Source organism: Prunus avium, chromosome 2 (assembly GCF_965620075.1).
Source record: "Prunus avium chromosome 2, drPruAviu1.hap1.1, whole genome shotgun sequence".
Lineage (NCBI taxonomy): Eukaryota > Viridiplantae > Streptophyta > Magnoliopsida > Rosales > Rosaceae > Prunus > Prunus avium.
This window is the reverse complement of record NC_142285.1, coordinates 7,394,100-7,465,917: the sequence shown is the minus strand read 5'-3', so window position 1 is coordinate 7,465,917 and position 71,818 is coordinate 7,394,100. Positions and strand designations below refer to the sequence as shown.

General features: G+C 36.1%; 5 protein-coding genes and 1 long non-coding RNA gene across 17 annotated transcripts; 5 read left to right on the top strand and 1 right to left on the bottom strand.

Moving 5' to 3' along the window:
- The first annotated feature begins 5,161 nt into the window (after window positions 1-5,161).
- Window positions 5,162-6,993, top strand: LOC110774418 (7-deoxyloganetin glucosyltransferase-like). Of its 2 annotated transcripts, none has more exons than XM_088247912.1 (2): window positions 5,162-5,788; window positions 5,910-6,592. In XM_088247912.1, the coding sequence occupies exons 1-2, from the start codon at window positions 5,263-5,265 to the stop codon at window positions 6,470-6,472; spliced, it is 1,089 nt and encodes a 362-aa protein (XP_088104038.1). In that variant the 5' UTR covers window positions 5,162-5,262; the 3' UTR covers window positions 6,473-6,592. The 2 variants fall into 2 exon arrangements, with proteins under 2 accessions (XP_088104038.1, XP_088104037.1); XM_088247911.1 differs by having other exon boundaries at window positions 5,203-5,788; window positions 5,910-6,993.
- A 2,955-nt stretch (window positions 6,994-9,948) lies between these two features.
- LOC110745552 (7-deoxyloganetin glucosyltransferase-like) lies at window positions 9,949-13,225 on the top strand. 2 transcript variants are annotated; one of them, XM_021945657.2, is made up of 3 exons: window positions 9,949-10,186; window positions 11,326-12,064; window positions 12,187-13,225. In XM_021945657.2, the coding sequence occupies exons 2-3, from the start codon at window positions 11,536-11,538 to the stop codon at window positions 13,107-13,109; spliced, it is 1,452 nt and encodes a 483-aa protein (XP_021801349.2). In that variant the 5' UTR covers window positions 9,949-10,186; window positions 11,326-11,535; the 3' UTR covers window positions 13,110-13,225. The 2 variants fall into 2 exon arrangements, with proteins under 2 accessions (XP_021801349.2, XP_088105685.1); XM_088249559.1 differs by having other exon boundaries at window positions 11,311-12,064.
- A 10,466-nt stretch (window positions 13,226-23,691) lies between these two features.
- On the top strand, window positions 23,692-26,997 carry LOC148296380 (uncharacterized). Its single transcript, XR_015833558.1, has 3 exons — window positions 23,692-24,807; window positions 24,896-25,130; window positions 26,756-26,997. It is a non-coding gene; the product is annotated as an uncharacterized LOC148296380 (long non-coding RNA).
- A 17,656-nt stretch (window positions 26,998-44,653) lies between these two features.
- Window positions 44,654-47,817, bottom strand: LOC148296379 (uncharacterized). Of its 10 annotated transcripts, none has more exons than XM_088247833.1 (6): window positions 47,658-47,814; window positions 47,329-47,514; window positions 46,034-46,452; window positions 45,774-45,959; window positions 45,579-45,683; window positions 44,664-45,028 (listed from the first exon to the last, which is right to left on the bottom strand). In XM_088247833.1, exons 3-6 carry the CDS (start codon window positions 46,429-46,431, stop codon window positions 44,860-44,862), a joined length of 858 nt encoding a protein of 285 aa, XP_088103959.1. In that variant the 5' UTR covers window positions 46,432-46,452; window positions 47,329-47,514; window positions 47,658-47,814; the 3' UTR covers window positions 44,664-44,859. The 10 variants fall into 10 exon arrangements, 4 of the variants coding, with proteins under 4 accessions (XP_088103959.1, XP_088103960.1, XP_088103961.1 ...); XM_088247834.1 differs by having other exon boundaries at window positions 47,378-47,514; window positions 47,658-47,813; XR_015833423.1 differs by adding an exon at window positions 45,176-45,332 and having other exon boundaries at window positions 44,654-45,028; window positions 45,579-45,959; window positions 46,034-47,514; window positions 47,658-47,817.
- Window positions 47,818-57,789: 9,972 nt separating this feature from the next.
- Window positions 57,790-59,246, top strand: LOC110774419 (7-deoxyloganetin glucosyltransferase-like). The gene is made up of 4 exons (XM_088248507.1): window positions 57,790-57,961; window positions 58,342-58,565; window positions 58,624-58,950; window positions 59,022-59,246. The coding sequence occupies exons 1-4, from the start codon at window positions 57,790-57,792 to the stop codon at window positions 59,244-59,246; spliced, it is 948 nt and encodes a 315-aa protein (XP_088104633.1).
- A 4,583-nt stretch (window positions 59,247-63,829) lies between these two features.
- Window positions 63,830-64,267, top strand: LOC148296378 (uncharacterized). The gene has a single exon (XM_088248506.1). It carries the CDS (start codon window positions 63,830-63,832, stop codon window positions 64,265-64,267), a length of 438 nt encoding a protein of 145 aa, XP_088104632.1.
- Window positions 64,268-71,818: the final 7,551 nt, after the last annotated feature.

The window sequence follows — 71,818 nt, the reverse complement described above, 5'->3', positions numbered from 1 at the left end:
AAACACTCGAACTAACTTAGGCATTGGAGGGCCTTTGGCCAACACCCCCTGGGTGTGGTCTATTTACTCTAGTCTTTTTTACAGGAATCGAGAAGGAGAGAGAAGGAAGATCGAAGGTTGAAGGATCTAGAAGCGAATATTCTCCCGCGAGATTATTTGCACAAACACCTTTCTTTCACAATTGATTTCTCTCACAACAAATACAACAATTATTTTCATAGCACATCAATACCAAATTGGCTTGGTTTTAAATTTTTATTTCAATTCCTACTTGGTTTAGGATTCCTTTTAATCCTATTTCCTACCCATGTAACCCTTGGTCACTATAAATAAGGCTTTTAAGAAGTCATTATTTGTGGCTAGAGAGTGTCTATGAGTGTTGTTACGAACCGAATTACTAATGAGTGCGAGGAATGGCTAGAGAAGTACAAGAGAAAAAATCTCTTCAAGTATACACCAAGCGAAGAAGAACCATTGCTAAATGAAGCAAGGCAATTACATAATATTACAAAATGAAACTATTCTCTAGTGATCTCCCCTGTGCTCAAACATCAAACCCAATCCAATGCATCTTCATGGTTTAACAAATATGGCGCTTTGCTTGAAAAAGGACTTGCACACCGCAGTTCAAATATTCTTTATAAATATATATATATATATATATATATTATATATATATATATATATATATATATATATATATATATATATATATATATATCGGATTCAATTGAGTGGTCAAATGATATCGAATTCAAGCACTACTACCAAAAAAACACTTTGCGCGATGAAATAAGTTTGTTTCGCAAAGTACAATTTTGTCATGCAAAACCTGCGCGATGAAATATTTCAAATATTTTAATTTTTATGTTTTTAATTTTTTTAATTAAAATAAACTAATTTAACAGTTTGCGCGACAAAATATTTTGTCGTGCAAGGTTTTTGACTTTTTGTTTTATTATTTCTCTTATATTAATTTAATTATATTCATTTTTTCAAATTTTTACTTTTTAAATTTAATTTAATTGTATGATTTTATTTTTTAATTACTTTAATTTAAATTGACATATTCAAAATAAAATTACATATGAAAAATAGTGATCAAATTATCCTCTATATATATATATATATATATATATATATAATATTCAAAATGTACACATAAATTAACAAAGTACAATAATAAATTCCTAATACAAGCCTATTGTGGTGGTAGTGGCGGAGGATATGTTTCGATAGCGTCCTAATCCTCAACTTTAGCCGTCAAAGTCTCAACGATTCCCTACAAAAAAAACAAATATGGTCAAATAACAAAAAAATAACATAAAATAATAACAAAAAATTGGCATAATCTCCCCTAAAATTGTTATACCCCAAATCCAACCCAAACTCCAATCCTCACCCTATACTCAACCCCAAACCCTGCACAAACTCAAAACTAACTCCAAAAACACATATTAATGAAAACAAAAATTAAAATTTGGAGAGAATATACCTTTTGGCAAGATTGAGAGTGAGTGAGAATGAGAGGGAGAAGTGAGTGTGAGAGAATCAGAGTAGTGAGAGAGAGATGAGAGAGTGAGTGAGAGTGAGAGATAGTGAAAAGAGAGATGAGAGATTAAGTGAGAGGAGTGAGTCTAAAAGAAAGGGTCGGATTTGGAGAGAAGGAAAAAGAGAGGAGAGGTAAGAGTAGAGAAAGACATTGAGAAAATGGTGGAGGAGTTATTTTGGTTTTAAAAACCGTATCACTTTGCGCGACAAAATATTGGTCATGCAAAGTCTTAAAAAAAAAAATTCCCGCGTCCCAGTTTTGGTGTTGGCCCAAATTTTTAGAGTTTTGCGCGACCAAAAAATTCCCGCGTCCCATTTTTGGTACCTACCCAAATTTTTAGAGTTTTGCGCAACGAATTGTTGGTCACGCAAAGTTTTGATAGACGAAAAATTGGTTCGTAGCGCAATATTTATACAAATAATTGTTATGAATAATAAAAATAAAATAATTTTATTTTACGATTTAAAATATAAATAAGGTTTAGGCGACCAAATGTGTTTTGTTCACGCAAAGAAAATAATAAAAAATAAAGAAATAATTTAATTTAACAATATAAAATATAAAAATAAGTAAATAAGGGTTAGGCGACGAAATATTGATATTCGTTGAGCAAAGTTTTCAAAAAATAATAAAAACTTATAAAAACAACTATATCTTAAAATTTATAATGTATAATTAAATAAAAAAATTAATTGGTTTGCCTGACGCATGTTTACATTACGACGTCGTGCTATTGGTTTTTGCCCAACGACCCCATTGCTATATTTTTTATAAAAAAAATTATTATTATAAAGTTTACTGAAAATGTGATCTTTACTCCCTTCAAATTCAAATATTTTTTTTTATACATAAAACCCACAATAATATATTTTTCTAACAAAAACCCAATCCTAACTACAATAATAAATTTAAAGCTACTAATAAATATATATACTATTCAATTTCTTAAGTGGTATACATACAAAATAAAAAAATTTAAAGCTAGTTAATAAAAATATATATATATACACACACCATTCAACGATTCAACCGTCAAACTTGTTTGTATATACTTCGAGATCGTATACCCCAAAAATCGTAAAAAACAAACATTCAGAGATCTAGTAATGGAGCAAAACTTTTCGACGGTTATAAATGAAAAATCACGATTTAACGGTTATTTTAACTCTGATTTTGATGATTTTTTACAGCTACACTCCTTGACCCTATATGAATACAATGACTGAATTTGATGTTCAATTTAAAATATTTACACTAGTGGATACCACAAAATCTTATGTTATATTTAATGAAGGTATAAATAAACTCTTAATTGTTAGTGAATATACTATTTTGATGGCATACGCATTCTACGAAACTAGTTTCAACAATCCAACCGTCAAACTTGTTTATTTATACTTCGAGATCATATACGCCAAAAATCGTAAAAAATAAACATTTAGAGATCAAGTAATGGGACAAAACTTTTCGACGGTTATAAACGAAAAATCACGATTTAACGGTTATTTCAATTTCGATTTTGATGATTTTTTACAGCTACACTCCTTGACCCTATATGAATACAATGAACAAATTCGATCGTCAATTTAAAATATATATTTTCTAACAAAAACCCAATCCGAACTACAATAATATATTTTTCTAATAAAAATCCGAACCGAACTAAAATAATAAATTTAAAGCTACTTAATAAATATATATACTATTTAATTTCTTAAGTGTTATGCATACAAAATAAATATAAAAAAACAAAAATAAATTGGTTTAGGCGACGAAATATTTGGATTATGTCATGCAAAGATTTTTAAAAATAATTTATTTATTTATTTATTTTTGTAAAGACTTTGCGCGATGAAACACACTTCGTCGCTCAAGACTTTGTGCAACAAAGTTCAGTGTTTTGTCGCGCAAAGTCACTTTGTGCGACGATGTGTGTTTCATTGCACAAAATTTAGTCGCATAAGACTTTCAGTGACGAAGTTTTGAGTTTCGTCGCTCGACGAATTGTGTTTAGTCGCGCAAAATTTGGTCGCAAAAGGATTTGTTTTTACTAGTGAAGTATTTTTTGTAGAGATGATCTTTGAATGATTATCTAAAAAATAGACGGTTTGGATTAGTGAAATACAATGTGAAGTGGGCCCTACAACTTATTTGGGGGATCCCTCAATGGAAGCTATATATATATATAAATATATCACTGCCCTCTTTATCAATCTTTTAGGGACTCTTCAATTGAAACTCACTATGATATCATGTTATTGTAATTACTTAATCATATTGAGTCAATGTTCGATCTTTTTTCATCCTTATATTTATTGCTAGATCGACAAGTTGTTTTACCTCAAGATGTACAACACATATAAGCTGGTCCAAAAAGTTGAATAGCAATCCACACAATAAAGTGATACCAAAATGAATGGATATGAAGTATCTATCTATCTATCTATCTTTTTCGACGTGATACACATGCTAAGTTCAGTAGTCTTTACAAACCCTACAAATGCTTGGCTTGGCTCATGGGCTGAATGTTTGGTTTCGAACTGCAAAGTTATGGATATGGTATTGGCGACACAGCTGCCAATACTACTATATATAACTTACCTACTTTTGGTCATGTTGTTGAAGACTAGAAGCTTACATAGTTATTTTTTTTATTTTCTTCTTTCTTGCTATCTTGTTCCAGTAGAACAAGGCTAAACTAAATTGATTTTATTACATAAAGAAATTTCTTCAAAATCTTGTCAGTTAACATTTTCCAAAAAGTTTACTAACTATACATATATATATAACCGATTTTTTTTTCTTTCTTTATAGCAAACGAGGGAAATTTGAACTAGGACCGAGTTGTTAATTAGTTAATTACAAAACTTGTTCAAACATATACCAATAATTTATTATAGGAATTATTATGATTTTTATGATAATACAAACTAATCTGTAGGTTTAGTATTTAATACTATAGGCAAGGAGACTAATATACACTTATGTGTACAATGATTATATTAATTTTAAAAAGCTTAATCATTTTATAGATTATAAGTGAAGCATGTGTTTCTAGTATATAGTATCGGATCCCCAACTCTGCATTTAGAAAGTACGCATTTACCCGCATTTCATAAAATCTCAAGCATTCAAATCGGAGAGGAATGTTAGTAGCTCTTGGTTTCTCAATAGGCAAACAGGTGCTGGAATAGGCTTCTTTGCAAGATAGATTGCAGTTTTTAAGTTGGTTAGTTGGAGACTTGAGCAGAATCTCCCGAACATTTTGAAATACTTGACCAACATGAGTGTATAAATTCAAAAAGATTTAAAAGATATGACTATTAGTGATGTAACAATATATATATATATATATCTAAGTTTATGATGCAGGTATTGAAATGATATTTTTTTTTTTTTTCATTTTCTTATTCAGAGCAGAAAAAGAATGAGAATTGAACTCTTTGTGGTAGATGCAGACGTAAATGGTCCAATAATTGGAGAAGAAACTAGGGAAAGGCCAATAGAAGATACCAGTTCCACGTTGGTTTTTCTCACCTCAACTTGTCTGACAGCTTTCTTCTCACTCTCTGGTTATCTTATCTGCATATAGACTTGTGTGGAGGGAAAAAAACAGAGAGCCAAAAGAGGACACATTGAAAAAGTAGCTCACTTTTGCTGTATAAATAATCTGCATTTGCAAGCACTGCAATGCACACACAAAAGCTAAGATGGGTTCCACAGAAGTAGCTACTAAGCCACATGCTGTTTGCATTCCAGCTCCTGCTCAAAGTCATATAAAGGCAATGCTTAAATTTGCGAAGCTCCTCCACCATAGAGGTTTTCATATAACCTTTGTTAACACAGAGTTCAATCACAAGCGTTTTCTTAAACCTCTAGGATCCAATTCCCTCGATGGCTTGGCTGATTTTCGGTTCGAAGCCATCCCAGATAGCCTTCCGGATTCAAATGAAGACACCACACAAGATGTCACTTTGCTTGCTGAGTCCGTCAGAAAAAATTTCTTAGCTCCCTTTCATGCCCTTCTTTTAAAACTCAACAATGATGCCATAGAAACATCCAGCAATCCTCCAGTGACTTGCATAGTTTCAGATGGTTTCATGTCCACGTTCACAATCACAGCAGCTGAAGAAATTGGAGCCCCGATAGTGCTGTTCAACACTATAGCTGCCTGCAGCTTCATGGGATTTACACAACTTCGCGCTGTAGTCGAAAAAGGACTTGTTCCACTCAAAGGTGAAATATATAACTATTAATTGAAGCAATTGTTGTTTAACTTATGGTTAACTCTTAACTGCTTGTTTCTAAACATGCAAATGAAATGTTTCTTCAATTGAATTTCATTTGTCTATTGCAGATGAGAGCTGTTTCACAAATGGCTATCTGGACACCGTAATAGATTGGATCCCGGGAATGAGAGATATCCGGTTGAGGGATCTCCCGACCTTCTTCCAAACCACAAATCCGGATGATTTCATGCTTAACTTCATCATGGAATCAACCGATAGAGCTCATGAAGCTTCAGCAGTTGTTCTACATACTTTTGATGCCTTGGAGTCAGATGTTTTGGATGCTCTCTCATCTATGCTTCCCCGTGTGTACACCGTTGGCCCTCTTCAATTGCATCTCAATCACATACCAGAACACCCTTTGAAAATGGGATACAGTCTATGGAAAGAAGAAACTGAATGCCTCGAGTGGCTAAACACCAAGGGACCAAACTCAGTTGTCTACGTGAATTTCGGCAGTGTAGCAGTCATGACACCAGAACGGCTTGTAGAGTTTGGGTGGGGACTTGCAAATAGCAAGCTTCCATTCTTTTGGGTAATTAGACCTGATCTAGTTATTGGAGAATCCGCTATTTTGCCGCCAGAGTTTGTGGCTGAAACTAAGGGAAGAAGTCTAATAGCTGGGTGGTGACCACAAGAGCAAGTCCTTAACCACCCATCAGTTGGAGGATTTTTAACGCACAGCGGTTGGAATTCAACGGTTGAGAGCCTTACTGCAGGAGTTCCTATGCTCTGTTGGCCATGCTTTGGAGACCAGCAAATGGACTGTCGCTATACTTGCAATGAATGGGGCATTGGCATGGAGATTAGTAATGATGTGAAGAGGGATGAGGTAGAGAAGCTTGTCAAAGAGTTAATGGAGGGTGAGAAGGGTAAGAAGATGAAAAATAAGGTCATGGAGTGGAAGAAACTTGCAGAAGAAGCTACTAGTCCACATGGTTCTTCATCCACAAACTTGGACAATTTAGTGAATCAAGTGCTATTAAGAAAAAGCTAAAGATTTTACTAGAAGATTTTAATTATTATTTTTTATTTCCATTGTCTCAAATAATCAACTAGCTGGCAATATGTACTCAGGCCTGTAAAACTTATGTTGCTAGCTAGCAATATGTACACAGGCTAGAATTTTGTTTTGCTCTAAGATTTTAATTAATTATGTTCAAATTATATATTGATGTCTTCCACAAATACTATATGCTCCAGTGTTGACTCCTTAGAGCATTTGTCATGGCAAAAGGGAAGGGGAGGCAAGGATTGGTACTATTCATGTGAATGGTACTATTCATGTGAATAGTGTCTGCCCTAGCAATTTTGTTGTTGTTTTTCCACCCTTTGCCATGGCAAATGGCAATTACTATTCACAACAAATTTATTTTATTATTTATATACTTATAAGATTAATTTTGATAAGATTTTCGGCTAAAATTTTCGGTTTCCACGTGTCCATATTTATTATACAAATTTAGTTATATAACCAATCTTAGACATAATCTTATAAAGAAACACTATACCATTTAAAAACTATAAACACACCCAAAAATCGACAGCCGTCAATTTTTTCAATTTAATAGCTATTTTTTAGTTTAATTGTGTGTAAAATACCTATATTGCCCTTGTACTATGGATTTGAGAGAGAAAAATCAGATCTGCCAGAAAAGCATATCTGCCAAAAAACCAAATCATATTTATTTTCTCCTTTCTTGGCGGTGCTTTCTCGGTGTTGGAGCAAGAGGAGGTTTCATTGAAGCTCAGTCGCAGGCCCAACTATATTCTTCATCTCTGATCTACAATTTTCAATATTTCACCTTTGATTTCTTGTTCTAAAATCGTGCTTCTATTGACATTTTTTTTCTTCGCATTGTTCGGAATCTCGAATGAACCTCGATCAAATGCTCTTAGCTCTACTCCTCTTTCGCCACGTCGTCGTGGTCGTTGTCGTCATCATCGTCATCATTGTCGTCATCGTCGTCGTCGTTTGGTTTGGACTTGAGATTTTTTATTTTTTGCTTCAATTATGTGTTTCTCTTCAGATTTTAGTTGATTTTCGAAATGTATTTTAAGCTTTGATGATCGATTTATCTTTTGTTACTATTTCAATTATGGATCTCATTTTTGTTTGACAATGTACTTCTATGATAGAGTATTAACAATGTACTTCTATGACATAATAGTATTAACAATCTAGGCTCAGCTTGTTTTGAGTTGGTTTGGTTTGTTCTTTCTTCATCTTTTCTTTGGTGGACATGTATTAGAAATAGCAACATGACAAGCATTAATCAACATGACAGTAAACTAGCAATGTTATTACCGTAGACTGGAACATTACAAGGGTAGACATGCATTAGAAATAGGATATCATAGGAAAAAGGAGCAGCGAGTTAAAGTCTTCGCTTGCTTTCCAACCACCGAAAAATGGACTTAAAAAAAAAAAGAGGGAGAATACCTTTGCTTGACATAACTACAAACAAGCAACGGATGAGTGCCCTAGCGCGAAATGGAAATCGAAAAAGAAAAGATTTAACGGCTCCTTTGCGGGATGGGAAGCATCTCCCCTCCCCCCTTCAAGTAGACAATTCGAGATCCCCCTTGCTTAATTCACTCAATTAGCAATTTAAATTGGAATTGGAATATTCCCCCGCTCGAAAGAGTTCGCTCATCATCCTTTCCCTCGCCAAATACGGGGGACATGTTACCATGTATCCAAACGGAGAAGCAGAAGCAGAAGAATAGGATTGAGATTGCCAAAGACCTTTTGGGGGAAGTCATAAGGATAAACCGTTACGCTAAGGGGAAATCCTTCTAGAAGAAAGCGGTTTGAGATCCTTAATAAAGTCCTAACTCAAATAAGGCGTTTTAACGCTAGTTTACAAAAGCTAAGGTCCCATCATACAAAAGAGGTCTAAAACTTCGTTTTCTCTTAAGGGGATTTAGTTGTAGTTATCTTTCTTGCAAGAAAAGCATAGGATGTCATAGGAAACTACCAGTGTTATTACCCTATACTGGAACATTACAGGGGTAGATATGCATTAGAAATAGGATGTCATAGGAAACTACTAGTGTTATTATTCTAGACTGGAACATTATAGCAATTAATCAACATGACAGTAAACTAGCAGTGTTATTACCCTAGACTGGAACATTACAGCAATTAATCAACATGACAGTAAACTAGCAATGTTATTACCCTAAATTGGAACATTACAGGGCTAGACATGCATTAGAAATAGGATGTCATAGGAAACTAGCAATGTTATTACCCTAGACTGGAACATTACAGGGGTAGACATGCATTAGAAATAGGATGTCATAGGAAACTAGTAGTGTTATTAACCTAGACTGGAACATTAAATGGGTAGACATGCATTAAAAATTAGATGTCATAGGAAACTAGCAATGTTATTACCCTAGACTGGAATATTACAACCATTAATCAACATGATAGTAAACTAGCAGTGTTATTACCCTAGACTGGAACATTACAGCCATTAATCAACATGACAGTAAAGGTGTGGAACATTATAGTCATTAATAACATGACACGTTAATGAAGCTACGGTTTTCAAGACGTTTTGTTTGTAATGAATTGTTTGGATTTTTTTATAAAATTGGGCTGGGCTTGTTTTGGGTGCTATTTATTTTTTGTGTTGGGCTTCTTTCAAGTTGATCAATGGTAGTCATGTAATTTATAAGAACTTCAACACCAATTTCTTATGTAGTATATGAGTTTTGGGTGTGTTTCTAAAGTGCATTCCATGTGGGGGGGGTTTTTTTTAAAATAATTTCAACCCCTATTTTGGGTATATTAGTGAAGCTCCCTATTTATTATAAAATCACTTCTCAGATTTCGGATAAAACATTCAGATAAGATTTTCGGTTACCACATGTCCATATTTATTATAAAATTCACATCTCAGATTTTAGATAAAATATTTGGATAAGATTTCCGATGGCCACGTGTCCATATTTATTATAAAATTCACATCTCATATTTCGGATAAGATTTTCGGTTGCTACTATTGTGCCACGTGTCACTCTATCTTCTAAATCCTATTATAAAACCACACCCTAAAGTCACACCAATCATAGATATCCTCTCTATCCTTTCATTTATCAAATTTTACAAAACACATTCTTCTTTCAATATCTTACACGAGGAGATTGTTGGAGTGGGCTAAGTGAGAAAATGAAGAAAGAATGTGCAAACGTACTGAAGAAGAAAGGGAGTGGGAAGCAGAAGATGATCAAGTTGTTTTAACGGTGGGTATGCTTGATCAATCAAGCCAACACCACTATGGTTGACAACAAGGCCGTTGCTTGAACGTGAATAGACGTAGGCACTCTCGAGGTAAGAATCTCTTGGAAGATTACTTTATCCCAAATTCGTTATACACTCTAGTGTTAGAGAGTTGGGTTGGGTTGGGTTGGGTTGGCCTAATAATGAGCGAGTCTTGGGTTAAAAAAATTAAATCGCTATGGATTCACATTGTCCACTAAATTTTGAAAACATAACTCTTGGAAGAATAGCAGTGAAGATGAAAACAAGAAGTGATGAAATTGAAGCGATGTGGTAGATGAGAGTTTGCAGTCAAGGTTTTTTATTTTATTTTTTATTTGAAGATAACGGATTTTCTTGGTTGTTGGGAAGGTTCACACTGTTAAGGCTGGAAATGTGGTGTTAAATGAAAGGACATATGTCAAAATTCCAAATAGGGACCAGAGGGGGAACAAAGAAAATTGGGACAAAATATCTTAACTCCATAAATAGGGCCCAAAATATATACCTACAATACTCAATTCTTAGGAAAAAAACCCATTTGACTTTTCAAAGGGACTAAATGTACCATATGAGCTCCTATCCTTGAAAAACCAAAAAACTACAACAATGTCATCAATGTTTTTTTTTTTTCCCCTAAAAATCATAATGCCAGGATACTAATGGTATTTCACACATCATTCAAATTTAAAAAAATACTACACCCGGTCCTTTTTGAGTTTTTTTTTCTTTCTTCAATTAAAAGCTTTTAGGGTTTATATGTAAATTCAATGCTAGAAATGTGTTTTATTATAAATTTCTCTTAATTATTGGAGGTATATACATGATTCTTGATTGGTTGGGAGTATAACAGTCATGACACCAAATCAAGTTGTTGAGTTTGGCAGTATTAAAAAAAGGGTGATACTGTAACACAAAATTACAGAATTGAAGAGGGGAAATAATGAACCAAATTATCCTTACATCGGCAAGAAACCGAAGTCTAAGTCTTATTCTTTTTGTCTTGATTGATCAAGTAGTTTCCTTGTTGTCTTGATCAACTGATTTTTCTTTGCACACATATTTGTGCGTCGAAAATTTGACTATCTATCAACCAATGACTAACTTCTAGATTATATTGTTATAAGATTTAATCATAATTTGTAGACTATTAGTTATTTATATTATTATAAGTAACAATTTCTACCACTATATAGTTATTTATGTTGCAGGTAAAGTGAAGATTCCTATTTTGACTCTGCTACTTCATCTCATTACCTCAATTTATCTGGCGACCTCCTTTTTTGACATTATCCTCAGTTTCCTATTTTGACTGAGGGAAAAAACAGAGAGCCAAAACAGGACACATTGAAAAGTAGCTCAGTTTTGCTGTATAAATAATCTGCATTTGCAAGCACTGCAATGCACATACAAAAGCTAAGATGGATTCCACAGAAGTAGCTACTAAGCCACATGCTGTTTGCATTCCAGTTCCTGCTCAAAGTCATATAAAGGCAATGCTTAAATTTGCAAAGCTCCTCCACCAAAGAGGTTTTCATATAACCTTTGTTAACACAGAGTTCAATCACAAGCGCTTTCTTAAATCTCTAGGACCCAATTCCCTTGATGGCTTGCCTGATTTTCAATTCGAAGCCATCTCGGATAGCCTTCCGGATTCAGATGAAGATGCCACACAAGATGTCACCTTGCTTTGTGAATCCGTCAGAAAACAAAATTTCTTGGCTCCCTTTCTTGCCCTCCTTGCGAAACTCAACAATGATGCCATGTCAACATCCAGCAATCCTCCTGTGACTTGCATAGTTTCAGATGGTTTCATGTCCACGTTCACAATCACAGCTGCTGAAGAAATCGGAGTCCCTATAGTCCTGTTCTACACTATAGCTGCATGCAGCTTCATGGGAATTAAACAACTTCGCACTGTGGTCGAAAAAGGACTTGCTCCACTCAAAGGTGAAATATATAAACTATTAATTGAAGCAATTGTTGTTTAACTTATGGTTAACTCTTAACTGCTTGTTTCTAAACATGCAAATGAAATGTTTCTTCAATTGAATTTCATTTGTCTATTGCAGATGAGAGCTGTTTCACAAATGGCTATCTGGACACCGTAATAGATTGGATCCCGGGAATGAGAGATATCCGTTTGAGGGATCTCCCGACCTTCTTGGAAGCCACAAATCCGGATGACATTGTATTTAACTTCGCCATGGAAGCAACCGATAGAGCTCATGAAGCTTCAGCAGTTGTTCTTCATACTTTTGATGCCTTGGAGTCAGATGTTTTGGATGCTCTCTCATCTATGCTTCCCCGTATGTACACCGTTGGCCCTCTTCAATTGCATCTCAATCACATACCAGAACACCCTTTGAAAATGGGATACAGTCTATGGAAAGAAGAAACTGAATGCCTCGAGTGGCTAAACACCAAGGCACCAAACTCAGTTGTCTATGTGAATTTCGGTAGTATAGCAGTCATGACACCAGAACGGCTTGTAGAGTTTGGGTGGGGACTTGCAAATAGCAAGCGTCCATTCTTTTGGGTAATTAGACCTGATCTAGTTATTGGAGAATCCGCTATTTTGCCGCCAGAGTTTGTGGCTGAAACTAAGGAAAGAAGTCTAATAGCTGGGTGGTGCCCACAAGAGCAAGTCCTTAACCACCAATCAGTTGGAGGATTTTTAACGCACAGCGGTTGGAATTCAACGGTTGAGAGCCTTACTGCAGGAGTTCCTATGCTCTGTTGGCCATTCTTCGCAGACCAGCAAATGGACTGTCGCTATACTTGCAATGAATGGGGCATTGGCATGGAGATTAGTAATGATGTGAAGAGGGATGAGGTAGAGAAGCTTGTCAAAGAGTTAATGGAGGGTGAGAAGGGTAAGAAGATGAAAAATAAGGTCATGGAGTGGAAGAAACTTGCAGAAGAAGCTACTGGTCCACATGGTTCTTCATCCACAAACTTAGACAATTTAGTGAATCAAGTGCTATTGAGATAAAGTTAAAGATTTTTCCATAAGAATATTGATGTTAATTATCATTTCCATAAGAATATTTAGACAACCTGTTACTATATCTAGAATTTAATTCTGATTAAGGTTTCACTATGCTTAAAGCCTTCAACTCTAAAGTCTCATTATTCTGATTAAGGTTTCACTATGCTGAGCTTCTTTTTTTGACATTCTTCTTTGATCTCCTATTTTGGCTGCGCTCCATGCATCAATGCTTATCTGCAATTCTGCATGTGTCATATTCTCTTCAACAGTTTCTTCACCTCAGTAAGGATTGGAAAGAACAAGAAAAAAAAAAGAGCAGTGGAAGTGGAAGAAACAGCAATTAAAAACTGCTTCAGTTCGTCGGGTTTTCTCCCAAACTGAGGTTCTAAAGGGAGCGCAGATGGCCTGGGAAAAAAAACGGTGGCTTTTATTTTGTGTGTGGAAATTGAGTTTGATTCTAAGTGTGCCATCTGTTTAGCTTTCGGCATGTGTTGAAACATTAAGTTGATGATGGTGGTATGGCTAACCTGGGCCTTACCATTGAATATATATTTTTTTGGGTAAAAAGTTAGGTCTTTTTTTTGTGTGGACAGAATTAGAAGGTCCTTACGATTGATTTGGCTCCTAGGAAACTTGTCATCCCCAGTCTTTTTTATTTTATTTTTAATATAAGCGATAATCTAAACTACGAAGGGGGAGGGAGTTTCTCGACACATACACTACCAAAGTGCCATAGGGATTTGAACTCGAGATCATTGGTCTGCTTATCTAAACCCTTTAAATTGGGCTAGACCTCGTTGGCCACCCCAGTCTATTCTTAATTTGCTTGTTGAGGATTGTGTAAGGTTTTGTAATTAGGAGCAAATTATGGTTCAATAGTATTCGATGTGAAAACAAGGGCAGATCTACGTGCCACTCCAACCCAATGTTGAATTTTTAGAATATACAAACTTAGGCAGTTTCTAAATAAATCCAACCATTGGATTGACTAGAATCCATGTAATGCAACTTTGGAGCCCGTTTGATGCATTTTTATAATAAGGATAAGTACTTTTTTATATAATAAATATTGTTGATAGGTGGTCATGTTGACCTCACCACCTCCTAAAATAAGGCCCCACGAGCCTCATAAAGGTAAATATAATAGATTGTTTATTATAAAGGTGAATGATAATTTCCTTTTGGACTAACGACATTTCACTCTACTGAGGTGTTTAGCATTTGTATCGAAATGGGCCCCGAGGTTTCAATTTCATCGATTCCAAATCCTGTCTTAACATTCTCAATACTTAATATATTTCATCTAAAGCCAAGCAAGAAAAGAGCTGGCACTTTTAAAGCACCACCAACCTCAACTTCATGTCATGCTATATCAACTGGTGCTTCAACTGCAAGATCAAATGGTGTAGATTGAAGCATAATGAAGAAAGGGATCATTAAGGTATAAGGTTGTTAGATAAGCGTTTTGTGATGGATTAGATGGTTTTTGTTGTTGGTTAATTGGTCCTAGGGTTTAGGCTTTGTTGTTTTTGGTAAAATGATCTTGTATAACTTAATGACTGACCTTTTTCGATGGATGTAATGGCATTCACATAAGCTTGAACAACTGTGATACATCCACTGCTTGTCATTTTGGGATGGATTTGAAACAACTTGAAATACGTAATTGTCAATGTTATTATCTGGATATTTTCAAACCATTTTGAATGGAAGATTGTCTAAGTTATTCTCTGGATATTTTGACTTCATTTTCAACATCTATTATTTCATAACCATTAATGTTGGGGGTGTATTCAATTAAGAGTTTAAAAGAGTTTAAAAATCTAGATGTATTCAATTAAAATTTTAAAAGAGTTTGTAAAAGTTTGGGTGTACTCAATTCATATTTCAATTGACTTTAAAAAAAGACATCGAAATCTAGGTGTATTCAATTATGACTTTTTAGAAGTCAAACCAAGTTTAGGTGTGTATTCAAAAAGTCATTTATTTTGAAGGAATTAATAAGTTGCCTGATTTCGTTAGAATTTAAAGTGGTAAGTATAAATACAAAAGGCCCTGAGAAATCTTATGTCAACCCTAGGAACTTTGAAAGTGCTCCACGCACTACCAAAAAAATGAGTATTTGGGGCATTTAATATTCGCCTCAAAAAGCACTTGTAGAGGCAGATATCTTGCAAAACCGCCCCTAATGAGAAGGAGGGGCAAAAAGAGAATGGGCCCCTAATACAGGCGCCTCTATTGTTAATAGGGGCAGAAAATCTCAAAGATCCACCCTTAGTATTTGTGTTGCCATGTTGGCAAATTACATTAAAGGTCTTCATTACAGGCGCAAACATCCGCCCCTAATACTTTCAATTATTAATTTGAAAAAAAAAACACACAAAACACAAAAGCCGCTCAACTCGAACACAAATTTTGTGTTTTGAATTCAAAATTTACAAAAACAATCGAAATTATTCTTCTTTCCCCCTTTTCTCTTCCATACAAAGTTTGAATTTCAAACCCACATCCACTCAACTCGAACACAGCTTTACAGAGGAAATCTCTAAGCGTTTCTTCTTATTTTACTGCAGCACACAGCATTTCAACGATTCCTCTTTTCTAGATCAGCAACTGTTAATTAACAATATATCAACAATTAATAGACTAACATTAACCAAAATTTTAAACAAAAAAGAACAGTCGTATAATTTGTATGAACAAACCTTGAGGAAAAATCAATCAAATGATTAAAATTATCCAAGAAATTATTCACCATTCCACTTCAAATTCTTCAAAACCTGTGGAATGTACCTGCAAAAATGAAAACTTCAAAAAGAATAAAAAAACATGGATTAAAGAATACAAATTGAGTTTTTCTTTTCTCTATTGCAAACCTTCCTTGTGCTCTTTCTTTCACTTTCTCGGATACACCAAGTGAATATTGCAAGGGAGAAAGAATAAGAAGAAATGGGAAAGAAAAGATGACGAAGAATGAAGAAAAGAAGAGAGAACGATTTCAGAGCTAGACAAGAGCAAAAATGAAGGAACAAAGAGAAGAACTAAGAAAGAATGAAAATGAAAAGAAAAAAAAAAGAGATGAAGGGTTGTGCGGCGCTGGAAGAAGAGGAAGAGAGAAATAGGGGAAGTGGGTGCGTTGGTGTTGGAGAATTAGGGTTTAGATTAATCTCTTTTTTTTTATATACTAAAAACAGCCCCTGAAAAGAAATAATTAAATTTAAAAAATAAAAACATTCATCCGCCCCTAATAAAAGTCATTAGGGACCAATCTTATTCGCCTCTAATAATTGAACTTTATAGGGGCTGTGTTAAGCGCTCCTATAGGTAATAAAACTAATAGAGGCATTTACTATGCGCCCCTATTATTGTTATAGGGGCATGTCCATATTTCCGCCCCTAATAAACATTAATAGAGGCAGATCCTTATTTCCGCCCCTAATTTACTGCCCCTAATACTCACGTTTTTGGTAGTGACGCTTTCTAGTCTTTGAATGTGTGTGCTTGTCAAGTGGAAGTAAAAAAATCTCCTCTTTTTCTACTACGCTTTCATATATGTATGATCTCTCATCTTCCCAATAGTTGCTGTTATTGTACATCTCATATATCATATACCTTCAATATCGATAGTCTTTGAACGTTTGTTTCTCCTTTTTCCCAATAGTTTTTGTTGCTGTTACAAATAAAAAGTTCCAATCTCTTCTCTTTGAATAGTTGATGTTGCTATACATCATATAGCAATGTACAGTAGCATCCCAATTATTTTTTCTACTTTTCCTTCTTCTTGTTTTATTTTTTATTTTTGTTGTTGTTATTTCTTCGTTTCTCCATGGAGGAAGGCTCACCTTGAGTTTTTCTTAAGGGTTACAGATTACCCAAGCAGAGTCACGCTACAGAAGTTAGGATGCAAAGAGTGAGATGATGTTTGACCCCAACATGGACGCGCCACCATCTGCGGACATAGTGATACCTAAATCAGTTTTTGGTTCTGAGAGCTTCATGGATAAGCTCATGAATAAGGTAAACTTGGTTCGAAACATTGGAATTGATGTTAATTCTTTGGGGGCAGAGTATGTGGGTTTTAATGACGATGAGGATGTGACTGTTTCTCACGGAGATCGTGGACCGTGTATCCAGTTTTTCAGATTGCGTCATGGACTGTTTTTGCAAACCTTGGCAGAATGCTCTTATTATCAAGCTCCTGGGGAGATCACATACAACTATCTCCATGCTCGACTCCAATAAAAGTGGAGCCTAAAGGAAGGGTGGAAATTGTTTGATTTGGTCAATGATTACTTTGTTCTTCGTTTTAAGCTTGAGAAGGATCTCAATTTCGTTTTGACTAGGGGACCGTGGATCATTGTTGGTTAGTACTTGGTTATGCAGAAATGGAGGCCCGGGTTTTGTCCTGCAACTGTGAAGATCACTCAAATGGCGGATTGGATTCATGTTTCTGCGATTCAATTGGAGTGTTTCGATGTGTGGGCTTTGAAAAGAATTGGGAATTTGTTGGGGAAGATTGATGCTCTCACTACTTCTCAGAATCATGGGAAATTTGCACAACTTTGTGTAGAGTTGGATTTGTCTCAGCCTCTTGAGGCATTTGTTCAAATTAACAATGTTTGGTACAATGTGGAGTATGAAGGCCTTCCGAATATTTGTTATATGTGTGGTCAAAATGGTCACAAAAGGGAACACTATGATGTGCAAGATGTTGCCTCTATGGAGAAGACTAGTGATGGATCCAATTTGGGTAATGATGGTTTGGTAGGAGGTGATACTGTAATGGGGAAAAAGGGTATTGATGATGGTATTGAGAATTTGCATGGGCCATGGATGGTATTGAGAATTCCATGCCCCAATAGCATGATCAAGAGCATTGATTAAGAGAAGGATCGTACTACATGGTAATTTCAACTAAATAGGTTCACAACCCCATTCTATTTTGGTTTGGGCAACCGTGACATATTGCTAGATGTCACTCACGGTTTGTGAAAGCCCTGAAAACAAAATATAATCTAGTTCTCATAAAGGGAGAATTAAAAGGAAGTTTTAATTCACAATTGACCAATAAAGAGTTTTGAATCGCCTACTAGCTTGTCGATTATAACCTAATGGATGGCACACCGATAAGGTTAGATGAAATGAAATAAATATAATGTGCATAGACTTATTAATTTAATAGAGATTGAATTAATTAAGAGAATGCGAAAAAAGGGTATTTTGGGCCTAAACTATGAAATTGGGTTTAAGGGCCTTTGGGCTTGGACCCAATGGGCTAATTGAGTTATGTGGGCATAGTAGGATGACCACTTGAGCCCAACAAGCCCAAATATACCCCATGGCCGGTTTTACCTGGAGGGAGACTTAGGTCTCCTTCTTGTGGTTCTATATATGTGAACTTTGTCTCTTGAGAAAAGTTAAGGTTTTTGAGCTAGTTTCAACAAAGGAGTTAGAACACCATCAAGCTCCTCCCACCTAGCCAAAAATCGTCCACCCTAGGAAATGAGTAGTGGCGGATCTATGATTGTTATATCTTGAGGTCATAGTGTAAAAATTCTGATTTTTTTTTTAAAAATAAAAATAACACTAAAAAAAGTAGAAATCAGTTTGATATAAATTAGTTGGACTAACATTGAGTAAGAGTCTTACATCTGTATTGATTCGTGAAGTCGTTTTGGCTCGCCGCTTACAAAAAAAAAAACCCCTTGTAGCAGCGCAAGGTCCTTCACATTAGTTACCTGCAATGTGGAAAGAGAAAATATATAAATATATGAATGTAGATAGAAAAAGCATATGAGGTTAAACTAGGCCTCGTCAATGGGCCGGGCCGGGCCCAGCCCAAAATTAACGAGCTTGGGCCAAGCCGGGTCAGGCTCAAACAGGTAAAAGAATATTAACGGGCCGGGCGGGGCTGGGCTTTATTCAATAAATCAAAGCCCAGGCCCGATCCATGGGTCGGGCTTTAATGGGCTTTATCGGGCTAGGCCGGGCAAGCCCAATTGGGCCGGGCCAAAATGGGCTTAGTAATAAAAAGTCAAATTTCTGAAATTCATTTCATTTCCTGTTAAGTATGAAGCTCAAAAAATGTGAATGTCTTACAAACCTTATACAACCATTAAAATTATGCACTTTCTAAACAAAAGGTCTTACAAAATCACAATCTACTACAACCAAGTTATGCAAAATCAAATTAAATTCACTCACAATCTCATCAAAAGCTTCACTGAAGGCTTACTCAAAAGCATGATACTGTCCCAAAGTCTGTTACTACAATAAAAATCAAATGCTTGCAAAATAAAATATAGTCCTATTACATAACATTTCAACTTTGAATGGTCTCATTTTCAGATTCACCAACAATCTCAACATCACTGTCTACCATCCAATCTGGTCTTGATGCTCTAATGTTCATTAATTCTTCAGCTCGTTGCTCATCCACTGTTGCATCTTGCTTTCTTGAATCTGCCAAGGCCCAATCTTTCAAGCAAATTAAAGCTTCTATTGTACTCTTTCAAGCAAACATGATTCTGATGCTACAGTAGAAGCTGGAATAGGTAGCAAATCTCGAGCCATAAGGGAAACAATAGGGTATAATGATTGATTGTTTTTCCACCAACCCAAAAGACTAAATTGATTATCATCAACAACTTCTATTGTTGGTAAATCAAGATAAAATTGTAATTCAGAAGTGTTGGTAGAGGAAGAAGAAGAAGAAGAAGAAGAAGAAGATAGCTTTTTCCTTTTCCAGCCTTCAATAGAGAAATTTCTCATTATAGGGACAGATATAGAACCAGGAGTTTGGCCAGTAGAAGTTGCAACAACATTTTGCACATTTTGAACAACATCAGGAATTACATTCTTCTTGTAGATATCAAATAACTAAAATAATAGTGTCTTTATAGCTAAAATTTTTGAGTCAATGGTTTATTGATCAATACCTATCATGTCTAACCATTCAGCAATTGCAAATAATTTAAACCTAGGGTCCATAATAGTAGCAAAGCAAAAAACCATAGGAAACTCTTTCCAATATTTATCAAATTTTGTTTTCATTTCAGTCAAAGCATCCTTAAAAACAGAAAATTCAGAATATGCAGCAAATGATCCATGAATATCTATTAAACAATTAATAACATGACTTGAAGTAGGATAATACACACCAGAAAATATCTTAGTTGATGAATAAAAATTTGTAAAAACCCACTAACAAGTTGTGCTATTGTCCAATCTTCTTCACTAGGTACTTGTAAATTACAAAAACGTGATTCATTTACCTTTTGAACATACCTATGCAAAGGGGCTTTATACTTTAGAGCAACATGTATAAGCTCATACGTTGAATTCCACCTATGAGGCACATCAATATCTATATTTTTCTTTCCCATATGGAAATCACTACAACATTTCACCCAAATTTCATGTCTCTTGTTAGATGAATTCATGCTACGAACAATATCAGTAATTTTATCAATAGACGGAGATAAAACTTTAAGTTCATCTTCCACAATCAAATTCAATATATGACAACAACATCGTACATGAAACAACTTTTCATGCACAGAATCCAGCAAAAGAGTTGATGGAAGTATACTTGCAGTTGAATCATTATTTGATGCATTATCTAATGATAGAGTAAATATTTTGTTGTGAATGTGCCAAGATAACAATTCATCAAATATATGAGTTGCAAGTGACTCTCTGGTGTGTGGGTACTCAATCATTTTAAAGCAAATTATCCTTTTATTCAAACACCACTCTTTATCGATAAAATGTGCAGTGAGTGACATATAACCCATTTTCTGTCGTGATGACCAAACATCAGAAGTTAGAAGTTGCTGTCAGAAAGAAAAAAAAAATTATTTAGTTCAAACGTGAACTATTGGATGACCAACAATTAGGTCCATATGGAATACGGGCACGAGTACAAGGCCGAGCTTCTTTGGGCGCGTTACTCCTCCATGCTGATGTATGCTGTGGGATTCGTTTGGATTATAGGGGCTCTATCAGAGTCCATATATTTTATAGATTGCTCTGGTGGGGCTTTAGGATATAGGGCCCCAAATCTTCCATTGGGGATGCTTTTTTGCACATGGGCTCTATATTATAGAGCTCCAAGGAGGTTGAGCCTAATTTAAGGCTCCCATTGGGATGGCTTTAGATAAATGTTATGGAAGATTTGAAAAAATACAACTCCAACCATGCTCCCTATCCATTTCCTAAAATAGGGAGACCTCTAGGAGCTCCTAAATCTGAGGAGAGAGAAAGACTCCTAATGACAACCTATAATTTAATACTGCTTTATTTTATGAGTATTTTAAACCTTTAATTAATGCTAACTTTTTATTTATTTATAGAAATTGACCAATTACAAAATAGTTATAGCATATATGAGTCCCTAAACTAGATAGTACGATTGGAGTTGGGCTTCTTAGATCTAGGTCCAAAACGATTAGCTATCATTGGGTTTAGTCCTCGCGTTTTTGGTTTTAAATGTAGGTCCTTTGACATTTATTACTTTTTTGTTGTGTCAATTTTACCCTTTGAGGTAAATAAGGAAAACACATTGAAAATCTAAATTTAATGTATTATTTCCTTGTAATTGAATTCTAGAATTTAAAATTTTGAATGTTTTCCTTGATAATTTCAGAAATATATGGATAAAATACAATTTAATCAATAAAAAGTAAAGACCCACATATTATACCAATCGATCAGACAAACACCCACATTAAATTATGTACCTGACATATAAGTAAATAGTGTTATTATTAGCAACGAAAATACTTAGTGATAAATTAGAAGACTACCTAAAAGTCATATACAAAAATAGACAAAATAAAATTGTATGTTACCTAGAAAAAAAAAAAGGTACATAAAATACTATTACACATTGTCGAATATATGAAACGACATATATATACCTATGCAATGGGCAATAGGCAATATGAAATAAATGATTATTGCCTGATTCAAGTCATAAGGGGCAACATTGGAACAAAAAATGATTTTAAAAATAAAATAATAAAAATATTTAAAAATGAATGTAATTCTATGTGACACAAAAGTCAAAGGACTTGGATCAAAGTCACTAAATCTGAGGATTAAACCCAACTCCTTAATAGGAATTTGGATCTATATCAATTTTTTTTATAAATTTTATAGAGAGCTCATAAAATAGCTTTTATATGTTTTTTGCTAAATTTTAACTAAAAAATAGGGAGCATGATTGTAAATGCTTTTAGAAAATAGATAAGATATGGATGAAAGGTATAGAGACAAGGAGTTGCATCCATCTACCTCCATTATTATCTAACAAAATGGATGAGATATGGATGAAGACACGAGTTGCATCCAACCACCTCCATTATTATCTGCAATTCGATCAAGACAGTCTTGATCTCAATAGGACCCTTCTAGTCAAAGAAGAGAGAAGATATGATACTCATATTTACATCGAAGTTTACCTTTTTCAAATCAAATAGCCGCAAATTTCCCGTTGCGAAGTGCTCCATTCAGGAGATATATTAGAACTGAGAATGCTACTGTGAGTAACGATGGCTAACCATGAGGGCACGAAATCTTTTGCTTCTTCATATATAATATATATAATTTTTAACGAGCTCTTTCTTAGTAAAAAAAATTGCATTGATTTGTATACCAATGGTCTCAGGTTCGATATTATGTGTGTTTGTGGTTAATGTTATGAAATAAAATGGTGGTTTTGGAATCTCATCCAAAATTTTAATTATTTTTTAGTTCCAATGTTTATTAAAAAAAAACAAACCTAACATAAACAAAAAATAATTTAACAACAAAAAAAATTAGCACAAAAATTAAATTACATGATAAAAAATAAATATAGAGCTCCAGTTTAGAGTCTCCTATGGAGCTCTAAATGTAGTTTTATCAACCACATTTGGAAGCCAACGTTAGGTTTGCTGTAAGGAAAGAGAATCTTTACACGTGTCCCCAATTTGAGAGGCAAAATAGTGGAGTTCTCGTGCCCATCATTATTATATGGTCCGGTTATTATCACGTGATACTTACCAAATGGTAGGCTTAGTTTGGTATTGCTGTGCTTTTTAAAAAAACTGCTTCTGCTGTGCTGCGAGAATAAACAGCTGTGAAGTGAAGCAGCTAGGTGTTTGGTAATTCGTATTTGTAAAAGTGCTGTGAGTAAAAAAAGCAGTGTCATAGCGTTTGGTAAACTTTTTTTTAGAAGTGCTGTGAGAGTGTATAATGACCAAAAAGGGCATAATACAAAAGTGTTATTTATTTATTTATTTATGTTTTAAAACACAAGGAAGTTCAATACACTTACAATTTTTTTTTAAAGAATCTTAATTATAATTTACACTTTTCCCACACAAAAACAAAAACAAATTATTAAAAATAATAAATAAAAAAAAATTAAAAACTCAAAACCAGCCGACACCTTTCTTTTTGCCTTTTTCTCATTTTTATTTGTTTCTTCCTCTTCACTTCCTTTCTTTATTCTTCTTCCCTTCCTGTTTTCTTTTCTTCCTCTTTTCCTCTTCCTTTCTTTATTCTTCTTCCCTTCCTGTTTTCTTTTCTTCCTCTTTTCCTCTTCCTTCCCAGGCCCCCCCCCTCTCGCCCTTTTTTCCTTTCCTCTTCTCCTCCTTTCTCTTTTCTTCTTCCTTCCAAGACTTCTTCCCTTCCCATGTTTTTTTTTTAATTCTTCCTCTTTTCTTCTACCTTCCCAGGCCTCTTTTCTTCCTCTCTGGTTCTTTCTTCCCAGCCTCCCCCGCCACTCCATCGCCATCTATCTTCACTCTTTTTTTCCCCTTTCTTTCTTCCTCTTCCTCTTCTTCTTCTCTCCCTCCCCATCCGCCACTGCCAGGCCCTCTCCCCCCCCCCCTTTTTTTTTCCTCTGTTTCTTCCTTTCTTCTTCCTTTCCAGGCTCCATTCCCCTTTTTTTTCTTCTTTCTCCCTCCTCTGCTTTCTCTTTTCTTCTTCCTTCACGGGCCCCAATTTTTTTTTCCTCTGTTTCTTCCTTTCTTCTTCCTTTCCAGGCTCCATTCCCCTTTTTTTAGCTTTGAGGGATTGAGGAAGGGAAAAAGTTGCAGAGAGAGGATGAGGTGAGCAAGTTGCAGAGAGAAAACAAAACAACTACAAAAAATCCAAGAGGAACAACTACTGGGAGGCTCGAACCGGGATAACGAGGATAAAAGTCTGTAATTGTTTGAAACAAATAAGGGCAATATGGGTAATATGAAAATTTCATTAAACCTTCCGCATGCTTCTCCTCGCAGCAGTTTTCAGAAGCAGCTCCCCACCTGCTTCTGTTTTTTAGCTTTGAATGACAGCAACTTATTAAATAAGCAGCTTATTTTTGTTTTACCAAACACCCAAATCTTCAAAACTTTTTTTTAAAGCTGCTTATTTTTTAAGTTAAGCAACCCCAAACCAGCCCGTAGTACGGATAAATAGTAGAACGACTGGAAATCAATTACTAAGGAGAATGCAAGTAAACGTTTATATGTGAACAGAGGAGAAAGACGTTAACTTTAAAACTTCAATAGCTGAAACCTTCCCACCATCAGCGATACTACTTCCATTTCTGCAATCTTCCTCTTAATCTACTTCCATATGTGGCGGAATAACCGATTCTCCAGGAACCGTGAACAGCGTCGAAACCATAAGCCTCGCTCGCTTCGCCATCGAAGAACACAACAAGGAGGTAAAAACCCTTTTATTATATTTCTGTCAAACAAAGATTGTGAATGGGATTTTGATTAATTAGTTAATTTGATTGAATAATTGTGCAGCATAATGGTCTGCTTGAGTTTGTGAGGGTGGTGAATGAAAAGCGGCAAGTAGTTGCTGGGATGAATCACTATTTGACTATTGAGGCCACCGACGCGGGCAAGAAGAAGCTCTTTGAAGCCAAGGTCTATGTGAGGCCTTGGGAGCACTTCAAGAAAGTGTCGGAGTTCAAGGAAGTGAAGTCCACGGAAGTGCAGGAGTTCAAGCACATTGCTGACTCTTAGTTTGTGTCGAGAGGTTTGTGCCCTTTCATTTGTTTCTTCTTCTTTTGTTTTTTTATTTTTTTTGTTTTCATAATTATAGTAAATTTGGCTTAGATTTTCAAATTCAACTTACCTTACCTGCGACCTTTCACTTTTTGTTCCTATAAATAAACCCATGACTAAGATCCAACTCATCAAGTTATCTTATTAAGCTCAATATCTAATTTATTATAATTTTTTATTGCCAAAATACCCCTACTTATATTTCAACGTGTAATGGGGTGGTGTTTTAATTTTTGATTCCCCAATTTATTGTGGTGATTCCCTTTGCAATTAATTATCCGTTTTATTATTAAAATTCATTAATAGAGTCAACAATTTGTTGGCCGAAAAAGGCAATTTTCCTTATTGCCTTTTTGAAATTTTGTTCCATCTTTCCTGGATAATAATCTATCTATTTTAGAACTTGGATTTCATTTATTGTACCTAATTTTTCCATGGATAACAATCTACCTATTATTTTTTATTATAAATTATTGTGTATCTACATTTTCTATAAATTATTGTGTACCTATTTTTCTATAATAATCTACCTATTATTTTTTTATAAATGATTGTGTATCTATATTTTCTATAAATTATTGTGTACCTATTTTTCTATAATCTACTTTTTTCATGGATAATAATCTACCTATTATTTTTTCTATAAATTATTGTGCATCTATATTTTCTATAAATTATTGTGTACCTATTTTTCTGTAATAATCTACCTATTATTTTTTATAAATTATTGTGTATCTATATTTTCTATAAATTATTATGTACCTATTTTTCTGTAAACTTTTTGAGTAAATAATATACTTATATTTTATTTAAATAATATACCTATATTCTTATATGTATATATTTATATTTATATTTTTCATAGGTACATTATTGGATATATAATTTACAGAATTTTTTTTTTTGGGTTTGCAATATTAGGGGTGATATGTAGAGGGAATGGTAACAAAAAAAGAGGGGTGATTGATATGCTATTAATAGGGAGTATTAATTAAAATTATGGTAGTTAATGAAATGCTTGAAATAAATTATAAATAAAATATGAAGTTTGGTGGCAACGATGTAAAAATATAGGAATACTATGACCTCTTATATCATACTGGTCATTTAAATCTGAAATTGGATTTTACATATAGATTTATAGATTGGTGGGTATATGTCTAGGAAGTAGAAAATATAGGGACCTATATTGGACAAGCCCTTATAATCACCTGGTCATTTCTTTGGAAAACATTAGTAAAAGGATGATAAAGAAATCCACAAGTTGGCGGTAGTTATGAACTCATATTGCTAATGTCTATAGGAGGATCTTTCAGTTCCTTGAGTGGCTCCTTTTCTTCTTTGGTTGCAGCCATAAGTGATTGTATATACTCAATTTCCTTCTTCAGTCTTTTGTTTCCGCTTAGTAGCGGGCGAAAAATGATAAAGGAAATATTTTGTTATGTATTCTTCTTCTTTTCATAGTTGGGTAGGATAGGAAGGAGACTCTTCATCTTCTTCTTATGCAGAAACAAAACCATTTCAGAATTGGCATATTTTTAGCCTTTGAGTTCTGTTTTAAAAGTATGATTAATATTGGTCTATATGTTTAAACAGTGAGAGCAGGTGATGAAGAAAATGGAAAGTTGAAGTCTATCTATGAATTGGGGAGGCAAAGAAGCTAAGTTTAAAGTTGAAGTCTAAGAATAACGGAGCCACAAAGCTGTTAATATATTGGGGTGTATACATGATTTAATGGCTGTTATAGTATTTCTCTTGTGCCAATCTTCTAAGAATAAGGTGTTGTTGCGGACTTGTTTTTCCAATTTGTTGTATGCAATGTGTTATAATTCTATTCACCATATCTTTATCCCTACATGCAATGTGCTGGAATTAATTGTGAAGGCGTTTCTGATATCAATTGACTTTCCGCTTGTACGGACTCCAATTTTTTAAGCTCTCTTAAGTTTAGGAGATACATTACCAGATGTGCCAAAAAGCATAGTAATAAGTGAACAAATTGACCTAAGAGCGGCCACTAATTTTGTTATAATCATGGAGTTTTTTTTTCATAAAAAACTAAAATTAAGAAAAAGCGAAATTGGCTACAATAGCCACTTTACAAAACTTCTATTCCAAAATGGGGAAGTGGCTATTATTGAATAAATGTTTTGAAAAGTGGCTATTTTAGCACAAATCCCTAATAAAAACCATACAAGGTTATAAGTAGCGAGAATCAAGAATTAGTGAAACTGTATGTCATTGTTAGAAGTATGCTCTAGAGCCAATCATGAGATGTAAACTTTAAGGATATTTCACTTTATTAATTAAGGGCATTATGTTGTTTTGAGTAATGATCTTAGTCATTTACTTAACCAACAAGTACATGGATCATGAGACTTATAAAGTGACTTAAAGAAGTTAAGTTCATGAGACCTTTCTGTACCATATGTCCACATCCTAAATAGTTCTTGGTCATAGGATAATCAACTGGGCTTTGATAATCCACAATGACCATCATGCATTATATCTACTCAATCAAGAGGATGACTAGTCTCGAGTTATTCGTGTGGAGACACTAAGATAAGTGTATGAGTGTTCAATAAAGAATGAATTCACTAAACGCGATCAAAAGAGAGAACTTGAATGGAAGTTTTACTTACATGTCAATCAAGATCTCTCAAGTTTGAATAGTGCAAATTAGTCCTTGACCTGAGGCACCACAAGTTGTCTCATGGAAGCGTCATGGGCCGTTAGCCATGTTGAAGCGTTGTGTTCCTCTGGGCATAACCCAAAAGTATGACTAGGGTTCGCGATCAATTCATAGAGACATGTGAGTGTACAACAAAGGATCTCTATCTCCAGTAAAGGAGGAGAATGCTCAGAAGATGTGATTCGGAAGTCTTTGGCCAAAGCAACGAACTAGATCAACAATTGAGATTGTCATCATGCTCTAATGAATCACATGAGACTGTAGATTATGCTAAGGGATTGACATGAATTCCATGCCCCAATAACATGATCAAGAGCATTGATTAAGAGAAGAATCGTACTGCAAAGTAATTTCAACTGAATAGGTTCACAACCCCATTCTATTTTGGCTTGGGAAACCGTGACATGTTGCTAAATGTCACGGTTTGTGAAAGCCCTGAGAACAAAATATAATCTAGTTCTCATAAAGGGAGAATTAAAAGGAATTTTTTATTCACAATTGACCAATAAAGAGTTTTGGATCACCCATCAGCTTGCCGATTAGAACCTAATGGATGGCACACCAATAAGGTTAGATGAAATGAAATAAATATAATGTTCATAGACTTATTAATTTAATAGAGATTGAATTAATTAAGAGAATACGGAAAAATGGTATTTTGGGCCTAAACTATGAAATTGGGTTCAAGGCCTTTGGGCTTGGACCCAATGGGCTAATTGAGTTATGTGGGCATAGTAGGATGACCACTTGAGCCCAACAAGCCCAAATATACCCCATGACCGGTTTTACCTAGAGGGAGACTTAGGTCTCCTTCATGTGGTTTTATATATGTGAACTTTGATTCTTGAGAAAAGTTAAGGTTTTTGAGCTAGTTTCAAGAGAGGAGTTACCATCAAGCTCCTCCCACCTAGCCAAAAAATGGGCCACCCTAGGAAGTGAAGTGAGCATTAGCATCATTTCCTTCCAAGGCTGCATCATATCCTCCATCTTCCTTGGTGTGGAAAAGTTAGAGATCACCTCTATTGGTGATTTGATGAATCTATAAGGCCTTCCATAAGGTGATCAACTCAAAAGATGTCAATCTTGAGTAGTGCTTCAAGGGTAAAGTTTCTACTCTCTCTTTCTCTTAGTCTAGAATGTTTAGGTGTAGAACAATCTAAACCAAGCCTCAAGATACTTGGGGTTAGTTATGTCAAGGCTCAAAGATTAAATTTTAAAGCTTCTGTTGCCTAAAGTTACTTGTAACCTTATCTTTATGGCTAAATATAACTAAGATTTTAATGTTTCCTTCCTTGTTACCAAAACTCAAGAATCTGGTTGAAATGACATCATTAATTCATTTAACTAATAATCCTTGCAAATATTGTTGGAGAAATATGAAAAAAAGAAGATGAAACGGCAGTACTGGGAGAAAAACATTGGTGAATTTATTTTATTTCTATTTTTAAAAAACTTACTTGTTAATTACTGTTGCCCCCGTAGTGTTATTCATTTATTGTAAGTGTACTTGTGCCAAAAATAATGTAAACAGGGTCGTAATTGGAACTTTTGAAAACGCTAGTTCATACATTTTTGTTCATTTTGGTCCTGAGCAAGTCTCGGGTTTCTTGAGAGCTTTAGAGAACTTATCCTTTTTCGTTCTCATAAATACGACCCCACATCTACTCCCATATATCTAATTAAGAGTTTTCTGCCTAACTCCTCTTGAAAACAAGATATTAGTGTCAATAAATGCAAAGCATAACATACACTTCAGCAAACAACACACCAACCATCATATGAATGAGTAGAGTTGTGTGTTCAACTTTTTTGAGTCTCACCCAATCAGTTTGTCTATTGAACCTAGACCATGGGATCTCCAATCAACTAGGTTAGGTTTCCGCCTGGCTCAACTCATTGCATTGGCTTTAAATGCATTCCCCTCGATGTAAATTTAATTTGCTCTCTTGGTAGGCCTATTGTCGAAGGCTCTGCAATATTTTCCTTTGACTTCACATATTCCATGGATATAACTCCATTTGATAGCAATTTTCTAATTGTATTATGCCTACACCTGATATGTCTGGACTTACCATTGTATACACCACTTTTGGCTCTTGCATGAGCTGCCATACTATCACAGTGTATACAAATTGTTGTCACATGCTTAGGCCACATTGGAATGTCCTCTAGGAAGTTTCTAAGCCATTATGCTTCTTCAGCAGCTTTATCTAAGGCTATAAACTCTGATTCCATTGTAGAATGTGCTAAACATGTCTGCTTAGAGGATTTCCAAGACATTGCTGCTCCACCTAATGTAAACACATATCCACTAATTGACTTGGTTTTTGTACTGTCAGAAAGCCAATTTGCATCACTATAGCGTTCCAGAACTTGTGGATATTTTGTATAATGCAATCCATAATCTAGGGTGTATTTCAAATATATTAACACCTAGATTAATCCCTCCCAATGATCATGTCCATGATTGCTTGTGTATCTACTAAGCATGCTTATTGAATAAGCTATGTCAAGCCTAGTAAAATTCATTAATTACATTAGGCTCCCAATTACTTAGGAATACTCCAACTGAGAAATTGCATCTCCATTATTTTCTTTAACTTGCAATTTACATCAAAAGGAGTCACAGCAGGTTTGCAGTCAAATTGACCAAACTTTCTTAAAATCTTTTATGCATAATGGAATTGAGTAAGAACATAGCCATCACTATTTCTTTTGATTTGAATTCCTAGAATGACATCAGCTTGACCCAAGTCTTTCATGTCAAAACTTGAATTAAACATCTTCTTTGTAGAATTTATTGCATATCCTTATTTGTTCCCATTATGAGCATGTCATCGACATATAAACATACAAGAACACATTCTTGTTCCCATTGTGAGCATGTCATTGAGCTATAGGAGGTTAAAAGGGAGTATTTGAACAAATTTGATTGTAGCCTATTATTATAGGAGGGCAAACATAAATGTGTAGTGAGATGAATTATGCATTGCATAAAATTAGGGGATGAAAAAAGGTTAGCCACCAAATAAAGATCTAGTGGCATAATTTGTAAATAAATCAATTTACATGGACACATTGTCATTTAATTGGGTTTTGTTTGTACCATATCTGACCCTCCACTCATACAGCGACGCGTGGATTGGTAAAACTCCCCAATTGCCCAAGGCAACGAACAATCGGTATCACCTACCGATTCTACCGAACAAACCTCGAAAACCCCGTCCAAAATATCCAAAGACTCGTGTCAACCTCGCAGGGCCCTCCCATGAGTCCCACATTGAAATTAAGTACTAAGAGCATACCAAATGCCCACTATAAATAGGCCCCTTCACTACAATACAGGGGCAAGGACTCTGGTAGGCGAAGCAACTTCGGAGATTCGAAGAAAAACCGGCCGGAAGAAGCCTTCACTTTGCTCAATACCACTTATGAGCACATCCTCATGACAGAGAATCAGATGATACCGAAGCCAAACAACCGCAAGCTCCCTCGGCAGAACGAGAAGGACACAGGGGTCTTCTGCCGATACCTCCAGTACAACGGCCACGATAGAATCATGCATCGCGCTTCGTAAAATTGTCGAACGCCTAATCAACGAAGGGAAACTAAACGCCATGCTAGAATCCAACTCCCATTCTAAAGTCCTAAACATAGATGCTCATCTACATTCATGCTTGTTCATGCTTTGTTCATACAAAAATTCAACAAATTCAACACTTTGATTCACTAAAATAAAAAACACAGCAACATACCTTGTTCACACGGTGGTTCCTTCTCGTCGGAAATCGCCTCCGCCTTGATAAAGCTCACCGGAAATCGCCTACAACGCCTTAGCACAGTCGCCGGAAATCGCCTCTCACAAGCTCTGATTGCTCTCAAAAAACTTCCAAGTATTTCAACTATCGTCCCCTCCTTACATTTATAGGACGAACCTAGCATCGGGAAACGAAGCGACGCATCGGGATACGAAGCGACGCATCGGGATACGAAACGACGGGACCCTTCGCAGCCATACCGACACGTGTCACACATGCATGGGGGAGTCCAACCGTCGTCACTCGAAACGTCTCCAATTCTCAGAAGCACTTCAACTTCCCAGAAGCTACAACTCTCACCACTTTCGAGCGCAACTCCACTGGCTAACGGCAGGCGCACATTGATGAGTTTTCACTCACCTCTCGTGCTGAACGGCAAGCGCACATCGATGAGTTTTCACTCACCTCTCGTGCCAAACGACCTCTCGTGCCGAACGACAAGCGCACATCGATGAGTTTTCACTCAACCTCTTGTGCCGAACGACAAGCGCACATCGATGAGTTTTCACTCAACCTCTCGTGCAGAACGGCAGACGCACATTGATGAATTTTCAATCACCTCTCGTGCCGAACGGCAGGCGCATATTGCTGAGTTTTCACTCACCTCTCGCCGTCTCTTTTCCAAGCTCACTCGCTCGGGCACTTGGGGGACTACATGACCACCATCGGCAAGAACGAGACCATCGTGTCTGGATCAGAATGCCGAAGACAGATTCAAGTCCCCAACCAAGAAGTCGCTTCTCAATCGGTAACTTGGGGGACTACTGTTTGTACCATATCTGACCCTCCACTCATACAGCGACGCGTGAATTGGTAAAACTCCCCAATTGCCCAAGGCAGCGAACAATCGGTATCACCTACCGATTCTACCGAACAAACCTCGAAAACCCCGTCTGAAATATCCAAAGACTCGTGTCAACCTCGCAAGGCCCTCCCACGAGTCCCACATCGAAATTAAGTACTAAGAGCATACCAAATGCCCTCTATAAATAGGCCCCTTCACTACAATACAAAGGTAAGACTTTTCAGCTTGACTTTTATACTAAATACATTGTCAGTAGCAAAAGCTCTTAGAAACAAACTTACTTTGGCATCGGAGGGTCTTAGGCTGGTTCCACACCGGTTCCATAAACCTCACGAGCCTCGGCTTCCTTCTATTCAGGATCAGCATCCAAGGATAGGAAGAATCTGCGTCACGCGCTCAATCGATCTCTAGATCGTCCACATCATTTGTAAGTTGCACTCATCTCTATCTGTTCAGTTTTAGTGTCAACAAGTTTTACTTAAACGTTGTATTATTGGTGGGTTATTGTTTATGATTTTTAAGTTAGAAGGGCCTATTTTAGTATGGGAAATATTTTTGATCACCACTTTAACCCAAGGTGTATGCCCACCACCTTTCTTAATACTTGACACGTATCCATAAGCATAACCATTGTTGACTTTTTACTTTGATTTATGGACATGTGTCACGTGTTGAGAATGATGGTGAGCATACACCTTGGGTTAAAGTGGTGAGCAAAAATGTTCCCTTTCGGTATGACCCTAATTTTAATTAAGATGATCAATAAGATGAAACCATATACTAGGAATCAGTCATTCTCACCTAAGGACCTAAAAATGAGGTCATGTGAGCACTATTTAATATAGGCCCTTGGATTAATCCAATGGCACATATAGTTAGTAGACTAAACCCTCATTCATACTCCTAATTTACCCAAACAAACCGTAATTATTCTAATCCACAAAAATTAAAAAAATCCAGCTAATAAAGTGAGAGTATGATTATACTTGATTCCGTTCCTTAGAAATTGATCATTAAGCAGCAAATATCTTTAACTGGGTAATCAATTTGATCACTTTCTTGGAGCGAAATACAGTTTTGAAATGATCTTAACACCAAACAGAGCAGATACTTGATTCATATAACAAAAACTTTCAAAGTAAATATACAAAAAAAAATCAGCGAAAGAAAAGAAGAAGGGCTTAATTAACCACTACCCAAAGGCAAATAGATTTGAAAAGTTGAAAGACAGACCAAACTTATTCAAGCACGCTGGAAAATGATGAAGATGACAATCGGGGTGGTCAATCCCCACTTCTTCTTTACCAATCATGGTGCATGGAATTTTAAAATTGGTTCTTTATATTAGAAAAACAATACAAAATAATTGAAGAATCAAGTTTAGAATCAGTTTGTGCCTACCTGAAACAGAAAAAAATGGGACAAAAAAGCAAATTAGAGGGGAAGGAATCACTCTGGAGAAGGAACGTGAATCCCTAATTTTTGTTTCTTTTGGTTTTATTATTAGAATAATTGGGGTTTGTTTGGGTTAAACATGGAGCATGAATGAGGGTTTAGTTTACTAACTATCACTACTACAAAAATCGAAATAGACGACGGTAATCCACCGTCGTGTATTCGGTTTTTCAACCGTCGTGAAATCGAGCGACATCTTTTGATGCATAAAACAACGACGGTAAATCCCCGTCGTCTATTATTTGTAAAGACGACGCTTTTACTCAAAACCGTCGTCTATTATATGTAAATAGACGACGCTTTTACTCAAAACCGTCGTCTATTATGAAGTAAAGACGACCCTTTTTATATGAAAATGGTCGTCTATTATGAAGTAAAGACGACCCTTTTTATATAAAAAAGGTCGTCTATTATATGTAAAGACGACGGTTTTTTTATAAAAAGGGTTGTCTATTATGAAGTAAAGACGACCCTTTTTATATGAAAATGGTCGTCTATTATGAAGTAAAGACGACCCTTTTCATATAAAAAAGGTCGTCTATTATATGTAAAGACGACGGTTTTTTTATAAAAAGAGTCGTCTATTATTAAGTAAAGAACTATGTTTTATTATATCCAAAGACGTCGGTTTTGTTAAAAAGCCATCATCTATTAAATGTGAAGACGACGATTTCTTGAAACATTGTCGTCTATTAACTCTAAGACAACGATTTTGTAGTAAAACCGTCGTTGATTGTATATAAAAAGACGTTATGGTGTTAAAAGAGGTCATTGATAATATATACAGATGACGGTTTTTCCAATAAAACCATCGTTTTATTATCTTTAGTTTTTTGAAGAGTCAATAGTTATTACATAGTCAACCAATCTTTATTCTATTACATACATACTTCCTACCTATAATTAGAAATAACGGAGCTCACAAATTCTACTAATTTGATTTTAACTTCATCAATTTGTTCTTGGGTTGACTTAGCTCTGCCTTCTTGCACATTTTCCAAGTTGTTGGTGTCGGAAAAGGAAAGACCTGCCCGAAAGAGACCCCAATACTCTTAAACATAAACTTGTTTAGCAGTAACCTAACCTTAGCAAAAAGATCTATGCAGCTCTAGAATGACAGCAGAACACAATTGGCATAATTGGCAAAGTACCTATTCTTGTGGTGGCACCATAACCTGTTCTTGTGGTGGCACCATAACAAATGAAAAATCAGAGATTCAGAAAATTAACAATGAAATTCCAAAATAATTAAAGTAAACAACAAAAACAAAAAGTATTTTGGACCTGATGACGTTGTCGGTCCAAAAACAAACGGATCTAGTGAGGGATGGGTATGTTTTGCCTCATCTTCTTCGTCAGCTTCTTCTTGATTACGAATGCATTGTGGGACGGCTGTGCATATTTATAAAAAACCAAATGAGAAACTCACTTAAATCCCACGAAATTAGCACAATACATGAACAAACATATATATATATATAGACCGATTTCCATAAGTCTTTCTAGATCGAGTCGCTGAGTTTGATGAGCGAGTTGAGTGCCTGAGAGCGAGATCTTCTTTGAAGAAAGTGAAGGTCGAGATCTTTCAAATGAAACCTTTCAACCAGCTTTGATTCTCAAATACAGAACCTCCCTCTACATCTTATGGATCTGCGAAGACCACAATCTCTCAACTCCTTCATTTATATCGATTTTTTGATGATTTTGTAGAGAGTTTCATGAGGGTGTTTTAGAGAGTGCAGGAGGGTTTCAAGGAGGGAGAGATAAGGTTTTCAGAGACGGGGGAAAATCTGAAAATTTGTCGAGCGCGAATTCACTTAAGTAGCCTTTTTTTAGCGTGTTTTAAAAGACGACGCTTGTTAATGAGAGATAAGGTTTTCAAAGACAGGTGAAAATTTGAAAATTTGTCGAGCGCGAATTCACTTAAGCGGCCATTTTTTAGCGTGTTTTAAAAGACGACGCTTTTAAAAAAAAACCGTCATCTTAACATATAATAGACGACCCTTTTTTTAAAAAACCGTCATCTTTACTTCACAATAGACGACCTTTTTTTTTTAAAAGCGTCATCTTTACTTCATAATAGACGACCCTCTTTTTTAAAAAACCGTCATCTTTACTTCATAATAGACGACCATTTTCATATAAAAAGGGTCGTCTTTACTTAATAATAGACGACCCTTTTTATAAAAAAAAACCGTCGTCTTTACATATAATAGACGACCATTTTCATATAAAAAGGGTCGTCTTTACTTCATAATAGACGACCATTTTCATATAAAAAGGGTCGTCTTTACTTCATAATAGACGACCCTTTTTAAAAAAAAACCATCATCTTTACTTCACAATAGACGACCCTTTTTTTTATTTACACTTTCATTAAATACAACATAAGATTTTGTGGTATCCACTAGTGTAAATATTTTAAATTGAAGATCAAATTGAGTCATTGTATTCATATAGGGTCAAGGAGTGTAGCTGTAAAAAATCATCAAAATCGGAGTTAAAATAACCGTTAAATCATGATTTTTCGTTTATAACCGTCGAAATGTTTTGTCCCGTTACTTGATCTCTGATTTTTTTTTTTTTCCGAATTTTGGCGTATATGATCTCGATGTGTAAACAAACAAGTTTGACGGTTGGATCGTTGAAATTAGTTTCGTAGAATGCGTATGCCATCAAAACAATATATTCACTAACAATTAAGAGTTTATTTATACTTTTATTAAATATAACATAAGATTTTGTGGTATCCACTAGTGTAAAAATTTTAAATTGACGATCGAATGTAGTCATTGTATTCATATAGGGTCAAGGAGTGTAGCTGTAAAAAATCATCAAAATCAGAGTTGAAATAACCGTTAAATCATGATTTTTCGTTTATAACCGTCGAAAAGTTTTGTCCTATTACTTAATCTCTGAATGTTTATTTTTTCCGATTTTTGGCGTATATGATCTCGAAGTGTAAAAAAACGAATTTGACGGTTGGATCGTTGAAACTAGTTTCGTTGAATGCGTATGCCATCAAAACAATATATTCACTAACAATTAAGAGTTTATTTATACTTTTATTAAATATAACATAAGATTTTGTGGTATCCACTAGTGTAAATATTTTAAATTGACGATCGAATGCAGTCATTGTATTCATATAGGGTCAAGGAGTGTAGCTGTAAAAAATCATCAAAATCAGAGTTGAAATAACCGTTAAATCATGATTTTTCGTTTATAACCGTCGAAATGTTTGTCCTATTACTTAATGTCTGAATGTTTAATTTTTCCGATTTTTGGCGTATATGATCTCGAAGTGTAAACAAACAAATTTGACGGTTGGATCGTTGAAACTAGTTTCGTAGAATGCGTATGCCATCAAAACAATATATTCACTAACAATTAAGAGTTTATTTATACTTTTATTAAATATAACATAAGATTTTGTGGTATCCACTAGTGTAAATATTTTAAATTTATGATCGAATGCAGTCATTGTATTCATATAGGGTCAAGGAGTGTAGCTGTTAAAAATCATCAAAATCAGAGTTGAAATAACCGTTAAATCATGATTTTTCGTTTATAACCGTCGAAAAGTTTTGTCCTATTACTTAATCTCTGAATGTTTATTTTTTCCGATTTTTGCGTATATGATCTCGAAGTGTAAACAAACAAATTTGACGGTTGGATCGTTGAAACTAGTTTCGTAGAATGCGTATGCCATCAAAACAATATATTCACTAACAATTAAGAGTTTATTTATACTTTTATTAAATATAACATAAGATTTTGTGGTATCCACTAGTGTAAATATTTTAAATTGACGATCGAATGCAGTCATTGTATTCATATAGGGTCAAGGAGTGTAGCTGTAAAAAATCATCAAAATCAGAGTTGAAATAACCGTTAAATCGTGATTTTTCGTTTATAACCGTCGAAATGTTTTGTCCTATTACTTCATAATAGACGACCCTTTTCATATAAAAAGGGTCGTCTTTACTTAATAATAGACGACCCTTTTTATAAAAACACCGTCGTCTTTACATATAATAGGCAACCCTTTTTATATAAAAAGGGTCGTCTTTACTTCATAATAGACGACCATTTTCATATGAAAAGAGTCGTCTTTACTTCATAATAGACAACCCTTTTCATATAAAAAGGGTCGTCTTTACTTCATAATAGACGACCATTTTCATATAAAAAGCGTCATCTTTACTTAAAAATAGAAGACCCTTTTTATAAAAAAACCGTCGTCTTTACATATAATAGACGACTCTTTTTATATGAAAAGGGTCGTCTTTACTTCATAATAGAAATTTTTTTAATAAGACGACGCTTTTTTATTTGTGTGCGTCGTTATAAAAAAATTCTCAACAGTATCTCCATTTTTTAGTTGTTTAAGTCACTTATCCACGACGATCTTTTGTTACCGTCGTCTTTTTAAAAACAACGACGGTTTTTTGTTCTACCGTCGTCTTTTTCTGGTCGTCTTTTGCTCTTTTTGTAGTATTGTATATGCACCGTTGGATTAATCTAATGACCTTTATTAAATAGGTGTTCACAAGACCTCATTTTTAGGTCCTTAGATGGGCGGACAGTAACAACATAATGCGGATACTGCATGCCATGTGGTAGACAATGTGCATGCCACTACTCAGAATAAGTATCCAATAAATGCATGGTATCATGGACAATACACACGGCAAGTCATTTGCAAGTCCGGCAAAAAATGTATTTTTTTCAGTCAACAACTGCTCATGACTTACTAATTTTTTATTCATTTATTTATTTATAGTTTAGTTTCATCATGGCTATTAAAAAAAGACGTATAATTTGGCTTTCACATTTATGAATAGGTCGTACATGATTAGACGCTTCTTCTTAATTAGTTTCACACACACTCACAACTTCTATATATAGAGAGTGGTCGATCACCCAAACCCATACCTAGCGATCTTTGGCCGACGTCTCTTAAAACATCTCCACGTAACACTATATCATCATTCACTGAATTTGCGCCTCCCGACGTTCCTGGGAGTGACGACGATCTTCGCCGACTGCCCGAAACATAGCACCCATGTGACCTATGCCATCCACGCTGAGAGCTGGTCGATTGAACCCATGGATGATCCTCGGGAAGAATACCTGCGGCCCAGCCCCAGCCTTTGGAAGACTTGGAATCCGTAATCATTTCCGACGCCCACCCAGAACAACCAATCCGGGTAGGAAAGAACCTCAATGCGACCGACTGAGAGAACCTCCTCGCCTTTTTACGCAGCAACACAGATTGCTTTGCATGGTCCCATGCCGATGTACCCGAAATTGATCCCCGCATCATCACTCACTGCTTGGTGATCGACCCTCGGGCTTAGCCAATTCGGAAGAAGCGGCGGCCTTATGACAACGTCAGATACTCGGCCATGAAAGAAGAGGTCCAGAAGCTGAAAGAGGTCGGTTCCATCCGTGAGGTAGATTACTGTTGTGTCGATACAGCTGCACCAAAATGGATTCAGCTGCATCCTCAACTTGTGATACTCGCAAGTGCACGAGCCGTTTGGTAGTATAGCATATGTAAGTGCGAGGTCGATCCCACGAGGATTGGTGATTGAATGATCCAATTCATTTTCCCTACACAAAACAGAAATAAAAAAGAAAGGAAATAAATAAAACAAGGAAGAAAGAAAATAACTAACTCAAGTAGATAAGTTCCCAAGTTCAATTAGATTAACGGATTGATTCTAGCTAATGTATGATTAAGCCATGGTGTGTGGTCATAACCTTGTGTTCCTAATTCCCTAATTTGATCATTTGTTGTCTAACCTAAAATTAAGCATTAGGAACCCATTAAGCATAGAAGAACAATTTAAACAACCAAGCATGTATCTAATCCCTGTTGTCGAATGTCCATACATACTCTTCCTATTCATAGTTCAATTCGAATTAAAGCATGGTGTATACTCTTAATTCAAACCAAGATAGCTAACATGCAAGCCTAAATGGTGATCAATCATTCAAACTAGCATATTAACTTATAAGCATAATGAATAAGAACAAAAATCATAATTGAAACTTGGAAACTAATCAAACTTGAAACTAAAGAAAAGAATTTACATAACAATGAAAATTAAGTAGAACTTGGAAAACTTAAGGAGAATTTCAGCACAAATATTTCATTACTACAATTGAAAACTAGAAAATGAAACTAAGAGAATTTGAGGGAGAGAAGGGAAGGGAGCTCTAGAGAAGTGTTTGAGAGCTCCCCCCCTTGGGGTGTGTTTACAAGCTTAGAGAACATCCCTATTTATAGGCCTAGGGGAAGTGAAAAATCTGAATTCAAAATGGCTAATGCATACAACACTTGTTTTATAAAATCTGAAATGGTTGATGCACTTGTATTAGAAAATTTGAATTGGTTGATGCACTTCACCAATAAATCCCACCAGCAGCCCTAGCTCATCTTCATGTCACCATGACCAAGCTTCCAACCAGCTCAATAGCTCATGCCTAGCTCACCATGACCAAGCTTCCAACCAGAAACAATAGCTCATCCTGAGGTCAGCATGACCAGCAACTTCAAGGGCTTACGAATTGGGCTTCCCTTAAGCAAATTAAGACTTTAAGCACTCAAACTTGAAGTTCAGAATGTCTTCTTTCCAGCCATATATCATTTGGGCCAATCCAAGGTCGGAGGAGGAAGTTAAGGCCAAAACAAATTGCTAACTCATTTTGCGCGCTGATAAAATCCATCCTGAGCATGGCTCTGTGTTTGCTAGGTAATAGACTCCATATTTATCCAATGGGGCTGAATTTTGGATATGTTATAGTACACACCCATTGGAACAACGTTCATGAAGAATTCTGCCTCATCCGAGCTGTGTAGGTTGCTGAAACAAAGCTTGCAATATGACCTACGGAACTGGACTGGCAGGGGGCTGTAGCCAAAATGAGTTTGTCTTTTAAGCTCTTCATCAATTCATCCAAATTAGGCCTTAACATGCTTGAATTGCATGAATTATGCTCTCTTGCTCTATTTGCCTACAAAACACACAAAGGGAGGCAAATAACTTAGAAATCTAAGAAACTAAGCAAAAGAAGTAAGTAAATAGGGCATGTATATGTATGAAATTATGAGCTTAACACACCCCCAAACTTAGATTTTGCTAGTCCTCGAGCAAAACAAAAGAAAAAAATAAAAATAAAAATAAAAATAAAAACAAAAAATAAAAAAAAATAAAAAAAAATAAAAAAAAATAAAAACAAAACAAGAAGTTAACTAGACCACTTTCGTAGGTAACTCGATTGCATTGAGCGTATGCAACAAGCCTTTAAACCTCTAGGCATCCCTAGTAGGAGGAGTTGTGTCTCCTGAGGGTTTAACAGATACGATACCCACAAACGTTTTTCTAACTCTACAAAACAAAATGGTTAGAAAACTTAATAGATTTGTTAGTCCTTAAGCAAAACAAAACAAAACAAAATACAAAAACGTTAACCTTCCAACCAGACAGAAATTTTAACTTCGTAGACATGGCTCAATAAGGAACAAAACAAGCACTAAGGAAGTTCTAAACATTATTCAAGTGCTACCACAATCTCACAAAAAATCATGCTCAAGGTGTGTGTGTGAAATAGCCATGAAGATACAACTCATGCTTCTCAAACAACGATATGAATTCCTGCAAGAATGAACACAAGTTTGCCAAGCTAAACCAAAATCAATAGGACTTTACTCATGGATGTAATGTAATGGTTAGAAAAGGAATGGATATTGAAACACAAAGTCTAAGGAACAAAATAGAGCATGTCATATAAACAAGATCATTGACATTTGAAATGTAAGGCACATAAATTGAATAGCTCACAACTCCAAATTTTGCAATTGAATCACTTCACAATTTGATTTTGACATTTACACACTTTGTATAATATTTGGCCCAATTTTGCGGCTCTTTACCCTAGATCACCTTGATTTCTCCTTATATCACCCTAGGGTCGTGACTACATTGGCCACACTTCTTTTCTCTTTTTCTTTGAATTTTTTTTTTTAATAGCTCATTTATTGCCTTGAATACATTACAACCTGAAATACAATCATACTCTACATGTCCCCTAGATGGTAGGATGTTTAATGGATGATAAGGTGATAGAAAGAAATGGCTAAGTGTTTGGGCACAAAAGGGTTTACAATGGAATATGTATTGTATGGGTTGATGGAGGAAAAAGAAAGAGGCTTAACAAAGATGGCCTAAATCATATCTTAGTTATAAACTTGACATTCCAGTGAATCACACAAGCAAAAATGCATACAATTGGGTAAGACATGCAAGAGTTGTATAATCATGGCTAAAGTGCATAGAAAGCTCAAGCATAATTATGTGAGACTTAGCTAGCAAAAGAATAAGATTCAGACCTAACACAATGCTTATCAAATTCCTAAGAGCCATATTAGAAGTTAGACTCAAGATTTATCATTGGTGTGGGAAGGAAAACTGAAAATGACTCAAAGAAAAGAAACATAAAAGAAAAACGTGAGGTTTCAAATTGCTATTTTGCTCAATTTCAACATATAATCTGTTTTGACATGTAACTTTCAAACCACTTGGTCAAATTTAACGTTCTTTACGTCGTTGGATTCAGCATGAAAAAATGAAGAACACAACGTGGACCAAACTTTCAAAACAGTAAAAAAAAATTGTAGCAATGAAGAAGCCTACGTTTTCAGACACAAACACAAAAGCTAAAAACTTTCCAGCACCCCCAAACTTAAATGAAGCATTGTCCTCAATGTTAAAGCAAAGTAAAGATGATTGAGAACATGTAAATGATAAGGGGAAAAATTAAGAAGAAGGTTTAGAAAGAAAAAAAAAATAAAAATGAATATATAAGCAACTCACGGATGACCAGTTAAGGGCCTCAGAAAACACAGCCAGGGGATCCGGGAAGATTGGAGGGGTCACAATGGTCCCGCTTAAAACCCAAACTTCTTAGACACCGAAGGTGTCACCTAAAGAACTCCTAGACACCGTATTGACGGAAGTGCTCACTGGAGTTACCATAAGTCAGCTTATATGAAAAATCTTTTTAAATTTTTAAATTTTTAAATTTAAAAAAAAAAAAAAGAAACAGAAATTTAAAATAATAACAAGTAAAGAGAAAGGATTGAAATGCTCCCCCTTGAAGCGATTAGGTCGAGCGTGATGCATTTGGAGGTCGCGACTTCTCCCACTACTCCACACTTCCTATCTTTGAAGTTGCCATCTCTCTCCATTTTTATTGAGCTATTTACATTGCTAAAACAAACACACACAAAAACTTGAAACGGAATTAAAGGATTAGGAAATATAAAAAAAAAACTAAAAATGAAAAGGAAAAATCAACACAAGTCCAATTCCATGCTTCAAAGCAACAAGCACCAAAGGGTTGTGTAAGCTGGGACTTAAACCCAGTTCTCTTGCTTGTTGGGCAATTGTCCTTTTCTGTTGGACTACAAACACAACTTGTCCATTAACGTCATTAACTTTAAAACTTGAAATTGTCCAGTTAAGAAAAAAAAAATTAAAGTAGGAAAGCCAAATAGAATCAAACAATGTTACCGATCCCCGGCAACGGCGCCAAAAACTTGTTGTGTCGATACAGCTGCACCAAAATGGATTCAGCTGCATCCTCAACTTGTGATACTCGCAAGTGCACGAGCCGTTTGGTAGTATAGCATATGTAAGTGCGAGGTCGATCCCACGAGGATTGGTGATTGAATGATCCAATTCATTTTCCCTACACAAAACAGAAATGAAAAAGAAAGGAAATAAATAAAACAAGGAAGAAAGAAAATAACTAACTCAAGTAGATAAGTTCCCAAGTTCAATTAGATTAACGGATTGATTCTAGCTAATGTATGATTAAGCCATGGTGTGTGGTCATAACCTTGTGTTCCTAATTCCCTAATTTGATCATTTGTTGTCTAACCTAAAATTAAGCATTAGGAACCCACACTACAAGAAAAACACCCTTTAGTGACGGCTAAAAAGTGTCAGGAAACGTAATACTTGACGGTGCAGAAACCGTCAAGAATACCACTGTCAGGAAAGGGGTACCCCATTTATTGACGCTTTTTAAGTGTCAAGTAATCCTTACGCTTGACGGCTTTGAGCCGTCAAGTAACTATTATGTTTGACGCCTTTTAACCGTCAAGTAATCGTTGTGCTTGACGCTTTGTAACCGTCAACTAATCGTTCCGCTTGACACCTTTTAACCGTCAACTAACAATTCATTGATGGCTCTAAGTATCAACATTGTAGTTATTTGACATCTAATAAGTGTCAATTAAAATCACTTGACATGTAAGAACCGTCACATGGAAGTTTACTTGACGGCTAAAATGCATCACGTACGTGACATTTGTTGTATGTGTCCTTTTTTTTTTTTCCCAAACAAGGGGGAGCCAACAATTTTTTTATAATCCCGCTGGACTAGGTGGGGATAAAGAGCCCTTTTTCTTTTCTTTTTTTATTATTTTTTTATTTTTATAAAATCCAGCTGGGACTAGGTTTGGCCTATGCAATATATTATTTTACAACTATGAAAACTAATCTCATTATTAAGAGCTTATCACTTAATCAAAACCAAATCTTGGAAACCAAAAGAGCTAACTTTATCACAATAAAAAATAATTCAAAGCACAGAATACTTCTAAAATAATTTGCAGATATTGAAACTAATCAACTGAAAATACATCATACTAGTGCATTTGTTCACTTAGTTTCAACAAACTATACAAGCCATGCATTGCCAAATATACACACTAAAATCCATAAATAAAATGAGTTTTTCCAGTAGAAACCTCTTGTGTTCTAGTACAATATTCCCCATTTTACATCCAGAGAGTTCTTACTTCGATAGGACATGAAATGCACATTAAAAGAAAGATAGTAGGATCAAATAATCAAGTAGTACAACTACTAGAGTCTAACTGCACAAATAACTTTATAAGTGACAAAAATAGAATATAAGCACACACAAGACCTTCAAAACAGATGACCAGCAGCCTTACAACAAAACTGCCAAACAAGACCTGCCAAACAAAACTGCCAAACAAGACCTGCCAAACAAAACTGCATATGATACTTAATTTTGCAGTGGGCAAACAATTTCGCAGTTACATATGATACAAAACTGCCAAAGATGAAAAGTAACATACATGTAATCAGTTAGAATTTTCGAACAATTTTCGAACAAGTATAAACTATGAACAAATTTACCATATTTCATGAAGATTCTAAGACCACAGCAGCCATACAAACAATCAATGGCTTTCACTTTCTTTCCAAAAAACAGAGAGCTTACTGGAAATCACATTTGTGATCCTATATATCATCTTCTCAAAAAGCCAAAATTGGAATTCCCATCACACATCATCTATCAAGTGAGAGCTAATATTAATTGAGTGAAATAGCCAATAAGATCTCACACAGCATATACCAAGTTAGCATACTCATTGTAATAAAATACAATAAATTGATTTAACAGAGCAAAGACTGAAATATATATATAAGATTCGAACCCCACTAGACAAATTATAGACCAGCATAATATCATTAGTTTAGTTGATTGTATCATAATGAAAAGTATGTTAAAATTTTAATATAATAGGAAATGGCTTACTTGTCTACAACTACTCTGACATCCTCATAAATATCATTCCTTAATGGGTCCAAATAATAAACAGTCATGGATGAGAAGTCAATGACAATTAAGATCCAGTGGAACCTATGGCAAATGAATATGTACATATTAGTCGAGTTCAGTAAATTTTACATAATCAAATCTAAATTAATAAGCTTTGAAGAGTAGTCTTACGCAGGATTATAAGGCATGATTATGAGTTGATTTTTTTTTGCCTTCACCAAACGATCTGCTATATTTCGTGATCTCTCATCCCGTTTTCTTTGATTATTTAAATTTCCAGCCAATGATACAATAGCAGGATTGATAAAGCCAAACATCTGAAGTAGACCTTCATCCTTCATATGATCATATAATTGTCTAAACAAAGTGAAATACGTCAAAGCAGTGCAATACAATATACCTCAAAAAAATGTCATGTAGCATTGGCTTACCTCATGTATAAAATGATACAACTCACTGTAAGTTCAAGCATTGAAGTAAGACATGTAAAAGAATCATGGTTGGCAGTACAAGGATCATAAGCAGCATTAACCATTTGTAAAGTTTCTTGGACCTCCTCGTATTTAGGTGACTGATCAAAATTTACTTCCCTACTTGTTGTTCCTCCAATATCAGCCACCTCCCCATGCCAACTCCATATCTTATAACTTCGATCAACACCTCTTATAAACATATGATCTCTTATCCCTTTAGGAGTCTCAAACATCAAATTTCCACATACTTGGCATGGACATTTCATGAGTTTGGGGTTACTAGCATGACTTACAGCAAACGCAATAAATTGCTCAACACCATCTTCATATTCTTTTGACATCCAAGTTTTATCCATTTCAAACTAAAAAAACCTTCCCTGCAATATAGGCCACTTCATTCTCTTCACCAATGGTTACACACATTACCAAGATAAGAATTAATCTTGCAATGCAATATATAAATAGAAATGTAAAGAAATTTGTAAATCATACTTCCTTTTCATATAAAAAATAATAATAATAATACTTGGCTGCAATTACTGAACTAATACCAGAAAAGTATGATTAAAATTGGTAATCAATTTCTTCTAGATCTATAGGTTTTTTATAATAGAATCATCCTAATTAAATTAAAATAGTATATTACTATTGCCAATAAGCATATATATATTCCTTTCTAGAAGAAAAAAGCTACTGATCTCAATTTATAGTTATAACTTATATCAAAACAACCAGCCATACATTACCAGAAGACATAATATCACCAATTAACAAAAACTAAAACACAAAAGCATTAAAAAGTTCACGAAAAGACCTATAACCTATATTATATTAGCATAAGAACCTTTCCTAATCAATTTTATCACCCAACAAAGATGAATTTGCATGTTCTATTTTTTTTTTTTACAGTGCCACAAGATAGTGATATCTTGAATTTTTTATTATAAATAAAATGATATTGATATGTTGATTAAATATAAAGAGATGTAGTAAATTCAGTGAGGGAAAATGTCGAGTAGGTGGTGGGCACTCCTTGCCGCCACTAACTAAAAAGAAGAGGAACTATCCTAATTTCCTAATAAGACAAAGAATACAATTCAAATCCATGGGAAAGATAAGAAGAAAGGAATCTAACTCCACTACTCAACTAAACTTGACTGGAGAGTGATAATTTATATTACTTAAAAATTATGCTAATTTTTTTTGAATTCGATTAGTTGTAGTTCAGATATGTAGAGATATTGAATGCCCACCTATAAAGCTTGAAAAAATTAGGAATATTGGCCAATAAAGAACACAAACCCAGTTCTTTGTCGGCAGCAAACTCTTCAATATTCTTGATTGTTTGTTAAAAATCTTCACTTTTCTCCCATTTCAACGTTCTCCCTGGTTCAACTCCCCGAAACATCTTGAGATTGAGTGAGATTCATGTCAGGTACCTAAGGAATGGAAAGAAAGCACAAAACTTTCTGAGAGATGTACATAGAGAGAGAAAATACTCTGTAGAGAATGAAAGATGAACAGAGTGGGCAAAAATACATTCATATGAACTATAATAACTTTGGATAGATAAGAAATACACCTGAATTGTTGCCACCCCAACTAGCAGAGCATGAGCACACTAAGATTTGATACTCACATTCTCTTCGAACTTCTGTATCCAATTTAAGAAATGAAGAGTGGAAAACCCTAAGGACTCTGATATTTTTGGTTTTGGAATGAAGGGGAAAAGTGGTGACCAAGAGGAAGAGGAGTTGAATATAGGGCAAAACACTTATGAATTTGGAGTGAAATGCCCGCGAACTTAGCATGCTCTTTTCCTGAGGATATTTTAGAAAAGTATCAGCTGGTATAAAATGGTTTTAATTGACATTCTTTGTAAAATTTCAGCGAAAAGTAATAAACAATTGACATTCTTTATAAAATGTTAAGGAAAAGTAATATAGAGTTGACGGTTTTTAAAAAGTGTCAGGGAAAGTGATATATAGTTGATGTTTTTTGTAAAACGTCAAGTAAACTCGCTAAGTAGTTGACGCTTTTAAAAAAGCGTCAAAGTTTCATAAAATAGTTGATGGTTTTGCAAAAAACGTCAACTATTAAGTGTCAACTAAGGCCTATTTTCTTGTAGTGCCATTAAGCATAGAAGAACAATTTAAACAACCAAGCATGTATCTAATCCCTGTTGTCGAATGTCCATACATACTCTTCCTATTCATAGTTCAATTCGAATTAAAGCATGGTGTATACTCTTAATTCAAACCAAGATAGCTAACATGCAAGCCTAAATGGTGATCAATCATTCAAACTAGCATATTAACTTATAAGCATAATGAATAAGAACAAAAATCATAATTGAAACTTGGAAACTAATCAAACTTGAAACTAAAGAAAAGAATTTACATAACAATGAAAATTAAGTAGAACTTGGAAAACTTAAGGAGAATTTCAGCACAAATATTTCATTACTACAATTGAAAACTAGAAAATGAAACTAAGAGAATTTGAGGGAGAGAAGGGAAGGGAGCTCTAGAGAAGTGTTTGAGAGCTCCCCCCCTTGGGGTGTGTTTACAAGCTTAGAGAACATCCCTATTTATAGGCCTAGGGGAAGTGAAAAATCTGAATTCAAAATGGCTAATGCATACAACACTTGTTTTATAAAATCTGAAATGGTTGATGCACTTGTATTAGAAAATTTGAATTGGTTGATGCACTTCACCAATAAATCCCACCAGCAGCCCTAGCTCATCTTCATGTCACCATGACCAAGCTTCCAACCAGCTCAATAGCTCATGCCTAGCTCACCATGACCAAGCTTCCAACCAGAAACAATAGCTCATCCTGAGGTCAGCATGACCAGCAACTTCAAGGGCTTACGAATTGGGCTTCCCTTAAGCAAATTAAGACTTTAAGCACTCAAACTTGAAGTTCAGAATGTCTTCTTTCCAGCCATATATCATTTGGGCCAATCCAAGGTCGGAGGAGGAAGTTAAGGCCAAAACAAATTGCTAACTCATTTTGCGCGCTGATAAAATCCATCCTGAGCATGGCTCTGTGTTTGCTAGGTAATAGACTCCATATTTATCCAATGGGGCTGAATTTTGGATATGTTATAGTACACACCCATTGGAACAACGTTCATGAAGAATTCTGCCTCATCCGAGCTGTGTAGGTTGCTGAAACAAAGCTTGCAATATGACCTACGGAACTGGACTGGCAGGGGGCTGTAGCCAAAATGAGTTTGTCTTTTAAGCCATTTCAGAAGCTCTTCCAAACACATTTCACAGGTATTGTAGCTAGCATATTCTGAATAAATTCTCTGACAAACCCAAGTGTATTCTTCACTATCAACAATTTAGAGAATGTGTTTGGAATTCTGAGAGTAGAGATGAGTTTGACTTGAGATGGAAGAGAATTGTTGAGAACAGCGGGTTAAATGAAGATACATGGTTGCAATCAATATTTAATATTCGATCTAAATGGGTGCCAGCTTATGTGAACCACATTTTCTCATGTGGAATGTCTAGTAGTCAACGAGCAGAAAGTGGGCATGCATTTTTCAAGAGGTATGTATCAAAAAACAATTCCTTGGTAGACTTTATGGTTCAATTTAATAGAGGACTTTTACACCAACGACACTTGGAATTGATGGCAGATCACACTGATATCAATGAGAAGGCAAAAACTAAGTGCCCTATAATGATGGATAGACAAATGGCTAATATATACACACATACTTACTTTTATAAATTTCAAGATCAGTTGTGGGAGAGTTATTGCAACAATGTTGAGCTTACAGAAGAGAATGCCACTCACTGCAAATATAAAGTTGTACATATGGATGACAAAAAGAAAAAAAGAAACCGGCTAATTGTTTATGACCAATATGCAGATTTTGCATCATGTAGCTGTCATATGTTTGAGAGTTTGGGAATCCCATGTAGCCATACTTTGGCATATTTGCACAAAATACGCCAGCTTCATGAATTGCCGGATCAATATATTTTGAATAGATGGACTAGATCTGCTAGATCTAATCTTGTGGTTGACAATGATGGTGTTGAGATATCTGTTGACAACTCCTTAATAGGAAAACGCAGTGCATTATTCCAACGATATTCAAATGTGATTGATAAAGTCATCTTAAGTGATGAGGCTACTTAGATCTTCTATGAGGCATTGGATTCATTGATTGAGAGGATTAAACCATTGCTTCATGGTGCCGAAGAAGTACTACCTCTGCAAGGAGAAGTATTGCTTTTGAAACTGGTATAAATGAACCAGATCCTGTTAAAGCAAAAGGAAGTGGGAAAAGACTTAAGGGCAGAAAGGAGTTGGCAAGAGAAAAATACAAAGGTCGGCATTGTAATGGGTGTGGAAAATATGGACAAACACACGACAAAAGGAACTGTCCTATGCTTCAAAAATCGTAAGAATGCAAACTTATTTGTATTTTTCCTTTTTTTATTATTACGTATTAACCTCTTGTATAACTTTGTGATGTTATCTTTGACCATGATAGATCTTCAAATGTTGACAAAGATGCTTTTAATGGCATGGATAATAGTTCTTCGTCACAGGTAATTATCGTTATACACATAGCTGATATGGATTATTTTGTTGATGACATGGATAATAATTCTTCCACCTATATAACTTGCTTGTTATTGAGATCTTCAAATTTTTATTTCTTTTTTCATTCACTTTGTCTTGTCAGGATGATGAGTTTTTTGGATGATGTTTCGAACTCCAGTGATTCCACCTATTTCTTGGGTTGTAGAGTAGCACTGACATACTTGAAGAAAAGACTATGTTTGCCCAATCAAGCTTCCTGCAGCTAGCCTCCTAATGGAAAGATTGTGTTTGTACTTTTGTTTTCAATAGAATGCCTTTTGATGCGCAGTGTATTGAACAAAGAAAACCATTCAGAAATCATTTCAATTAAAAGGAAACAAATTTGGTTTGCTGCTGTTCTCTAATATCATAGTTAAGTTTTGGTGTTATATGAATGAATGTCTTGTATGAGTTTGCTAGTATATAGGATCAATGAAACAAACTATCGTATGTCATTGAAGTTCAGAAAAGTGAAAGAGAAAACACCGGAAAACTGCCATACTATGAACTGAAAGTTTTCATTACTAAGATAAAATAAACTTGATAACATCAAGTATTCATTACATAATGGAAAAACAATTATGTATAACATCCATTATAGGAAGTCAGCTCGTCATCCCTATACAAATTACCAACCCACACCAAAAAAAAAAATTACATCCTTATTACAGAGAGGAGCTACAAAATCCTTATTGAGTTTAAACAAACACCAGAAAAGATGTTAGATCCACAGTACATCAGATGTTGGACTTCAAGAGTGAACGAAACAAGATTACTCCACTAATAAGTTATTTTACATGACTTATTCAATCTATATATTACATGACTTATTTTATTAAATTATTATCATGTTGATGATTGGTTATATGAGAACATAGTTTTTAGAAATATTTATCTATTTCTTGTTGGGGTTTTCTTCCAGGTTATAGGGTTTTGGAATTTTTCTTTGTAATCTAAACATTTCACCTACTAGAAAATACGTTTCTGGATATACAAAACGACTTAGTTAGTCATTACATGTTTATTGATGGTGACTTTTAGTTCTAAAAAAAAATTGTTTATGACATTAAGTTATGGCAAATTTTTATTTATAGTATTTTTCATATTAGATTATGTGAGGCCCCAATTTAAGTTTCGCACAGGGCCCTCAAAATCTCAGGGACGGCCCTGCTAATAACCCGCAATGCAAGAAAAAAATTAAAAATAAAACCACACTACAGTTATTAAAAATAATATTGAGTTTGGGACAAAGAGGTTAGCCTTGTATTCACAAAGCCCTTCAACATAGAATTGCTTGAATAAATTGATTATTAACTTCAATAAATTTCACAAGTTGGCATCCAGCAAGTCTTCATCTAAACAGAAAGTAGTACAATCATTATCACTTCGAATGTTTCACAGTGATAGAAAGCCGCAAACATTATTATTGGGGTAGCACATTAGCAAAATGCTGTTCTTTTTATCTTTTATCTTTTTTTTTTTTCTCCTGAAAGCAGCAAAATGTCTGATATAGTTCTATACATATCAAAACTATCTGTCAAGGAAAAAAGTGTCTGAAACATCTACATTTCATTTTCTTTTTACCTTCTACTCTATCTGATGTACAGATAAAAGTGTATGAAATTTAACTAAGATACTGAACTAGTATAGCAAAATCAACAATCATCTTTTACCACTTTGTAACTGAGAAGTACTGTTGTCAATTACTGGACATGATATTCCAAAATTGGGTTGACATCTTGTTCTAGCAGCACTTCGTCACTCATCCTAAATTGGGTTTGTTAGAATTCTTAGTTTCAGCATTTCATATTTTGGATATTTTGGGAGCAAAGAAGAAAATCACAGAAAAATTGAGAGAGAGCGTTGCTCTGGAGAATGAAAAAATGCTTCTGTGTATTTCATATCTGTTCCACTGTTTGGTTATAATCGTTAGGTAGAGAGAGGAAAAGAGATATTCTTCCCTGTACCATATTTACAAAAAGCTCAAGTTCTAGCATCCTATTAGATGCTTACACATGTCATTTAAACCTATGCTAGAGATTAAAACACTTGGACTATGATCCAAGGGTGCACAATAAAACTGAAGAAAAAATAAACAACTAAAAGGAAATGAAAACAGAGCAGACACAATTCCTTTAGCTCCAAAAACTCGGCTGAAGGATTACACACCAACATTCCCTTTTAATCCTTTAGCCGACTTAACACCAAGTAATTCCCTTAAGTATGCAAACCTGTCCTTAGGCAAAGCTTTAGTCAGAATATCTGCAATTTGCTCCTCAGTTCTGCAGTAGACAAGTTCTATCTCCTTGGCTTGAATTGCTTCTCGAATGAAATGAAACTTTCTGTTAATGTGCCTTGACTTCTGGTGGAAAACAGGGTTCTTTGCCATAGCAATTGCTGATGTGTTATCACACATTATCTGTGTTCCTTCAATCTGTTCTTCTCCAAAATCTTCAAGTACAAATCTCAGCCACTTTGCTTGAGAAGTAGCCTCTGCAGCACTTATATATTCTGCCTCTGCTGTAGACAAAGCAACTGTATTTTGCTTAATTGAAGCCCATGAAAACACTCCCGATCCCATAGTAAAAGCATACCCTGAGGTACTCCTCATGTCATCTTCACTTCCTGCCCAGTCACTATCACAATAGCCAATAAGAGTAGTTTCTTTTCCCTTCTCAAATACAATTCCAAAGTCTATTGTTCCTTGAATGTATCTCAATACCCTTTTAGCCGTTCCCATGTGTTTCTTGGTGGGATTGTGCATGAATCTTGCCAAGAGGCTAGCTGCAAACATTATGTCAGGCCTAGTTGCAGTCAAGTAGAGCAAGCTGCCCACAATCTGTCTATATTCTCCTTCATCTGCAGCCTCACTTCCATCATTCTTACTTAACTTCTCATTCATTGCAAGTGGTGTAGCCACTATTTTGCAATCTTTCAAACCAAATTTTTCAACCAGCTTCTGTCCATACTTCTTCTGATGCAAGAAAATGCTTTGTTTAGACTGTATCACCCCCATTCCAAGAAAATGGTGTAATACTCCCAAATCTGTCATCTCATAGTGTTCCATCATATCTCTCCTAAATTCTTCAATCATTTGAGTGCTGCTACCCGTGTACACTATGTCATCAACATATAGAGAAACAATAAGAACATCTGAACCTTCTGCCTTAACATATAAAGTTGCCTCACTTGGACTTTTCTTGAAACCAGCCTTGTTGAAATAGGCATCAATCTCGTCATACCAAGCTCTTGGTGCTTGCTTCAAACCATACAAAGCTTTGTGTAACTTGTATACCTTTGTTTCCTCATCCTTCTTTACAAATCCTTGTGGTTGCTCCACATATACTTCCTCCTTTAAAACTCCATTAAGAAATGCAGATTTCACATCTAGTTGATACAAGCTCCATTCCTTATGTGCAGCAAGAGCAATCAAGGTTCTAATGGTGTCTAGCCTTGCCACAGGGGCAAAAGTCTCATTGTAATCAATACCGGGCTTTTGTGAGTAGCCTTTAGCCACTAAACGAGCCTTGTTTTTCTGCACAGTACCATCTAGATTCAGTTTAGTCTTGTAGACCCACTTAACACCAATCACAGGTTTAGCAAATGGTCTCTCGACAAGTTTCCAAGTGTCATTTTTTTCTATCATTTCCAGTTCAGCTTCCATTGCCTTTCTCCATGACTCATCTTGAGCTGCATCTTCATAATTTTCAGGTTCCACAATACACACATTACACTTAGCCATGATTTCACTTACACTTCTCCATTTCTTTGGTGTGTGATCAAAGAATTGAGAACTTTCACCTATGCCTTCATCTTGCAGAGTGGTATCTTCAACTATTTGAGTTTGTGTATCCAAGCTTTGACTTGGTTTAGCTTGTAATGTGACTTCTTCATCCATTTGCAGTGGTGTATCCAAGCTTTGACTTGTTTCACAGCTTTGATTCTCAGTAGGCAAAGGGACTACCATCTCTTCTTCATTTGTATTTTCCCACTTCCATAAGCCATTTTCATCAAATTGCACATCTCTGGACAGAATTATCTTCCTAGTACTTGGATCAAACAGCCTATATCCCTTTTCACAGAGACCATAGCCTACAAAAATACACTTGTGACTGTTTTCTTCAAGCTTATGCCTCAATGCTGAAGGAATAAACACATGACAAGGAGATCCAAATATTTTTAAATGTGCAATTCCTGGTTTTCTGCCAGTATAAGCTTCAAATGGTGTTATCTTGTTAAGAGCCTTGGTAGGACATCTATTCAGCAAATAGACTGCTGTATTTACAGCTTCTGCCCAAAACTCATAGGGAACACCTTTCTCATGCAACATGGACTTGGCCATTTCCACTACTGTCATGTTCTTCCTCTCGGCCACTCCATTTTGCTGTGGAGAATATGCCATAGTTAGCTGCCTTTGAATACCAGATTCCTCACAAAACTTGTTGAATTCTCCAGATAGAAACTCTCCACCCCTGTCACTTCTCAAGCCTTTTATCTTATACCCACTTTGCAGCTCAGTCATAGCTTTGAATTTTCTAAAACATTCCAATGCACTTGACTTATTTCTGATGAAGTACACCCATGACATTCTACTAAAATCATCTGTAAACAGTAGAAAGTACCTGTTTCCAGATAGTGATTCTGTTTTCATTGGTCCACAGATGTCTGTGTGAACCAATTCCAAAGGGTTTGAAGCTCTCCAAGTGGATTCCAAAGGGAAAGAATCCCTATGCTGTTTTCCAAGCATACAACCATCACATACAACTGACTTCTGCTCCAAGTGAGGTAAGCCATGAACCATCCCTTGATTCTCAAGCAATTTTATACTTCTTTCATTTAAATGCCCCAACCTCTTATGCCATGTCTGCAAGCAATGTGTGACACTTGCTTTTAGGACCAACTCACTCGCAGGCATCATTGTCAATGGAAAGCATCTGTTATTTGTCATCTGCACCTTCACAATCAGATTTTCTAGTGACTGATTGTCATAAACACTCACCACATTTCCTCCAAACACAAGGTGATAGCCATGTTCCATCATTTGCCCAACACTAAGCAGATTTTCTTCAAGGCCAGGTACAAGCATTACTTCATGAATGTGCTTCTTGCCTAACTTAGTTTTTATCACCAAGGTCCCTTTTCCAGCAACTGGGACCACTTCTCCAATTCCCATCTTCACCTTAGAGCTCAAATTCCTTTGAATATTGACCAAAAGTCCCTCATCTCCTGTCATGTGGTTACTACAACCACTGTCAATATACCAAGAGTGATTTACCTTCACATCAGTTGCAGCATTACACACATAAAACAAAGTGCCACAATCTTCCTCCTGATTTGCATAATTCACTCTCTGCACATTCTTGTGTCCATAGCAATCTCTGATCATATGTCCAGGCTTCCCACAACCATGGCATTTAGGTTTCCCTTCATACCAACATTTGCCATAATGAAATCTGTCACAATGTTTGCAGGCCATTTTGTTTCCATCATTGGATTTCCAATTTTTCTGAGGTATTTGATCTGCAGAAGCAATTCCATTTTCAGGGTTTTTCCTACCAACATTCAGACTAGAGAAGGCTTTTTCTATAGAATTCTCAGTGTGTCTATCCAATCTGAGCTCAAAGCTCTTCAGTGAAGCAACAACCTCTTGAACCTCAAGAGTTTCAAGGTCCTTAGAGTGTTCAATTATAGAGCAGATAGAATCATAAGATTTAGGCAAACTAAACAATAGCTTCTGGACAATTCTCTCTCTAGATAGTTCCTCACCATAACTCTTCATATGATTTACTATATCAAACAACCTAACCAGATATACAGATAAAGATTCACTATCCTTCATGCGGGTATATTCAAATTCCCTACGCAGCCCTTGCAATTTGACATTTCGTACCTGTTTACCTCCTCTGAATTCCAGCTTCAGAATATCCCAAGCTCCCTTCGAAGTTTCCTCATTCACAATCCTTGGAAATAGCTGATCTGAAACAGCACTTTGGATCAATCCAAGTGCACGTGCATCCTTCATCAGAGTCTGAACCACCATAGACTTCTCAGTGTCTACAACCTCCTCTTTCTCCTTCTTCAGATCTAGGTCACTTAACCCATTCTCGACCAGATCCCATAAACCATGAGATTTCAGAATAGTTTTCATTCTGATACTCCAGAACTCATAATTTTCTCCATTGAAAATTGGAGTTCGCAGCTCAGAGGTACTCGATCCTGCCATATTAGACATTGGATTTGAGAAATCGCGATCTTCAGATGAGCTCAAGTTTAGCTCAAACAAAACCCAATTTCTCCGATTCAATCACAGATTCACGCCCAGCTCAAGCAATCGAACCTGGCTCGCGATACCATGTTAGAATTCTTAGTTTCAGCATTTCATATTTTGGATATTTTGGGAGCAAAGAAGAAAATCACAGAAAAATTGAGAGAGAGCGTTGCTCTGGAGAATGAAAAAATGCTTCTGTGTATTTCATATCTGTTCCACTGTTTGGTTATAATCGTTAGGTAGAGAGAGGAAAAGAGATATTCTTCCCTGTACCATATTTACAAAAAGCTCAAGTTCTAGCATCCTATTAGATGCTTACACATGTCATTTAAACCTATGCTAGAGATTAAAACACTTGGACTGTGATCCAAGGGTGCACAATAAAACTGAAGAAAAAATAAACAACTAAAAGGAAATGAAAACAGAGCAGACACAATTCCTTTAGCTCCAAAAACTCGGCTGAAGGATTACACACCAACAGGGTTGACATCTTGTTCTAGCAGCACTTCGTCCCTAAATAAATAAATTGGGGTTAACATTAAAAAAACTAACAATAATTAGCAAGAACCCCCGAATTAAGAATTACTCAATAGAACCCAAATCGAAACTCATCACACAGAAACCCATAATCGAAATTCCATTAATCAAATTGTGTTTTTTTGTACTTCAAACACATGATATTCCAAAACTTTAAAAACCCATTACAAATATGGAGTGATCTTCAAACCCATTAAAACCATATCAGAACTCCTCCCAGAACTCCAAATCGAAGAACCATGGCTCAGATATTGAAAGAATCAGAACCAATAATAGCATATATACCTCTGTCGCATAGATGGTGGGTCTTCTTCTTCAACAGACGATGGTGGGTCTTCTTCTTCAACTGACGATGGTGAGTCTTCTTCTTCACGTTGGATCGTTTGGTCTGCGTGAAAGGTCTCCAAGCGTTGGAGGAAGAAGAGAGACTTTTGGTTTCCCAGCGTACGTCGTTCCCAAGCTTAAGTGGAGTTTGTGGCGGGTCAGGAGTGAAAACGGGTTAAAAGATGTAATTCAATCTCAGCCACACAAGGTCATTAAAACAGATCCAATGGTTGAGCGCCCCATCCCTCAAATAACACTATTTGAGGGATCCCTCAACTGAAGGAGACTGTATATATATATATTGTATAATGATCATATGAGTGACTAAAGGAAAATTAGTTTCTACATTGTATCAGTTTCTACAGTTTTTATGCAAATAAGATGCCAGCTGATTGTGTTTTTATGCAAGAATAAAACCTAATCAATAGTTCATTCATAGTTTGCTAGACAGTGTGACACGAGATATTGTTGTTATAAACTTGCAAATGAAATGTTTCATTGATTCATTAATTCGCTGTAAATGTAGATGAGAGCTGTTTCACAAATGGGTATTTGGACAAGGTCATAGATTGGATTCCGGGGATGAAAGATATTCGTCTAAGGGATCTTCCAACCTTCATCCAAACTACAAATCATGATGACGTGATGTTCAACTTCTGCATGGAAGCAACAGATGAAGTTGATAAAGCTTCAGCAGTTGTTTTTCTTACAATTGATGCTTTGGAACAAGATGTTATGACGCTCTCTCATGTATATCCTGATTCCACCTCTTTATACCATTTGTCCTATCCAATTACTTCTCAATCAGATACCAGAAGATTCTTTGAGCCCTATCGGATACAGTTTATGGAAAGAAGAAACTGAGTGCCTTCAATGGCTAAATTCCAAGGCCCCAAATTCAGTTGTTTATGTGCATTTTGGCAGTGTAGCGGTCATGACAACGCAACATCTTGTGGAGTTTGGCTGGGGACTTGCAAATAGTAAGTTTCACTTCTTTTGGGTAAGTAGGCCTGATTTGGTTGCTGGTGAATCTGCAATTTTGTCACCTGAGTTTGTGGCTGAAACGAAGGAAAGAGGTCAAATAGCAAGTTGGTGCCCACATGAAGAAGTCCTTAACCACCCATCAGTTGGAGCGGTTGGAATACAACCATGGAGAGTCTGACTGCAGTAGTGCCTATGATCTGCTGGCCATTTTTTGCTGACCAGCAAACCAATTGTTATTATACTTGCAATGAATGGGGCAGTGGCATGGAGATTGATAACGATGTCAAGAGAGATGGAGTGGAGATGGTTGTTAGAGAGTTGGAGGCAGAGAAGGGTAAGAAAATGAAAAAGAAGGCTAAGGAGTGGAAGAAACTAGCAGAAACTGCAACTGATCCACATGGCTCCTCGTCCATAAACTTAGATAATTTATTCTATCAGTGCTGTTAAGAAAAAACTAGATGCTATGCATAAAAAATAAAAAATCGCCACACATTATTGTTCCCATCGCTTTATCAGTCTAGAGCTCCCTCTTCTCATTCTCTTCCACTCGTTCTTCAATATTTCTTGTTGGATCAATTGAAGCATTCTCTAAAAACTAGAAGACTCAAGTAAGAGACATATTGGGTTTATTTTTCTTTTAAATTTCATTCTTCTCAACTAGGGTTAGGGAAGCTCACTGATTATGGTACAATTTACAAATCAAACTGATATGATACTAGGGACCAGTTAGATTATTATTACCTGTCTTCCTGTAAATACCTAGAAATACCAATTTCACAGTCACTCATCCTCTGGAGAAACCGCAAACGCAAACCTTGTAATCTTCCTCTGTGAAATTAGAGATTGTGTTGAGAAGAATAATTCTAGGGTATTATTGATAGAGCCAAAAGGCTAAGTATTTATAGAGATATTACAAGCTTAACTAGGAAAACTAGGTTACTTGGAGACTACTCCAAATCAATTACAATCAACTAATAAAAGGAAACTAAATAACAATTAAATAACGTTCCTAATTTCCAACACTCCCCCTCAAGTTGGAGGGTGGATATCAAGAACGTCCAACTTGCACAAGAGATTGTGAAAGGTGTTACTCCCAAAGGTTGCTGATAATGAGGCAGTGGTGTCACTGCTGTAAAGGGGGCAGCTGTGTCACTGCTGTAATGGAGGCAAATGGGACAGCTGTGTCGCTGCTATCATGGAGGCAAATATAGGGGCAAATGGGGCAGCGGTGTGCTGCTGTAAAGGGGGTTGTTGCGCCTCTCAAATCCGACGATGTATGAGAGTCGTGAGTTGAAGGAAGCAGCACCCAAATAAAGTTGTGCTGATGCTCAGCATATGTTGCATGTATGGAGGCTGTTGTTGATGTTGATGATGTGCAACGATGGTGATTTTGTTGCTGATGTGCAACAAATGTTGTTGATGATGCCTTGAGGCTGAATAATGATGCTGCTGGGGCAGCTGAATGATGGTGTTGCTAGTGCAACTGATTGATAATGTTGCTGGTGCAGTTGTGCGGAAGCTATTGATGATGGTGTGCAGCTGCCTGTGTGACAATGTGTCTGTCTCCCATATCTGCCCCTCAAATCCGAAGCTTGTAGAAGGTCGAGATTTGGAAAAAGAGAAGAGAGAATGAAAAATAATGATGAAAGAGAGATTAAAAAAAACAAAATAGAAAAGGAGCAAAGCCAAGAAGATGGCGTGAAAGTGAAATTTTTATTTTTATTTTTATTTTTGAAAAATGACCCATCGAAAAAGTTGACCAAAAAAAGAAGAAGAATTGGGTGATGTGGAGACAGAAAGAAAATAGCAAACTTGGCCAAGAAAAAGTTAGGTAGAGAAAGAAAACAAAAAATTGGGTCTGATGTGAAGCCTCAAAGAGAGAAATTGATATATCAACAAAGGAGAGAAAGTGAAAGCTCATGTTGGGTTGTCGTGTGCAAAGAAGCGATGGCAACACAGAGAGAAAAAGGACCAGCAGTTGTGCAAAGGTGCTCTCAAGAAGATTACGATCGATGGCTTGGATATGAGCGATCGATCATTTCTAGGCAGGGGCAAAGAATCAATGAACACAGTGGCTGGTCAACAGCGGTGGTGCTAGTGTTAGTGTAGAGCCTCCTGCGTTTGTTGGAGATGTCGTGGGTTGTCCAAAGACATGATGGCTCAGTGAGCATTGACGACGCTCACGGAGGAAATAAACTGCTCAGTGAGCAGTGACGAGGCTCATGGAGGAACCGCAATGAAGACGGCATGGTAAGAAAATGATGGATAAGCTTGATGAAGGCCGAAGATGGCGCGGTTGTGGCAAGCGTAGTCTGACATGAAAACATGGGCTCAATCTGATTGCAACAGAGAGCATGACTAGATATGGCTCAATATGATTTGTATAGAGAGCATTACTTGGAGGTATGAAAAACATAAGGAAATTGCAGCACCAAAGAAGGGTGCGACTGCTGGTTTAGTTAGATGTAGGAAGTGTGGGATAGTATGGCTTTGGTAGCGGGAATAAAATATTGATCATTGAGGAGAGGGTGAACAAGATGACTGTACAAGATGAATACCCATCATGGGTGAAGGATGAAAAGCGCCAACGACTCTCAATTTGGCAGAGGATTTCAAAGATTAGCAACTAGGGTTGTGAAACATCGGATCGTGAAGAAAATGAGGTTTGTAAAAAGTTTCAAGAGACGCCCTAGAATCGGTGCTCTGATACCATGTGAAATTAGAGATTGTGTTGAGAAGAATAATTCTAGGGTATTATTGATAGAGCCAAAAGGCTAAGTATTTATAGAGATATTACAAGCTTAACTAGGAAAACTAGGTTACTTGGAGACTACTCCAAATCAATTACAATCAACTAATAAAAGGAAACTAAATAATAATTAAATAACGTTCCTAATTTCCAACATCCTCGAGATTACTAATTCAGCAGTGACAACAGGAAGACGGAATGCTTGGAAAGGTGTGAGAAGCAGCCATGACTCGTTGTTCCCTTCGTTACTATCTTACTGATGAAGAAGAAGCTTTAGAAATGGAATGGTAAGGGTTTTTGCATTGAAGAAACAATCTGCTTTTCTTAAGGGGTGACCCCAAAACCAATATGGACCCCATTATTCGATTATTTAAATGGACAATTCTTTGTTCCTACTTGTTATTACTTCTTATTAGAGAAGACTTGAGAGAGCGAAACCCAACCCAAAGTTTCTGATTGTTTATTTCATTTCATATTACATACAAAGATAACAACAGCTTGAGTAAAAAAGAAAAAAATTATACAAAGATACCAAACACTCAAAAAATGATTATTATACCAACATCACTTTTAACAAAAAGTTTACCAAATGCCAAAAACCTTTCTTTCACAATTGATTTCTCTCATAACAAATACAACAATTATTTTCATAGCACATCAACACCAAATTGGCTTGGTTTTAAATTTTTATTTCAATTCCTACTTGGTTTAGGATTCCTATTTTAATCCTATTTCCTACCCATGTAACCCTTGGTCACTATAAATAAGGCTTTTAAGAAGTCATTATTTGTGGCTAGAGAGTGTCTATGAGTGTGGTTACGAACCAAATTACTAATGAGTGCGAGGAATTGCTAGAGAAGTACAAGAGAAAAAATCTCTTCAAGTATACACCAAGTGAAGAAGAACCATTGCTAAATGAAGCAGGCAATTACATAATATTACAAAATGAAACTATGCTCTAGTGATCTCCCCTGTGCTCAAACATCAAACCCAATCACTACTAAAAAAACACACACTATGTACTGATTCAGATTTGTCCCTGTTAATGTATGAATTTTGATTAATTCTTTTGGCTTCCCTTGACATTTTTGTAATAGGACTTTTATATGTATTTATCAAGCTCAAGGATAGATTAAGATTAGCATCTCTAAGTGTTCTTAAATTTCATCTATCCTATTGAGGTTCATGCTATTTGACAAAGGTAAAATCATGCATTGCATATCATGCATTAAAACTGTTTTTATAAAAGTTGACTAGTCATCTTTGTTCAGTACGATTTCCAGCTGATTAAATATCTGTTTTGTCCTATTCACTTTTCTCTCCCAGCTGCCATGTGTCAGTCTGACCTAAGGGATTCTTTTGTCTGTAAAGGCAAGTGAATTCCCAATTTGGAGGTCGTCTCTTTTGTGTGGAAGTTTTGGAAAGATTGGCTTGCCATCTTTCTCTTCTTCCTCAAGAGAAAACCATATATTTCATCTATGAGTTTTTCTAATTGATTTCTTTTTGAAAAACTGCTTTTGAAATATGAATATGCATCTAGCTATTTAAATCATTCTCTCATATAGATCTAGATCGGATTCGTGACTGATTTCTTCAAGAGTATGGTTTCTTGAAGAAATTGGTCTTTCTCCCTTGAATCCAAAGTTTGGTTTAGGTTTGAGTTGGAGCTTGCAAGCTAGTGCCATGGGATGATCGAGCTGGAAAAGGAGCTGCCATTGCCATGAAGAACATAGCTTCAAGCTTTGCTAAGTTGGAGAAGAAGATTGCACAAAGGAGGTATAGCTCATCTTCCTAAATAGATCTAAGTTTTACTTGAGCTTGCTTGTATTCCTTTGTAAGAATCTTTTTCTACTTAGTGGATTGCCTAGTCGGTTGATGACTCCCAGTTTTTCCCAATGGTGGGTTTCTGGGTAAACAAAATCTGTTTGCATTTCTGGGTTTCTGTTCTTGGTGTTTGACTAGTCATCTATATCTGCTGTTTGCTGTTTAATTGATATTGATGACTACACACACTTTCACTATAGTTGTTGCTAGCACAGGGGATGCCTAGATTGATGGGTCCTTCTGAGTGCCTAAGTTGTCACTAGTAATCTTCTAGGGATGCAGGTACCTTGTGGCTTGATGTGTGTGTTCTCTTGATTGTTGTGTTGTTGTGTCTTGTTTGTTTAGATAAATTTACCCCTCGTCACCTAAGTATCAATTTCAATTGGTATCAGAGCGTCAGCTCTTAACACAAATAGAGAGATCCTAGGATTTGCGTTGGTGTTTAGGTGTACTCACTATGGAAAGGGATCGAGTTGCTGGATCTTGCAACTCACCACCTTATTTTGACGGAAATAACTATGCTGCATGGAGAGAAAAATTTGAGATATTTCTTGATGCTCTTGATGAGTATGCAAGTGGTTATTTCACAAAAGAGTGGATTGTTCCAGTCAAGACTGTTGAGGGTGAAGTTGTGCCCAAGCCTAGGTCTGAATGGACTGAAGCAGAGGTGTTTGCTGCATATGCAAACAAGAAGGCCAGAAATGCCTTAGTTACAGCCTTGTCTAGCACACAGTTTGCACATATACAACACATCCCAAATGCTAAAAAGGCTTGGGATAAACTAAGGGTAGTTCATGAAGGGGATGACCAAGTTAGAACTCTAAAACTTCAGATGGTGCTTGCACAATTTGAAGAACTTAGGATGTCTGAAACTGAGTCTATTTCTGAGTTCTAAGGGAGAGTGGAAATGATCACCAATGAAGCCATGAGTCTTGGTCAACCTATTCAAGAGCTTCTTGTTGTTCAGAAAATTCTCCGTGTTCTACCATCTAGATTTAGAGCAAAGAAAACCACAATCATGGAGGTTCAAAACTTAAATGATATTAAGCTTGGCAAGCTTGTAGGAAAATTAAAAACCTATGAGATGGAGTTGAATATGGAAGAGAATGACACTAAAAAATCAAAAAGTGTTGCACTTCAAGGAGTGCATGTTTCCTCTCTGAAAGGTAGTGAAAAATCCTCAGATTTTGTGGATGAAATGGCTTTGTTTGTCAAAAAATTTAGGAGAATTCTTAAGGATAAGGGAAAGTTTGCTAGAGAGGGTAGCTCTGGTAGTGAGAGACAGTTTAGACCATCAACTGATCGGTCTAATGAGAGGAACAAGGATGTCAAACCTTTCACTAAAGACTTTAGAAAATCTGTCAAGTGCTTCACATGTGGAGGCATTGGTCACTATGCTGCTGACTGTGCAAACAATCAGAAAAAATACTCCAAAGAAAAGGACAAGGCCATGAAAGTGAGTTGGAGTGAGAGTGAAAGTGAAGTGTCTCAAGAGGATTCATCTTCCTCTGATGATGAAGACCAAAAAGTTGCCTTCGTTGCCTCTGTGCAGCCTGTGTCTGATGATTCTGATCTTGAGTCTGATGACCTGTCATACGTGTCATTACGAAGAAAATATGATTGCTTGTTCAAAGAGACTTTTTCCTTAAAGGAGGAGAGTCTTAAACTTGAGGCAAATAGCCAAGAACTTCAAGATGACATTCTCATCTTAAAAGAAACCAAAAAGGAGTTGAGTGACAAACTTGAGTCTCTAGAAAAAGAAATTGTTGCACATGTGTCAATTAGGAGTAATCTTGAAAATCAAGTTAATGTGCTCAAGGAGAGTAACATTGGGTTCCAGAACTCAAACAAACTGCTCCTAGGTGAATTGAATGAAGCAAAAAGTAAGATTATATCCATGACCATTGGTGCCACAAAAATTGACAAAATGTTGAATATGGGAAAACTTCATGGGGACAAAAGTGGTCTTGGATTTAATCATTTTGATTCTATGTCTTCCAGCTCTACCACTAAGTTTGTCAATTCAAAATCTCCAGCCATTGCACCTCCTATTGTTCAGAAGGTAGTCAAAAAACCTAAGTTTGTTCCAACTTGTCACAGGTGCGGGTTGACTGGTCATATTAGACCAGTATGTCATATGTACAAAAAGGATAAGACCAGAAAATTGTCTTCAAAATCTAAAAGGAATCCCAGATCTTTGCAAGATCAAGTTGATCATTTGCTAGATGAAGTCACTAAGATTGCCAAACTTGTCTCCCTTAAAATAAGTTCACCCATTGTTCCTAGGTCTACTTGGATTACAAAAGGTCATGCCAAATGTCTTGTTGTGCTAAATGCTTTTGCTGCTTCAAATATCAATTCTTGGTACTTTGATAGTGGCTGTTCCAAACACATGTCTGGTGATCGGAGTGTTTTCTCATCTCTCAGCCCTTTTGATGGAGGCACTGTGACTTTTGGTGGAGGTCATAAGGCTCCAGTTGTTGGGAAAGGTACTGTTTGTATCCCTGGTTTACCCGAGCTTAAGAATGTTAGGTTTGTTGAGGGTCTCACATCTAATCTGATTAGTGTAAGTCAGCTGTGTGATGATGGAATAGTCAAAGTTAGATACTCCAAGCATGGCTGCAAAATCATTGGAAAGGGTGGCAATGAGATTGTGAGTGTGTCAAGGTCTAGGGATAATTGTTATTGCATTGATGGTGTCAATGATGCAAAAGAAGTAGTTTGCAACAAGGTTGTGAATGAAACAAGTGTCTTGTGGCATCAAAGACTTGGTCATGTTAATTTTAGAGACTTGCATAAATTTTCCAAGAGAGAATTAGTGAGTGGTCTACCAATGCTTGACAAATCTGATCAGCATGTTTGTGAAGGATGTCAAATGGGTAAGCAAGTTAGAGTGTCACACAAAAAGGTCAAACACATTCAAACACATGTTTGTCTTGAACTTGTTCATATGGACCTTGTTGGTCCTATCCAAACCTTGTCCCTTGGTGGAAAGAAATATATTCTGGTCATGGTTGATGATTTCTCTAGGTTCACTTGGGTCTCATTCTTACGTGAGAAATCTGAAACCTTTCTAAGGTTTAAGTCTGTTTGTCATCTTTTGCAAAAAGAGAAAATGACTAGTCATCTGCCACTTGTTAGAATTAGAACAGATCATGGCACTGAATTCGAGAACTCTCAATTTCTTAAATTTTGTGAAGAGATGGGAATTAAACATGAGTTCTTTGCCCCTATTACCCCTCAGCAAAATGGTGTTGTGGAAAGAAAGAATAGGGTTCTTGTTGAGATGGCTAGGGTGATGCTAAATAGTAAAAATCTTGCTAAACATTTTTGGGCTGAAGCTGTCAATACAGCTTGTTACATCTCAAACAGGGTGTTTTTAAGGTCTGGTACCAAACAAACTCCCTATGAGATTTGGAAAGGAAAGAAGCCTAATGTGTCATACTTTAGAGTCTTTGGTAGCACATGTTATATTTTGAGAGATAGGGAGCATCTTGCTAAGTTTGATTCTAAGTGTGGTAAGGGAATATTTCTAGGGTATTCCACTTCCAGCCGAGCCTATAGAGTGTACAATTGTAAAACGAGAACCATTATTGAATCCATAAATGTCAATATTGATGATTTTGCTGCCTCTACAGAGATGGCTTTAGATGAGGATGATCTTCTTCCTCCTCCTCTTGCGCATGACCCTCCAGGTCTAGATCTTGTGGTTGACCTGTCAACTTTTGGAAGTTCTGTCCCTGTTACCCTGTCAACTCCTTCAACTTCCAGTTCCATCTCCTCTGTCCAGGTTGACAGCTCCCATGCTGCTCATAGTCCTCTCACTCAAACTGAGAGTGTCATTATTGGCCCTCTTAATCAGGGAGTGAGAACTAGGAAACAACTTGCTCAAGAGATTAGCCATGTGTGTTATGTCTCAAAGGAAGAGCCTAAAAATGTGAAAGAGGCCTTGCATCATGGTGAATGGTTTCTTGCAATGCAGGAAGAATTAAATCAATTTGTGAGAAATGATGTTTGGTACCTTGTTCCTAGACCAGTTAACACAAATGTCATAGGCACTAAGTGGATTTTCAAAAATAAAACTGATGAACAAGGTAATGTGGTAAGAAACAAGGCTAGGTTGGTTGCTCAAGGATACACTCAAATGGAAGGCATTGATTTTGATGAAACTTTTGCTCCTGTTGCAAGATTAGAATCTGTTAGATTACTTCTTGCCATTGCTTGTCACTTGAAATTCAAACTTTATCAAATGGATGTCAAAACTGCTTTTTTGAATGGTATTTTAAATGAAGAGGTCTATGTTGAGCAACCAAAGGGTTTTGAAGATCCCCATCATCCTAATGATGTGTTTCGTTTAAAAAAGGCACTCTATGGGTTGAAACAAGCTCCTAGAGCATGGTATGAGAGGTTATCCTCTCATCTTCTAGGAAATGGATATGTTAGGGGGTCGGTTGACAAAACTTTGTTTGTCAAAAGATTTAAAAAAGATGTCTTGATTGCTCAAGTGTATGTTGATGATATTGTGGTTGGTTCTACCTCTGATTTGCATGTTCAAGAGTTTATTCATGTCATGACTAGTGAATTTGAAATGAGTCTTGTGGGTGAGCTTAATTACTTCTTAGGTCTTCAAATCAAACAAAGCCATGATGGGATCTTTGTTTCTCAATCTAAATATGCAAAGAATCTTGTGAAAAAATTTGGTTTGGAGGGTGCAAAATCTGCAAGAACTCCTATGAGCACTAGTGCTAAGATTCATAGGGACTTGCTTGGTAAAAATGTGGATCAAACTCTCTATAGAAGCATGATAGGAAGTCTTCTCTACTTGACTGCTAGTAGACCAAACATTTCTTATAGTGTTGGTGTGTGTGCTAGATTTCAACGTGATCCAAAAGAGTCTCACTTGTTTGCTGTTAAGAGAATCATAAAATATGTGAGTGGGACTGTTGAGTTTGGGTTGTGGTATACATATGACACTTGTGTCAATCTTGTTGGGTATAGTGATGCCGATTGGGCAGGTTGTAGTGATGATAGGAAGAGCACTTCCGGAGGGGTCTTTTATGTAGGCAACAACCTTGTTGCTTGGCATAGCAAAAAACAAAACTCTGTCTCTCTATCCACTGCTGAAGCAGAGTATGTTGCAGCTGGGAGTTGCTGTACTCAACTTCTTTGGATGAGACAAATGTTGGATGACTATGGTCTTGCTCAATCTTGCTTTCTAATCTATTGTGACAACATAAGTGCAATAGATATCTCTAAAAATCATGTTCAACACTCTAGAACAAAGCATATTGACATAAGGCATCATTTTATTAGAGAGCTTGTGGAAGACAAAATTTTAACCTTAGAGTTTGTTCCTTCTGAAAAACAACTTGCAGATATACTCACCAAGGCCTTGGACTTTTAGAAACATGTCACACTCAGACAGTCCATTGGTCTTTGCTCAATTGATTAATTAGCTTGTCTGTTTCCTTGTCTTCAGCACATTTCTATTTCCCAAACAACTTGTGTTTTATTGAATATGTCATGGATTCATATCTCACCTCTTTGATAGTGTGAAGTTTTTCTGTTTCTGGTGCTTTCCAGATTTGTGCACAACCCCTTTTCTTGTTTAGAGCTTTTGGTTGTGACTTACCTTGTGCTCTCTTATCCTCTTGGTGGGCCAAGTGTCTATGATTAATTTTTGGACTATCATTGTTATTGTCTCTTAGCTTGTCTCACTCTCTTAGTCACTCTATTCAGATATTTCACATTAAAAATCAAATTTTAAAAAAAAAAAGGAAGTGTGACCAATGTAGTCACGGCTCTAGGAAGGTATAAGGTGTTATGTTTGAAGCATCTAGAGCAAAGAGCCGTAAAATTGGGCCATTCAAGCACTTATATCTGGGATGTGCAAGTGAATCAAAATAAATCTTACAATATTTTGTCTTTAGAGAGTGATGTCCTTGCTGTTTGAGTCTCCTCTGATTATGCCTTCATTTTTCATTGTATACTTGTCTCTCCAAGAGTGATATGACCTCATCTTGTATGTACTTTAGCTCTGAACCCCCTATTCCAAAATGTGCCATGTCTCTAAGCATTAGCTGCATTTCATCTTCTCCCTCTCAGCGCTGTTTGCTTATGTTCCTTGCATATGCTTTTTATGTTTTTTTTTTATTCATGTGCTTGAAGACTTGGTCTAGGATAATTGCTGGTGCATCTTTGATCACTTGGGTTATTTGTTAGTTCGTACTTGTGTTTTTCGACCCAAAACATGTCTTTCACAGGGTTGATTCTAAAACTGGTGCCTGTCATGCTATTGTTTTAGTTGACTAGTCATCTGTGCTTTTATTTTTTTTGGGTACAATTTTTTTTGTTTTTAGCGGTTCCTTGTTTGAGCGGTTCTTTTTTTGTTTTGAGCGGTTTCTTTTTTCCTTTTGGGTCAGTTTCTTTTTGTCCTTTTTTCCTTTTTAGGTTTTTTTCTTCCCCCTCGTGCGTTTGTTCTTTTTCTTCAGTCTCTCTTTCCGCCGTTTCTGTCCCTTTCGAAACCCTTGTTCGAGTCTTCGTCAATTTTGTTTTTCTTCTTGTCTTTATGCCTCTCTCTTCTGTCGCCTTCTTCTCTATCTCTTTTTCTTTGGGTCTTTCCATTTTTTTTCCCCCTTTCTTCTCTGTATTTCGACCTTCAATTCCGGCGTGCCATGTCTTCTTCGAATCCTCAATCTTCCTCCAAGCGTCGCTCCAGGTCGTCATCCTCTGTTCCTAGGGTTCCTAGGCCTCAATCTTCTTCCTCTGCTACTGTTGAGGACTCATCTCCATTTGTGTCCTCTGAGGCTGCCTCTTTCTTTGAAGATGTTGTCTCTAAGAGGAATTTCGTGCTTGAGAGATCGTACCAGTTTGAGGCTCTCCCTGTGGCTGCTCAAGAATCTGCTACTTAGATTTTTGAGCATTATCGTCTTCACTCACTCAATGCTCTCTCTGGTAAGTTTAACTCCTCTGTTGTTAGGGAATTTTACTCTAATTTCCCGGCTGAACCGATAGGGTCCAATTTTCAAGTTATTGTTAGGTCTGTGCCTATAATTCTGAAGCCGTCTGTCATCAATCGGTTGTTAGGTTTTCGTTCTTTCCCTAGTTTTAGTTCTGAGAAATTTGCTGCTATCTCTGCTGAATATTCAATAGACTTGTTTAAAGCCATGGCTTATCCTGATGAGTCTATGCCTCTGACTTCTAAGGGTCTTCCTATTAAGTCATATTTGTCTCCTTTCTACAAGTTTATTTGGGATTTTGTTAGGCATAATGTTCTCCCTACTGGGAACAATTCGAATCCCACTTTGGCTGCTTGTCAACTTATGATATCCTTGGTGAATCTTGATAAAATTCCCCTTGGGGATATTATTTATCATGCTATTCTTGGCAAGACTATCAGTCATGGAAAGAAACACCAGGGAACTCTTGTCTTTCCTTGTCTTATTCAGCGTTTATGTGAGCGTCATAAGGTGCCTTTTCTTGACTCGGATCAGTGGACTCCTCCCATTGCTCCGTTTGGCAAGGCCTCCCTTGTCCTTAGTCAAAACGTTTCAAGCTCCTTTCTCTCCTCCTCGTCATCCGCTTCCGCAAATGCCTCTCTCCGAGCTGAGCTTGCTGCCAAGGAGAGGCACATTCAGCACCTTATGAGCCTTATTCCGTCTTCCTATGCCTCTGCTGCTGCTGCTCAAGTGGATCCTCAAGCTGCACCTGCCACTGAGGACTCTGACTCTTCTGCTGCATCTGATGAGTCTGCTGACTCTCTAGCTTTTTAGCTAGAGGTGTGATTAGGTTATGTCCTAGATAGGGGGAGTCTTATTTGGTCTGTTTGGTTGGTTTATATTTGTTTTCAAATTGTGGGGCTCATGTGATCTTGAAGGGGAGTCTATTTTGGGCAGATTTGAAGTCTATGTCTGTACTTACTTTGTTTTTGTTTCCCCTGTTTCTGTTTGGACAGTCTATGCATCTTGTTGGGGGAGTTGTTGTTGTCTTGTTTTTGAACAGCTGTAATATGATTTGTAATCAATCTGTGCTTTGTGTTCAAATCTGATTTTCTGCCCTCTGTTTCCTTCCTCTATTTGCTGTTGTAATTCCTTGCCTTTTTGCTCTTTCCTTATCAACAAGGGGGAGAACAATCTCAACCCCCTTTTAGCACATATTGCATATTGTTTTGAACTTTAAAATTCTGAGATATAATATGCTTGGTTTGTGCTGGAGGTTTGGTTTCTGTTTTTCCAGGTACTTCATTTAAATCATCTTCTTGGTTTGGTTTTGGGTTGAGTGTTCTTGAGAGAGAGTGTTGTCAAGGAAAGCCAAAAAGGGGGAGATTGTTAATGTATGAATTTTGATTAATTCTTTTGGCTTCCCTTGACATTTTTGTAATAGGACTTTTATATGTATTTATCAAGCTCAAGGATAGATTAAGATTAGCATCTCTAAGTGTTCTTAA

Bases quoted from the DNA above. Each gene is read 5' to 3' on its own strand.
- LOC110774418 (XM_088247912.1), top strand. From the start codon at position 5,263: ATGGGTTCCACAGAAGTAGCTACTAAGCCACATGCTGTTTGCATTCCA. The intron at 5,789-5,909 runs GTGAAATATATA...TGTCTATTGCAG, and splicing joins AGGACTTGTTCCACTCAAAG to ATGAGAGCTGTTTCACAAAT.
- LOC110745552 (XM_021945657.2), top strand. From the start codon at position 11,536: ATGGATTCCACAGAAGTAGCTACTAAGCCACATGCTGTTTGCATTCCA. The intron at 12,065-12,186 runs GTGAAATATATA...TGTCTATTGCAG, and splicing joins AGGACTTGCTCCACTCAAAG to ATGAGAGCTGTTTCACAAAT.
- LOC148296379 (XM_088247833.1), bottom strand. From the start codon at position 46,431: ATGGATAAAACTTGGATGTCAAAAGAATATGAAGATGGTGTTGAGCAA. The intron at 45,684-45,773 runs GTAAGACTACTC...CATTTGCCATAG, and splicing joins ATCATGCCTTATAATCCTGC to GTTCCACTGGATCTTAATTG. The intron at 45,029-45,578 runs GTAAGCCATTTC...TATCATATGCAG, and splicing joins GTCAGAGTAGTTGTAGACAA to TTTTGTTTGGCAGGTCTTGT.
- LOC110774419 (XM_088248507.1), top strand. From the start codon at position 57,790: ATGGTGGGTCTTCTTCTTCAACAGACGATGGTGGGTCTTCTTCTTCAA. The intron at 57,962-58,341 runs GTTTGTGGCGGG...CTGTAAATGTAG, and splicing joins CGTTCCCAAGCTTAAGTGGA to ATGAGAGCTGTTTCACAAAT. The intron at 58,951-59,021 runs GTTGGAATACAA...TTTGCTGACCAG, and splicing joins ACCACCCATCAGTTGGAGCG to CAAACCAATTGTTATTATAC.
- LOC148296378 (XM_088248506.1), top strand. From the start codon at position 63,830: ATGGAAAGGGATCGAGTTGCTGGATCTTGCAACTCACCACCTTATTTT.